The following is a 64,275-nucleotide window of genomic DNA, read 5'->3' on the forward strand; positions in this document are numbered from 1 at the left end:
AACATCCTCTCCAAGTAATTGTGACCTGATACCTGACTGTAGGCCGTTTGACCCAAGAACCACTGCAGAACACCATGTCGCACTGCCTCTTCAGCTTAGCTCCCAGAGTCTATGAAAACGAAATAATAATCGGTATTTAGCTAGCTTGTATCGAGTACTTATATGCTCCAAGCCCTCGTTTAACCCTCCCTTGGAAGATATTAACTCATTTATCTTATAACCACCCTAGGAAATATTTTTATCCTTATCTCACAGGCCTTAAAATGGCCTCAACAAGTAAAATTGTTGAAGGACCAACAATGGCACAGTCAGGATTGGAACCTAGGCAGTGTACCTGCAGAGCCTGGCGGAGAGTGTAACTGCAGAGCGTGGCGTAGTTTCAGCATTGTACTAGATTGATTGAACTAGACTAGGTTCTGTAACTGCAGAACCCCGGAGCTCCAAGTCAGCTAGCTCGCTAGGGTCGGTGCACACCTGCGCCCACTCGGGGCAGCTTCATTGCCAGAGCCACTGACTCCCAAAACAAAACGAATCTTCTACAATTAGCTCTGTGTGTATCTGTGGGATGTTATCTTTCTCGTGTCACAACTAGGAACCCTGAAAGCAAATTATGACTCCGGTGAAACAATTTGGCCCTAAGAAGGGTGATTGTCTAAACATCTTCACAACGGATTTACACAGAAATTGTAACATGCACTTGATTAGAAACCCACACCTCAGGCAGTCCCAGGAATTTGTACCCGCCCTGGTCCTGTACCGCGCGCCCGGACAAACGCTCCGGACCGCCCCTCCGGATAGAGCCCCAAGACTGTCCCCGGACCACCATCCTAACCACACCCTGAACTGCCCCCCCAGGACCGCCCCCTAGACCGCCCCCCAGGACCGCCCTCTCTAGACCGTCAGCGAGACTGTCCCAGGACCGCCCCCTGGACCGCCCCCGCGCCCCGCTGCATCCTGGGAATCGTAGTCCCAATCCTGCTCTGGAACTAGTAGTGCCGGCTGCAAGCGCCAGCTCCGCCTCCAGCAGATGTCAGCCTAAAGCTCCCGCTTCTGATCCCATCATCTCTCCATACCGCCCTCTTCCGGCCTTTCCTCTGATTGCCCGGATGGCGAGCCGGTTCCGGGCGCTCCGGAAGCGAATCTTTCTTTTCCGGATTGGGCATTCCGGCGTCTGCACGTGGTTATGTTGCCGGAGTTTGGGCCGCCGCTGTAGGAAAAGTAACTTCAGCTGCAGCCCCAAAGCGAGTGAGCCGAGCCGGAACCATGGAGGGCCAGAGCGTGGAGGAGCTGCTGGCAAAGGCAGAGCAGGACGAGGCAGAGAAGTTGCAACGCATCACGGTGCACAAGGAGCTGGAGCTGGAGTTTGACCTGGGCAACCTGCTGGCTTCGGACCGGAACCCCCCGACCGGACTGCGGTGCGCCGGACCCACGCCAGAGGCCGAGCTGCGGGCCCTGGCGCGGGACAATACGCAATTGCTCATCAACCAGTTGTGGCAGCTGCCCACGGAGCGCGTGGAAGAGACGATAGTGGCGCGGCTGCCGGAGCCCACCACGCGCCTGCCGCGAGAGAAGCCTCTGCCCCGGCCGCGGCCACTTACACGCTGGCAGCAGTTCGCGCGCCTCAAGGGCATCCGTCCCAAGAAGAAGACCAAGCTGGTGTGGGACGAGGTGAGCGGCCAGTGGCGGCGGCGCTGGGGCTACCAGCGCGCCCGGGACGACACCAAGGAATGGCTGATTGAGGTGCCCGGCAATGCCGACCCCTTGGAGGACCAGTTCGCCAAGCGTATTCAGGCCAAGAAGGAACGAGTGGCCAAGAACGAGCTGAACCGGCTGCGTAACCTGGCCCGCGCGCACAAGATGCAGCTGCCCAGCGCGGCCGGCTTGCACCCTACCGGACACCAGAGTAAGGAGGAGCTGGGCCGCGCCATGCAGGTGGCCAAGGTCTCCACCGCCTCTGTGGGGCGCTTCCAGGAGCGCCTCCCCAAGGAGAAGGCGCCCCGGGGCTCTGGCAAGAAGAGGAAGTTTCAACCCCTTTTCGGGGACTTTGCAGCCGAGAAAAAGAACCAGTTGGAGCTGCTTCGTGTCATGAACAGCAAGAAGCCTCAGCTGGATGTGACGAGAGCCACCAATAAGCAGATGAGGGAGGAGGACCAGGAGGAGGCCGCCAAGAGGAGGAAAATGAGCCAGAAGGGCAAGAGAAAGGGAGGCCGGCAGGGACCTGGGGGCAAGAGGAAAGGGGGGCCGCCCAGCCAGGGAGGGAAGAGGAAAGGGGGCTTGGGAGGCAAGATGAATTCCGGGCCGCGTGGCTTGGGTGGCAAGAGAAAAGGAGGACAGCGCCCAGGAGGAAAGAGGAGGAAGTAATAGTTTCTCACCGTCGGACCCGACTGAAAACCAAGGACTATAAATACTAAGTGTTAAGTTCTAGGTACTTGTGCGGGGACTCAGAAGGACCTGGCCGCTGCCTTCATTGAGTTTAAAGGGACAGGATTGCCCTTCCCTCAAGAGAGTATGTAAGTGTTGGACTGCAGAAATTAATGTTTTTCCCACAACCGAGACTTTGGCTGGAGATTAAGAACTTATTTCAGGATTTAAGAATTAGGGAAATAATTTGGTGGAAACCAGGAATGAGTTCTATTCTTAAACAGCCTTTTTTATTTTTAACTTTGGATATAGGGTGAGGTAGAGTTGGCCATATTTCAGACTTAGATTGACGTATATGTTTCTGCATTATTTTTACAAGCTTGTGTATCAGAGCGGGGGGTGCCGGGAAGGGAAAGAAAACAGTTTCAGAATTGGATAGGCAAGTGACCGTTTTAAAGGTTAAGTAATAAAGATGTCTTATCTAGTGTGGCTTTTAACTTTCTGACTATTGGGTAGAAATTGTACATGAAGCCAGTTACCTGGATACCTGGTACAGATTATTTTTGTTTACTTTCTAAAAAACACAAAGCAGGCTGGGCGCAGTGGCTCACTCCTATTGAGTCCCAGCACTTTGGGAGGCAGAGGCGGGCAGATCACCTGAGGTCAGGAGTTTGACACCAGCCTGGCCAACACAGTGAAACCCCATCTCTACTAAAAATAAAAAAATTAGCCGGACATGGTGGCTGGTACCTGTAGTCTCAGCTACTTGGGAGGCTGAGGCAGGAGGATCGTTTGAACCTGGGAGGCGGAGGTTGCAGTGAGCCCAGATCATGCCACTGCACTCCACTCCAGCCTGGGCAACAGAGGGACCTCAAAAAAAAAAAAAAAGCAGTTAAATTATAATAGTTTCAGTGAGACCACTTTTAAACTTATACTTCTTTTGGTATCAAATATAATATTCAAAGTAGTAAAACCAATGGCTGTTTTTTAAAAAAGATTTTATGCTTTTCAACACTGAACACATGGATTTCCTGTAAATGATCAATTTGGGCTTCATTGACTAATGGTAACCATCCTCATTAATCCAGAAAACACTTAAATCTCTCTACATTTGTATCCCCAGTTGTGTGTGTGTGTGTGTGTGTGTGTTTTTAAGCTTGACGTCAGGTATAGTTTTGTTTGGGGAAGAAAGAAACAGACCCATAAGATTCTTAATTAACACATTATTATCTTTTTTTAAGTTCGGGGTACAAGTGCAGGATGTGCACGTTTGTTACATAGGTAAACGTGTGCCATGGTGGCTTGCTGCACCATCAACCCATCACCTAAGTATTAAGCTTCTCTGCCCCCTTCTGTCCCCTGCCCCCAGACCCCCATGTGTGTTGTTCCCCTCCCTGTGTACATGTGTTCTCATAGAACATTATTATCTTTTGATTCATTTGTCAAGTTGGCCTGAGCTGGTTTGGTTAGGAGGTGAAATGTTTATGTAGCTGTCCTTGGTCTTCTTCCTGTCCATCAGTCTCTTCCAGTTTGATCTCAAATTCATTTCTATAAAACTTAATATCTCCTGTAAAGGATTCAGATTTCATAATAACAGATTACTAAAAATGCACATGTTTAGTTGTTACTGCCTTTGGATACTTTCTGATAAAGTTGAGCTTCCTCGTTAATCAGCTTTTCCACTGGGGCGTGGCAGATATGGCACTGCCAAGCCCTCCCGGAGCATAGCCTAATCATGGCAAGTTTTAACTATTGATGAAACCATTTTGCTTTCATCAAAAGCAAAGCCATTCACACAGTATTTAGCAAAGACCCTCAGGCTCTGCTAGGTTCTTGTTTACTGTTAAAACAGTTTAAAGGCAGGGTCTTGATCACTTAAAATACTCCCAGAAGGGAAAGTAATATTTTAAAGGATTCACAAATCCTTTAAACATGGAAAAAGAATGTCCCTGTTCCTCTCCCTTTCCCCAAGTCCTCAACATGTGAAAAATAGAGGATAAGTAAAGAGATTTAAGGCCGGACCCGAGGCCCTGCAGAGCAGTTTACCTTCTACGGCAATGTCAAGGGTGGATGGTGCGAGTGCGGCTGGGGCAGCTGGGGTTCTGGTTCTTACTCCGTGGGAAAATGTCCCTGAGCCCGACTGGGCTGGGGCTTAGACAGGTGACCCGGCGGAGCGGGTGGGCAGGCGCAGCCGAGGGGCGGGAGGCGAGCGGCCTCCGTGATTGGCCGGTGGAGGGGGCGGTGTAGGATCCGGGGAGGGTAGAGGACTCCCAGCGCCATGGCCGCAGCCGCCCGGGCCCGGGTCGCGCACTTGCTGAGGCAACTGCAACGCGCAGCGTGAGTGCGGGGCCGGCGGGCGGGCAGGGGACCTCAGGATGCCACTGTGCCCACGCAGCCCCCTGGGTGTGACCCGCTCGGATCCTGCTCAGTCTTCTTCGCTTGCTTTCAAGAATTCGGGGAAAGGGATACCGCCCTGAACTCCCACCGCGCGCCAGGCGGAACAGCCAGGTCACAGAGTGCGCGATGCAGCCTCGCAGGGCGCAATGAGGCAGCCTTTACTCTGTATACCGTTAAGGAAACTGAGGCCAAGAGAGGACCTGGTCGCACATCGTGGCAGGCAGTGGAGAGCTTAGCATGGTGGCCAAGACAAATTCATGTATGCAGTTGACACATATTTACTGGGCATATATTATGTGCCAAAAGCTATTCCAGGTTCTGGGGATACAAAGATGAAAGGCTCTGGAGCAGTTTGAGGTTTAGTGGGGAATGGGATGAGGGGACGAAGCTACAACCGGCCACAGCAGACTGGGTGTAGAAGGGAAGGATGGATGTGAGAAGTCGCAGAGTCACACTCCTTGGCATGTACGGGGAGTCAGGGTATTCAATGTTATGACACGCCTGACTCCCTGCAGAAATGCGAGGTACATCCTGGTCACCTGACAAATACTTGCTGACCATGCAAGTGTATAAGTCTGTCTGGGAAACATGGACAAGTTTGAGCTCACAGGTGGAGATCAGTAGGAGGAAAGGCGAGGGACTGGAGAGGAATGTCAGGCAGAGAGAAGAGCAACACCAGCGATGGAGATGCAGTCCCAGGACACAAAAGTCAAGTACACCTACCTTCATAGGAGAAGACAGCTGATAAAAGACCATGAATAAGAATATAGCTAATACCATGAGCCAGGCAGTGTCCTACACACTTTGAATGGACTATCAGCATAATAGTAACTCTAATCCTTTCACTGACCCTGTGACATACGGTATTGTCATCCTCATAGATACGGAAATAAAGACATGGGAAAGAATTTGTCCAGCGTCACACAGCTAAGCAAATGACACAGTCATAATTTGAACCCAGATACTCTGGCTTCCCAGTCCTTGTTCTCAGGCCTGTACTAAGGAATTTGAATTGTGTCCTGTAGATAATGGAAAGCCATTGAACAGTATTTCTCACCGTGAAACATTGATACCTTAAAATAATGTCCCATAACAAAAGAATTCCATGGCCAAATAAATTTGGGACGCTCCTTACTGCTGTATCGCCCTCTTGGAGAATCAAAATATACATTAGACATGCAGGGGTCTAAGAAGCTACAAAAAAAAACTAAAGCTGTGTTGAAATTTTTGGTTCTAAACCTGTGTCATAGAATTCTTTGTCACACACCACCATTCATATCCCATGGAATCAGTGTCGCACACAGAATGGTTTTGGAACGCTTGCATGAGAAGGGAGTGTGGCATAATCAGAACTGTGTTAGCGCATTCTGGTGGAAATGTGGAGTGAAGAGGAAGGACTAGAGGTCATTGTCCTGCTCCAGTCTAAAGATAATGGCTTCATGCACGGAGAGGCAGTTCCTTGGGAAGATAGAAATGTTGAGAGGTTGGTTAGAATCCACAGGATTTTGTATCTGAATAGTTAAGAGTTGAGATTTCTGGCTTGGGCACCAAGTAAACAGTGGGCTCATTTACCAAGGCAGGGACTGTAGGAGGGTTAGTGTTAGGAGGAAGATGGCAACTTCAGTCTAGGGCATTTTGAGTTGAGCATGCTTCTGGTACATTCAGATGGAGACCCTCAGTAGGTGATTGAAAGCATTGTTCTGGGGCTCAAGAGTGAGTTGGGAACACATCCATCCATGTGTGCAGAGGACAGTTGAAGCCTTAGCAAAACTCTAACCTAGAAGGAAACAGCTGAGGATGAATTCCTGGGGAGCAGCACTGCCACAGCAGGAGTAGCAAGATGGTGCTTTCTTCTGCACGTGCTTATTTTTCTAATAGGGTAAACATTTTAAAAGTGGGAGATTTCCGATGAAAATCTTGGAAAATTGGAAAATGACATCATTGGGCCCATGTTTCATCGGGGAAAAGTGGTCTAGGGCATGGGGTGATGTGTGGCCACCTCTATTGGACAGAGCATGCACTCTGGGCTTCTGCCCAATGCATTCCATAGAGCAGCTGCGCTGACAACTGAATGGAGGGGAAAGAACCAGCACTGAAGAAGACAGAGGCAAGGTGTGGCCGGCCAGAGAGGTTGTGGGAATGCCCTAGAGGGCAAGAGTCATATTCTCTCTCCAGATGTGCAGCCCTTAGCTGGGCAGGGCGGCGGGTGCCCGTGGTCCCAGCTACCCCGGAGGCTGAGACAGGAGAATCACATGAACCTGTGAGGCGTAGTTTGCAGTGACCAGAGATCAGGCCGCTTCATTCCAGCCTGGGCTACAAAGCAAGACTCCGTCTCAAACAAACAAACAAACAAACAAAAAAAAAAAAAAAAAAGATGTGCAGTGCAGCCCTGCTTTGGCTGTGTTCTCTCTGGGGTACAGCAGGGAACAAAACAACCTAACCATGCCATGCATGGGGCACAGGGGACAGATGACAAACTAGTTAGTAAAATTGAGAGTACATTAGCTGTTGACAGTTATTAAAGAGAACATAAAGTGGACTGGAACATTGAAGGAAGGGATGCAATTTTTGAGGTGTTCAAAGCAGCCCTCACTGTGTTAGTTTCCTACAGCTGTTGTAACAAATTATCATAAACCTGGTGGTTTAACACACATTTATCTTCTTAACAGTTCCAGAGGTCAGAAGTCCGAAATTAGTTTTACTAGGCTGAAGCCTAGTAAAAAAAGAGGGTAAGCAGGGCCACACTCCCTCTTGAGTAAGACTCAGAGGTGCCGCAGAATCCACTTACTTGCTTTTTTCCAGCTTCTGGATCTGTACCTTCGGTTCCTTAGCTTGTAGCCCCTTCCTCCATCTTCACAGCTGGCACCCATCTTGCTTCAGTGCTCACATTTCTGTCTTTCGGGTCAAATCTCCCTCTGCTTCCCTTTTATAAGGATATGAGTGATTGCATTTAGGGCCCACACAGATCATCCAGGACAATCTCCCCATCTCAAGTTTTTTGTTTTGTTTTGTTTTGTTTTTTTTGAGACACAGTCTTGATGTCACTTAGTATGGAGTGCAGTGATGTGATCACGGCTCACTGCAATCTTGAATTTCTGGCCTCCTCAAAGATCCTCCCACCTTAGCCTCCCAAGTAGCTGGAACTACAGTGCACACTATCATGCTCAGCTAATTTTATTTTTTGTAGAGATGGAGTCTCACTATGTTTCCCAGGCTGTTCTTGAACTCCTGGCCTCAAGCAGTCCTCCCACTTCGGCCTTCCAAAGTGATAGGATTACAGGTATGCGCCACAACACCTGGCAAGGTTCTTTTTTTTTTTTTTTTTTTTTTTTTTTGAGATGGAGTCTTGCTCTGTCGCCCAGGCTGGAGTACAGTAGTGTGATCTTGGCTCACTGCGAACTCCACCTCCTGGGTTTGAGTGATTCTCCTGCCTCAGCCTGCCGAGTAGCTGGGACTACAGGCACACACCACCACACCCGGCTAATTTTTGTACTTTTAGTAGATACAGGGTTTTGCCATGTTAGCCAGACTGGTCTTGAACTCCTGACCTCAGGTGATCCGCCCGCCTCGGCCTCCCAAAGTGCTGGGATTACAGGTGTGAACCACTTCGCCCAGCCAGGATTCTTAATCATATCTGCAAAGTTCCTCTTACCATATAGGGTAACATTCACAGATTCCAAGATTAGAACCTTATCTTCAGGAGCGACTACTCAGCTGACCACACTCACTGAGAAGGTAATGGTTGCAGAAAGACCAGTGGATGGAGAGAGCAAACCCTGTGGCTTTCAGGGAAGGTATGCAGAGGTGAAGCATACCTGGGTATGGAGCAGAGTGAATAGGGGGGAGATGGGAGTGTGGGGCCAAGGGTGACCCCAAGATTTTCTGGCGCGAACAACTGGAAGGATGAAATTGCCATTTGATGGGGATGGGGAAGGCTATGGGAAAAGCAGGCTTGAGAGAACACCAGGAACTCAGTCTTCCATAGGGAAAATGTTAACGCTTCATAGACTTCCAAGCAGAGATGCCAAGTGAGCAGGTGAACCTGGAGTTCAGGAGAGATGCCCAAGCCAGAAAGATAAATTTGGAAGTCATCAGCATCAAAGGTATTTGAGACCATAAGACCAGGGGAGGTTACTAAGAGACTGAGTGTGGAAAGAAAAGAAAATGTTCCAGGACTGACCCCTGAGCCCTCCAGCATTTGGAGTCAAAAATCATGAAAAGAGGCCGGGCGCGGTGGCTCAAGCCTGTAATCCCAGCACTTTGGGAGGCCGAGACGGGCGGATCACGAGGTCAAGAGATCGAGACCATCCTGGTTAACACGGTGAAACCCCGTCTCTACTAAAAAATACAAAAAACTAGCCGGGCGAGGTGGCGGGCGCCTGTAGTCCCAGCTACTCGGGAGGCTGAGGCCGGAGAATGGCATGAACCCGGGAGGCGGAGCTTGCAGTGAGCTGAGATCCAGCCACTGCACTCCAGCCTGGGCGACAGAGCTACACTCCACCTCAAAAAAAAAAAAAAAAATCATGAAAAGAAATGAAGCCAAGAGCAGCCGGTGTGGTGAGAAGAAAACTGAGTGGTGCCCTGGAAGCCAAGGAAGAACATGTTTCCAGGAAGGAAGGAGTGATCAGGAGAATGCCGCTGACACATTGGGTACCGTGAGGACAGAACTGAACTGAGCAGGGTGGTTAGCTGGGTAGAGGGCATCAGTGAGCTGGGAAGTTGGTCAGTTGAGTCGGGATAAAAGGTGATGGCAGGAGGTTCCAGAGGGAATGGGAGAAGATAAATCGGAAGAATGGGTATAGCCCGCTGAAGGGAAGGAGAGAGGTAAAAGTGGGAGTGGGAGAGGAAAGAGGAACAAGAGGTTTCTGGTTTTGTTATATAAGACGGAGGAAATGTGCTTATGAATAAGCTAAAAAAAAGTGCTGGTTGCTGATGGATAATGTCTAACAGGAAGGGGGATTGTGATGATTTAGAGGGGAGAAGGGAGAGCTGCTGGCAGTCCTTGAGTAGATGAGAGGGGATGCGATTTAGGGAATGGGAGACAGATTAGCTTTTGCTGAGAGTGTGGCTAAGAGGTAATCAGCGATATCAAGAGGGAAGCCAGAATAATGGGGCCAGAGCCAGGAGGGTAGGTAGATGAGGTCCTTGCTCTCCCCAAGCCTCACTTTGCTTCTCTGAAGGAGTCCAAAGAAGCCTATCAGTGCCTTCAGGCCATCCTAAGAAGGCAGGAACCCACAGCCTGGTTCCCCCACTCCAGTTCAGGCCCTCTGTCTTGGCATGCCAGGAAAAGGGAGGAGAGGGTCAGGGGAATGAAAATGTCTACATTCACTTATTTATTCATTTACTCGCTCATTTAATGAGTACAAAAGGCTTACTTTGTGCCTGGCACTTACTTGGTGCTAGCCACAGGGGATAAAGTTGTGAGAAACAGTAGATCCTGCCTGGGCATCACTAAATTCACAATCCACAGGCAGATAGAAGCAGGAAAACAGCACCACTGTGCTACATTTTAACGCGAAGGGAGGCTCCAGAAAGGGTGTCTCTCTGCAGCCTCGGGCCTCAGGGAAGGCTGCCCAGGGGAACTGACAGGAAAGAACAAAAGTTATCCGGAAGAAGAGGGAAGGAAAGTATGTTGCAGGCAGAGAATATAATAAGGGCAAAGTTCTGGAGGAGAGAGAGAGACTGTGGCTCATGCAAGGAAAAGAAAGAAGTTAATTTTTCCAGGAGCCCAAACCCAGAGATGGAGTGAGTTGAGGGGCCAGTCAGGCAGGGGCAGGCCTGAACTTTATGTGAGAGCCGTGGGGAGCCATTGAAGCAGCTTTCAACAAGGGAGTGACATCATTGGAAATATGCTCCGACTACAGTGTGGGAATAGAGGTGGCAGAGGTTGAGCCATGAGAAGCCAGTTGGGAATTTGGTAGTCATCCACTTGAGAGGTGATACTGGAACCAGAGAGTGGCAGGGTCCCAGGAAAAGTGGGTGGAGTTGAGTAGAGACATGTTTGAGGCCTTGGTGCAAAATGAGCTCTAAAGGGTGAGGGAGGAGGAAGGGTCAGAATGGCTGAAGGCAGCCCAGGACAGAACCTAACATTTAAGGAATGGGCAGAGTGAAAAAGGAGCCAGTAAAAGAACAATTAGAGGAAGCCTAGGCAAGTAGGGCTCCTGGAAGCCAGGAAAAAGTTCCCCCTGCCCAAAAAGGTGTGACCATGCGTTTTATGCTACTAGAGTGAGATGCTACCAGGTCTGAGAAGTGAGGACACAGCCGGACAGCTGGACTTGCAGACACAGCAGCCGGATTTCAGGGGCCAAGGAATGTGTCCGAGACCCAGAAACGAAGCCAGCAAATGTAGGTCGGGAGTAGAGAGAGGGAGAGTGAGCCCGCCAGAGGGGGTAGGAGGTGGAAAAGTTTCAGGCGCAAAACTCTTCAATAGGCTGAAAAAGATTGAGTGAGCGGGAGAACTAGGAAATACAGGACAGGTAGAGGTCCGGAGAAAGCAAGAGGGGACAGGATATAAACCGCGAGTAAGAAGTAGAAATAATGAATTGAGATAGCCTCAGAGCTTGGGGAAGAAAAAAAAAGGGGGGGATGGGGGGGTGGGAAGGAAGCAAGTGCTCCCAGGAGCCTTCACGTTGGAAAGTTTTGAGTTTGGATTTTTTTTTCCTTCCCTCTACCTCACTTTTCTTGTCCTTGGAGGGTGTAAAGCAGGGAAAGTCCTCCAACCAAAGCCCACCGTGAAGGGACACGCCTGGCCTGGCCCGCGTCCTCTCCCCCGGCGCGCGCAGCGGGGACCACTAGATGGCGGCCGCGACTCGCGCCAGCTCTCACTCGCCGCCTGGTCTGCTTTGACTTCACAGTTCGAATTTTTGAGATCTGGACGGCCACTGAGATCAACCCTTTTCCTTCCTCCCTAACCTTCCCCCTCGGGTGTTTTAATTCCAGATTTGAATTTTTGGCGGGGAGGAGGAAGTGATGCACTCAAGTATCTACCGAGACCCAACCACTGGACAAGGTTCTTTGCGCAACCCAACGAAACATAAAACCGTCTTCCCAGCCTCGATCAGAGAGGGAGCAGGAGAGACAGAAGCCAGAGGAGGGACTGGGACTGTCCAAGAAATAGGAGACAACCAGGACAGAAAGGGAGACCAGAGCCAGGGGAGGGAGGGTTTCCAAAGAGGAGGACGTGGGAAATCTGTAGAGAAGCCGACTGAGAGAAGTGAGATGCAGTGGCGGCCTTGGAGCGCGGGATGCGCCGGGTGTGCGCGCTGCTGGGGCCGCTGGGGAGCCGCGCGGCGGGGATGGAGGAGCGCTCGGAGCCCGGGGCTGCAACTGGGTAGAGAAAGATGGGGACTAGGGAGGTCTTTGGGTCCAGGAAGGTTTCCTGGAGGCTCGGGTCTAGAGCCTGCTTGAAGAAAAATTAGCCACCTTGAAGACACTGGGAAATATACAAGGCAAGTTCTCAGCATAGGGTAGTAAGTAAGAAGAGGCGCACGGGTAGAGTTAACCTTGGGCCGATTTGGAGACCAGGGACCCTAACCCAGCTCCTAACCCAGCAAGAGCTGGGGCCTCATGGAGACCAGGGACCCCCATCTTAAACTTGCATGTACCCCCAGAGCGTTTATCTCAGCTGCCCGCAGGCATTTGATAGGAATTGCTTGAGTAAATGAATTCGTGAAAGAATGATGCTACAGTGCTGGGAAGATGCTGAGTCAACTTTTTGTCCTTCATGATTTCTGGGTCTCTATATATTTTTTCTGTTGTACAGTGTCTGCCAAGAACTACCAGTTTGATAGCATCTTAGCACTAGACTACAATCTGAGTTAGCTTAAGGCTTTTCATTTTTTGGTATCTATTTTCACCTTAGGTTTTTTTTGCTGTCGTTTTTATTTTCCCTAGGTGCCAGTGCCCAACTCATTCTCATACTTACTCCCAAGGTAATACTTCTGTATTTTTAAACTGGCCACAATTTTGGTTTCTGCATTTAACGTTATAATACATTTGGGTAGTGTATGTAAACAAAACCAAGGCATGTGAGAGCAAGGTCCATGAAAACAGTTACCATTTCACTGTGAAATTGATAACATGTAACTCTATACAAAGTTAGCTGAATGCACACTACTAATCACGTTTTTGTCTCAAATATATATTTAATGCTACTTATAACGCTTTTCTCTTTTAATTACTTGCCAAATCTAAAAATGCAGATAGGATTTTAAGAATGTCTGAGTTCGTCAAACAGAATTAATCAAGGTGAAGTCTTTGGAAGGTTCTAAAACATCTCTAAAAACTGGAGGTTAAAGAACAAGATGGTTCCTAGAAAGAAAAACAAAACTTGTTTGTATCAATCTTTAAAATAATATTGTATTTAAAATAATATTGTATTTCCTAATACTTAAAAATAATAACAAAGTTTCAGTTACCACAACATCTTAATCATTACCAAACGCCAAACACTGTGGTCCACAGAGCAGCAGGAAATTCAACATAGTTTCAGCATGTCCTTAGAATGTCACATGGATTACTGACACAACCACTGATTTTGTGTCTTCTAAGGTCAGATCTAAACATTAAGGCAAGAGTTGGAAAGGAAAGAGGCTGACCATCCAGGATCCTAAGCAGAAACCCACAGAGAAGCTGATTGGGGAGTTAGAACAGAGAGAGTAACGGACCAAGGGCTTTCTCTTGCCCAAGGAGTGACTTACCCTTCAGGACAAGCCAAGGGACCTCCCTGTCCATCATTAACCACCATCTATGAGGCAGAAACATGTCCAGCTTTTAAGGCCCTTCTCAACATATACAGAATTTTGTCGTCAGCTGATTTTCTCGAATTTTTAGTTGGTTTCAACAATTAGTTAATTTCCTATTTGAGGGATTAAAATTAATAATTTACAGAAAGATATTCTCATTTCCTAGGGTCATATTTATGTCTTTATCTAAAATTTAGTAACAGGAATAATAGATTTTTATATACAGAGAGAGAGACAGGGTCACCCTCTGTCACCCAGGCTGGAGTACAGTGGTACAGTCGTAGCTCACTGTACCCTCAAACTCCTGGGCTCAAGCAAACCTATCACCTCGGCCTCCCACAATGTTGGGATTATAGGCTTGAGCTCCTGCACCCGGACAGATTTTTTTTTTTAAGCCTAGAGGAATCAAATAAATGTGAGTTTTGGTTAAGGGTGCCTTTGCACTCAGGGAGCTGAAGGTAGATTGTTGTCTAGTTCTGATCTATTTTCCTTAAAAAAGAAAAAGCATAGTGAAAATTGTTCTGTAGACTTTATCTTATGACTGACCAGTATTGATATAAATAAGTAGATAAAAACAAGGATAAAAATCTTTAATTAGGTCCCTTTCATTGTTCCAATATGACAGAAAATCTTTTTTACCATAATTAAAACCTAATCCTTTGCAAGGAAATAGCACCTTATAAAAATGTTTGTTAGGCCGGGCACGGTGGCTCATGCCTGTAATCCTAGGACTTTGGGAGGCCGAGGCGGGTGGATAACAAGGTCAGCATGGTGAAACCTTGTCTTTACTAAAAATACAAAAATAAGCTGGGCATGATGGTGCGCGCCTGTAGTCCCAGCTACTAGGGAGGCTGAGGCAGAAGAATCCCTTGAACCTGGGAGGCAGAGGTTGCAGTGAGCTGAGATCCCGCCACTGCACTCCAACCTGGGTGATGGAGCGAAACTCCATCTCAAAAAAAAAAAAAAAAAGTTTGAACCTGGGAAGTGGAGGTTGCAGTGAGCTGAGATCCTGCCACTGCACTCTAGCCTGGGTGACAGAACAAAACTCCATCTCAAAAAAAAAAAAGTTTATTAAATTTCACCAAGATAAATACGTTTTTTATATGCATAAGCTTGATAAATGTAAATATCTTACTGTGGTAAGTTATCCCTATGAATTAAAAAAATTAATTCAAACAAGTTATCACAGTTGCTGTAAGAAGTATAAGCAAGTCTCTAATTCATGAACTTACTAGTAGTTGTTTTCTAATAGTAATCCAACTCTAGACTAGGGGATTTTTTTTCTAGAGGATTGTTACACATTATATTTTCAAACACATATTTTAATTATAATGGAGGAAATGTTTTATTATTTTAACAAATTTAGCCTCAAGTTAGCGTTACGTTCTTTTTTTTTTTGAGACCGGGTCTCACTTTGTTGCCCAGGCTGGAGTGCAGTGGCATGATCTTGGCTCACTGCAACCTCTGCCTCTTGGTTTCAAGCTATTCTCCTGCCTCAGCCTCCCAAGCAGCTGGGACTACAGGCACCCACCACCACGCCCGGCTAATTTTTTTGCATTTTCAGTAGAGGCGGGGTTTCACCGTATTAGCCAGGATGGTCATGATCTCCTGACCTGGTAATCTGCCAGCCTCAGCCTCCCAAAGTGCTGAGATTACAGGCGTGAGCCACCGCGCCCGGCCGCATTACATTCTATCTAAATTGCAGGTATTGATTTTAATTTGATGTGTAACAGTGAAACCTGAAAACAATATATTTTCGGTAAGACTTCAAAGGAAATACTTATGTTCACTGCTGGATTTTACTATCAAATAACAATATTTATGCTTTATTTTAAAGACCCACTTTGATGCTAAATTTTACATTTCTAGCCCCTGGACTTTCACCTTCTGGGAAAACAACAGATTATGCCTTTGAGGTATATTCACTCAATCCATTATTTCTTTTATGAATAACCAGAAAAAATAAAACTAGAATATTTTGCTAATGAATTATTTTATTTTAAATCTACTATTAATTCATGTTCCATAATCTCTATTTGATCGGACCATATTTAGCAAAGTACCTGGTTAGTATAATGGAATATAAACCTTCTGAAATCATGGCTAATGTCTAAAGTGCTGTCTTTGTACAGTCACTAAAATAGGATAAATTCCCAATTCTACAAATTCTCTTATATATATGTTATATGTTAAACCTTTAGTTTTGTAATTATAACAATCCCAAAAGAGGTCAAAGTAAAGTAACAATTCTGGTGCATTTTTGTCACACTGTAATTACATAACTACTTATAATTATTTGTTTAAGTCCCTGTCTCCTCCTAGTCCAGGATTGTTTGGTTTTTTTGTTTTTGTTTTTGTTTTTGTTTTTAGACAGTCTCACTCTGTCACCCAGGAGTACAATGGTGTGATCTCAGCTCACTACAACCTCCGCCTCCTGGGTTCAAGCGATTCTCCTGCCTCAGGCTCCTGACTAGCTGGGATTACAGGTGCACACCACCATGCCGAGCTAATTTTTGTATTTTTAGTAGAGACAGGGTTTTGCCATGTTGGCCAGGCTGGTCTCCAACTCCTGACCTCAGGTGATCCAACCACCTCAGCCTCTCAAGGTGCCAGGATTACAGATGTGAGCCACTGTGCTCGGCTCCAGGAATTACTAATTAAAATGTCACCGGGGGCCCGATGGTTAACCTACAGATGACCAGGCTGGGTGATACCATGCCGAGCTCACTGAAGGCACAGGCCCCATCTAAGGTGTGACTCCACTCAACCTCATAAGATCACTGCCATATGGGAATGCATTCCCCGTTTGCTGTATTATTCAAGAGAAAGTGAAATTCACATGGTCCTATTAAGTTTTTTTATTCTAACTTTTAAGAGTTATTAGTCAATTCAAAAAAAAAAAGAAATTTAAACAGAACACAGATCAAACAAAACATATTTCAGGCCAAACATGACCCATCGTCCATCAGTGTAAAAGCCTTTCTCTCATCTGTAAACTTTATGAGGCCATGTGTCTCTTATTCATAGTTGAGTTACCAGAGCCTACACAGTGCCTGGAACATAGAAGACAGTAGCATTGGCTGGGTGGCAGGTATGCAAGGGTGGGTGGATGAACAGAAAGTATGACATTTGAGAGTTATTTTACGGGTGGAGATAGAGGAAGGCAGGTATGTGAAGCTAAGGGAACAATTGAGAGTTTATGATGTGTTTGGGAAAAGACAAGTCATTCAAATGTGACAAGAGCTGAGGTTTGCTGAAGGAAGTGTGGTGCGTTCACACTTCTTTAAGTGAGACCAGATGGGAGATGACCTGGAAGACCATGCTAAGGAGTGTATACTCTATGCTCTAGGCAACAGGAAACCATTTCAGGTTTTTAGAAATGGATTGGTCAACTCTCAAATACTTTCTACATCTAAACCTTTTTATTTTTTTCAGATGGCTGTTTCAAATATTAGATATGGAGCAGGAGTTACAAAGGAAGTGGGAATGGCAAGTATCCGAGATATCTACAGTCTCCTACTGTAAATGTTACATATCTCATAAGACACATGCTGACAACAATCATGTCCTCTATTTTTAAAAATGTACAATGTGAGTTTGCCAGAAGAGTCTATTGCAGTTCTAGTGCAGTTGAACCTAACATAGGTTTTCTTGTAGGACCTACAAAACATGGGTGCTAAAAATGTGTGCTTGATGACAGACAAGAACCTTTCCCAGCTCCCTCCTGTGCAAGTAGCTATGGATTCTCTAGTGAAGAATGGCATCCCCTTTACGGTTTATGATAATGTGAGAGTGGAACCAACAGATGCAAGGTATTTCTCGTATTGTTGTTATTGTTTCTTTACTTTAAGCAGAAGCTAACTGTTGATTAAAACTTGCCCCCAGCCTGGCGCGGTGGCTCACGCCTGTAACCCCAACACTTTGGGAGGCTAAAGCGGGCAGTTTGCTTGAGGTCGGGAGTTCAACACGAGTCTGGCCAACATGGTGAAACCCTGTCTCTACTAAAAATACAAAAATTAGCCAGGCATGGTGACAGGCACCTATAATCCCAGCTACTCGGGAAGCTGAGGTGGAAGAATCACTTCAAAGCAGGAGGCACAGGTTGCAGTGAGTCAAGATTGTGCTACTGCACTGCAACCTGGGCGACAGGGTGAGACTCTCAAAAAAAAAAAAAAAAAAAAAACCCACAAAACTTACCCCAAGTGTTAGTTAATGGCATGGCAATTTATTTCTGAAAAATATAACGTAATGATTTTTATTTTCCCTTCTCCAAGCTTCATGGAAGCTATTCAGTTTGCCCAAAAGGGAGCTTTTGATGCCTATGTTGCTGTCGGTGGCGGCTCTACCATGGACACCTGTAAGGCTGCTAATCTGTATGCATCCAGCCCTCATTCTGATTTCCTAGATTATGTCAGTGCCCCCATTGGCAAGGGAAAGTCTGTGTCTGTGCCTCTTAAGCCTCTGATTGCAGGTAAAGACTGTTTATTTCTTTGTTTTATTTTGCAGTTAGCAAAAGGTCTTAAGAAAGATGCAAGCCAGTCCTTTTAACATATACATTTCTAAAGCTTTCTGGTTTGTTCATTTCAAATCAATGCCTTGTTTGGAGACCAATCATTCATTTTAAAATTCTGATCTTTGTTATTGTATAGATAAAGACAATTTGGGTCAGTGGAAGGAAAGTTTGCAGATTTAAGCTATGGTGTCACCATGTGGAAAAGGGGGAAGGTCATCACTGACATATGATGAGATCCCTCTGTTAGCAGCTTTGTCCTCTAAGCTGCTCTCTGTTTTGTTCTGTTTTGCCAGCCACTGTAGAGTTTAAGGAGAACATTAGCTGTTATTTTTCTGATGTTGACTCAACCCTTTCTTCTACATAATGGCTCTTCAACTGACCTCAGGCTTTGTCTCTTCCCTGGGACATGTGGCCAGCATGGTCCATCACTCTGGGTGACATCTGCTCTGTGGCTACCCAGGGGACAGACATACAAATCCAAATCAGAATAGCTCATTTGTTCCACAGGGGACCTTGAGATTTTCTGGTCTTTTCTTCTCTGCCATTTTTATGGCTGCTAGCATATTACTATTTAAAGTTTTATAGCTAACATGCACTAACTGGTAACTGGGACATATCCTCAGTTTAAAGTTTTGCCCTTTCTTCTCCTCTCTCCTGCCCATTGTGAAGAGGCCTTGTGATGGGATGTGAGTAAGTCGATGGCAGATGAACTGCTGTGTTGTGAATGAGGGATCAGCAGGGAGTAGCATAATTGGTGTCTGGCAAATGGAACCCTCTGGTGAAACTGTGTCAGCATCACACAGAGGGGTGATTAGTAAAGTTTAGAAACTTGACAGAACCACAAAACCACGGAGCCCAGCAAAGGCAGAGCGTCACTGTGCTTGCTGCCAAGAGGGAATAAAGATGTCTTTTAGGGAGAGCAAATATGAGTTTTGTTACCAGAAGTGCCGGGCAGCCTGCATTGACCCAGCTGCAGCTGCTTAAGCTCTGGCCCCCAAGGAGCCTGAAGTTCCCAGAGCTCACTGCTATTAATACAGCACAGTTGTCACACATGTGCATGATTAACATACATATATGTTAACAAAGACACAGAAATCATACGTGCATGTTAACACAGATACAGAGATCACATACATATTAAACACACATGTATGTTAATACAGACAGACACCATACATATTGACACTCACATTTATGCAGAAGCAGGCAATATGCATATTAAACATGACCATGTTCACGCAGACACAGACATGCATATTAAACACACATGCATGCTAAACATGTACGTATGTTAATACAGACGTGGACATCATACATGCATGCTATCACAGATACAGAGGTCACACATACATATTAAATATACATACATATTAATATAGACACAGACATTATGCATATTAAACAACATAAATATTCATCCAGCAGTCATGATACATGTCAAACATGCAATTGCATTAATGCAGGCACAGACATCAATGTACATGCTAAACATACATGCATGCCAATATAGATACAGACCTCATGCATGCCTGTTAATGCAGATACAGACATCATACACACTGGATTTACATGCATGATAACACAGACACTGACATCCTACATGTTAGATTTACATACATGTTAATTCAGACATAGACATCATACATGTCAGCTTCCATATATGTTAATTCATATACATCATGCAGACAAGAGGGTCAGCAAAGTTTCCTTCTCTAATTTTGTTCCTCAGTCCTAAGGCTGAATTAGGTATCTCCACTAACCTTTATTTAGATGCTTTATTAAAATTAATATTATTTTGTTCAAGTGCCAACTACCTCAGGAACCGGGAGTGAAACTACTGGGGTTGCCATTTTTGACTATGAACACTTGAAAGTAAAAACTGGTAAGAACTTTGCCCATAATTTTGAATTATCTCTCTTACCTTTCAACTCCACACTCTTCTTTAAATCCTAATATTTAAAAATCAAGCAGTTATGATACAGTTAGAATAAGCCCCAATGTTCTATAGCAGAGTAAGGTGATGATAGTCAGCAACAATGTGTTGTATATTTCAGAGTAGCTAGAAGAGAGGACTTGAAATGTTCCCCAAAAGTACTAAGAGTGATGGATATCCCACATAACCTGACTTGATCATCACACATTCTATGTATGTAACCAATACTCACATGTACCCTATAAATATGTTAAATATTTTGTATCAAGTTTAAAAAGAAAGGAAAAAAATCAAGGGGTCAAGGAAAGGGTATGTATATATACACATTTTCTTTCCTTTTCCAAGTACATATAAAAATATGAAACAATGTAATAAACTTCTTTTTGAGAATTACCGCTGAAAGCATATTGAAATGCCATGAATCTTAATTGGCTATTCTCTGCCCAAGTTAGTGACTGTATATCAATGATAAATGACTGTTTCCTTTCTCTGATGTATTTTTTCCATTTTAAATCAACTTCATTGAGATGTGATTTTTGTAAAATAAAATGCACATATTTTAAGACTCTGGTTTGATGAGCCTTGACAAACATATATGCTCATGTAACCACCGCCCCAATCAAGATACAAAATATTCCCATCACTCCAGAAAGTTTCCTCATGCTGCGTCCCAGCAATCCCTCCAGTCCTTTTTCCAGGTAACCTCTGTTCTGCTTTCTGTCTTCTTAGTCATTTTTATGCTGTCTTCTCTGTCGTGGACTCTTGGATAATATGGTAGAAATGTCTCTCTTTTTAGTCTGGCTCAATATCCTACTTTCAGATCTTTGTAGCAGAATAAATTGACATTTAACTGCACATTTTTAGTAACTTTTCTGTTTAAAATTAAATTGCACTATCCTTTGACATTTCTTACGTTGACGATAATAATGGCCAACACTTACATTCTACCTCACAGTTTCTAAAGACTTTTACCTAATATTCTCCATTTGATCCCTACGACAGCTCAATGAGAGCTGGAGGCCCTGTGCTATTATAGTCTAATCTTATAGAGAACTCAGAGAGGCTAAGTGACTTGCCCAAAGACACAAAGTAAGTTGCAGAGAGAGGACCAGTGGTGTACTAGTAAACTGGCTCTCTGGAATTTAATAATAAACAAGTAAGCCCTGACTTGTAGTGTTGGCCCATTTCTGTGGTGTAAATACTCTCACCATGGCCAATGACATCACTCATCCAAGAGTTGGAAAGAGATGCATACACATGGCCCTTGGAAACCAGGAGGAGCCAGCTCCAGCACACCACTGAAAACCCCAGGCTTCTGACTCTAAATCACTTTCCACTGCTCCTTGCTGCCTCACTACATGAAAATGAACCTTTTCTTATATTTTTATTTTTAGGGTGATTTATTATCCTGAAGTCATTTGCCTTCTTAAAATGATGCCCATGTCTTTGGCCTCTACTGAAAATCCTTATGTTTTAGGCATCGCTTCGAGAGCCATCAAACCCACACTGGGACTGATTGATCCTCTGCACACCCTCCACATGCCTGCCCGAGTGGTCGCCAACAGTGGCTTTGATGTGCTTTGGTAAGTGCTGGTGCTGCCTGGAGGGGCTTTTTTAGTACTGGGTCTATGGATAGTATTTTGTTGCACAAAGCACATGCTAAGTATTCATTGATTAGCACCCCACAACACCCCTAGCTTTGGCTGTCATTACCCCCTGTCCTAAATCAAAACATTCAAGCTTTAGAGGTTGGTGACTAGGTGACATCTGGTGTGGGCCACAAACCTGCTCTTCAGGATGGACCCCCCCCCAGCCACAACCAGGGCCATAGGGATGCCACTAAGGGGGCAGTTGGAGCTGGTGTGCAGTGTCTCAGGGACACACCAGCTACCTTTATGGCCTCACTAACTAGGCAATGCCCAAGGCTTCATGTCATGGAAGAGGGCAGGGAATATAGCTAACACCTCCAGAGCACCCCCAGACCATGTACATTGTGTCAGCACCTCGCATACATCGCCACTTCACTGCAGCTCTGTGTGATACGGGACCTTTGTTTTATTGAACAAGAAAACTGGGTTTGAGATGTTTAGTGACTTGCCCACAGTCTTACTGTATGTTCCCTCGGCTTCAGCTGCATTGTGCCGATGGCCCCCTAATCAGTATTTCTATCACAGACCTTGCTCCTGAGCTCCAGGCCTCATAAAGTCCCCACAGGCACTTCACATTCAGCATGTGCCAAATGGCTCTTGTTCATCTATGTGCACGTGCACATTTTTTCACATTTTAACACCTCCGAAATCAGGACATACCTTAAAATGTGTGGCGTCACAGTATGTTTTCATCCTCAGTGGTACGTATCTTAAAAACAGTGCAGGCTGGGCACAGTGGCTCACGCCTGTGTTCCCAGCACTTTGGGAGGCCAAGGTAGGAGGATCACTTGAGGCCAGGAGTTTGAGACCAACCTGGGCAACAAAGTGACACGTTGTCTCCACAAAAAAAGTTTTTTGCAAATTAGTCGAGCATGGTGGCACATGCCTGCACATCCCTGTACAGTGACTGTCACATCCTAAGTACTTGTATACTGCTTGTCACACAAGCAGGAGGTGACAGAGTCAGAACTCACATCCAGGTCCCTCAGGGCCACGTTCTGCTTCCCTCACTATGTTATGCTGCCTGCCAAGGGACTGTAGAAAATTGTGTCTAACTCCATTCTGGTCAATATTGTCAGAACTTTGATGAGCTGTCCCCTAATAACCTGGAAATGAGGGGAATGAGATTATCCTTCCTAACTGTAAAGTGCATAATAAATACATCGTGACCCAAAGCAGTCACCCTTAAGTGGGTAACTCACAGGCCCAAAGACTTCACTGTCAATCAAAGTGGGGAGTGGGCTCAGAAGGCAGGAGAATAATGGCAGTTGCTCTTTCAAGTACTGCCCAAAGGAAAGAACACCTGGCCCGAGGAATCTGCCCTTAAGGCCCAGTGGCCTATTCTGAAGGTAGACAAGCCATGTATTAAATCTTCGAGATAACTCCCCTCATTAGGACTCCATGGACTTCTGATCATAAAGTGGCCATCCTACGGCTTGACTGTAGGGAGACAAGGTGCCATCTTGAAGACTCAGATGTCTGCTCAGCAGTTACGTTTCTTGTCATAAAGTATTAAGCTGACTTCCAGGCTTTACACATAGTTCCTGTGAGCTCAGTCCAGTGAGTCCGCCCCTGAGAAACAAATCTGCACTTGGATTTGGGATCTAGATGCAGTCTAGATGTGCTGCAAGACAGAGGAAACACTCTGACTACAGTGGCCTCACCAACCACCCCAACTTCCCCATGTGGACACCTCATTCTTGCATTATTCATACATTCCCTGCTTAGAACCACAAGGCCTTCATATCCATCTACAAACTAATTTCCAAAACAATTTTCTAATGATTTGTCCAAAAAACATTATCTGCTTCTCATATGTAGAAGAGAGTAATTCCTCCATTCTAGGGAAAATGAAAGTTATACTTCGTGCAAAACATGGTGTCATCTCCCTGAAAGTGAAAGTGAAAGGAGAGTGTCCCAGAAACACTACAGAGGCCCCCATGGGGAATTATACTGAAAACTATAATTCATGCGAACTATAGTTCATGTTACACTGTGTTTCCAGTGCATCACTGATCTAGACGGTGATGTCTGTTCTCTTCTGCAGTTGATGGGCTAGAAGCCATGGCAGACCGGCAAGTGGAGGCAGCTTTGAGGCTTAATTCTTGAAATAGCAAACTTTGAGTTTAGGGCACATGAGAGGAAAAGATCTGCTTTTTCTTCAGGCCAAGAATTAATAATAATAGTGAATACTAAGGTATACAATGTGCCAGGCACTATTCTAAATACTTTACATGTGTCAACTCATCAAATTTTCACAGCCACATGACGAACCAGTACTATTATTTATCCCTGTCTTAGAGTCACAAGAAGGATACCGCCTCACACCAGGTCCACAGCAGAAATATCTAGCTCCAGGATTGACATCTGGGCAGCTGACCCCAAAGTCTATGTTCTCGCTCATTACACTGTAATTTTCATAGGAGTCTGGTATAGCTATGACCCACCTTTGGCAATATGGTATTTGATCAATGCAAGGTATAAAATGGTAAATATCTTCCACAAGGAAGTCATTTTTTAGATTCAGTGCTTTTTTTGTGGCTCAAATATATAATTCAACACCATAAAAATGTATTGACACTAGAAAAGGTCCATATGTAATCTTATACATACTGTTCAAAAATACTGTAATGCCGTTAATGTAAACTCAACTGTGTTAATTTATATTATAAGTAATGGCTGTTGTAGGCAAGAGGTGGGCTGGTAGAATGTACTGTGATCATCAGTGTTAGGTAATACATCCACCGTGGGTTGAGTGCCAAACAGCTCCAAGACAGTTTGTCATCTAAATGGAGGGAAGGAGGAAGACCATGCTTTCCATCTGTGTATTTTCAATATTTCTTGTTAGCCATGCCCTGGAGTCATACACTGCCCTGCCCTACCACCTGCGGAGCCCCTGCCCTTCAAATCCCATCACACGGCCTGCGTACCAGGGCAGCAACCCAATCAGCGACATTTGGGCTATCCACGCGCTGCGGATCGTGGCTAAGTATCTGAAGAGGTATGTCACCCCGAAGGGGATAGAAATAGAACAGGAGGCCCACATTCTGCCAGCACGTGAAACATGACATGCCTGAGCCTGAAATATCCTGAGCAGGTCTGTTCACCAGAAAAGTAGTCAGTGGATGCGCAGAAGCCCCAGACACCAGCAGCCTCTGGAGGGACCCAAGGGACAGGCAGATGAAAACTGGGTCCTTCAGTTCCTAAAAGGCAAAGACAGCCAGGGGACAAACTAGGAGCCAAGCTAGGATGAGGGGCAGGGTCCTTTGAGATTTGGCTCCCCAGGGCAGAAATGAGACCCACGCAGGCAGATGTTGGCTACGCCCATCCAGGCCCCGTCTGAAGACACACAGAATCCATCCATTGAGTTAACTCAAATGAACTAAACTTAAAAAATAAATGTGGGCTGGGTACAATGACTCACATCAGTAATCCCAGCACTTTGGGAGGCCAAGGCAGGAGGATGGCTGCCTTGAGTTTGAGGTTGCAGTTAGCTATGATTGCACCACTGCACTCCAGCCTGGGTGACAGAGCAAGACCCTGTCTCAATTTAAAAAAGAAAAGAAAATAGTAGACATTGCTGTCCCAGGAGATATAAAAGGCAGAAAATGTAAAAAGATCCCTAAGAGGCTGTGAAAGATTTATGAATACAAGTATATACATACATGTATAGCCATAAGCTACAGGAGAGCAAATAGCAATCAGCTCCTGAGAGAGCAAAGATATACTTAGGATGAAAGCTGATACCTGAGATATTAGGACATACTCAAAATCGGACTCACTTTTGTATTTATACGTAATGGACAGAACAACCACAGGTAGGCTAGGCCTAAACATGAGCACAATGCTTCCTCTGGCCTTGAGCTAGAAGCTCCACTGATAAAGGAGCCTTGGAATTGCATTTTGTAGCAGAGCAGCAGGAAGGAACCCAATACTATTTCAGGTTTGTGGGGGACTTCCAGGACAGCACAGCAGCACTTGACTAGGTCCAAGCAGACACGCATCATGGGGAGCCAGTTTGTTTGACAGGGACAGAGGCTTGGCAGTGGCACAGCGGTGGGAGATAAGGAGAGACAGACAGAGGAAAGGCTGAAAGCTCCATCATCTGCTACTTCACCTTGTCATTGGGGGAATTAGGAACTAACATGGGGTTTCGGAAAGGAGGCAGGAACACCCAACCATTCCACGTGAAAGGACCATTTCAAATGAAAGGAGAAGAAAAGGTTGTGCATTTTTATTTCGCAACAGGAACTCTTACGCAAGGCAAAATTGCAAAAAAGCCCACATGAAAAGTAGGTTCCCTTGACAGTCTTCAGGCTTCTTCCCTGGGGCAAGGTTTTAGCAGCAAATGCAGGAAGGCTATGCACAATCAGAAAGGGGCTTTTGAGAATTTACTTTTCCAAAGTGGCACTGGGGACACCCAGAGCAAGCTAAGGCTCATTCAACAATAACATCCACTTCCACAATAATGTTAGCATAGAGGCGCAGCAACCACAGGGACCAAGAGGTCCCCAGTGGGTCCAATGGGAGGCAGTGTCTCAGAGAGAAATAGCGCTGGCCTGGCCGGCAGGTAGCCCCAGGCGTCTGAGAATGTTTACATCCCTTCACAGGGCCGTCAACAGCCTGACAAATGAAGAAGAAGAATGAGTCTCAGGGCACCTTCCTGGAGTGGCCCTCGCCATCCAGGGAGCAGTGTGTTGCCTCCCCCGGCGCTTTTACATCACATGAGCAGCTGACAGTGTATTTATTATGCTTTTGCTGAAACAGTTGATGAGAAAATATGTTTCCCTTCAGTTTTCATTTAGAAGACAAGGCATCGTTTGAATAACTTGCCTAATTTTTCTTTCTACCTAGTAGCATTTCTTTTTTTTCTTTTTTGCCCCTATATCTTTCCCTAAGGCAGCTCCTTATTCTGTAGGAATTGCCAATGTTGACGTGTTATTGTTAGGTGTTTATATCATTCACAGGGCTGTCAGAAATCCCGATGATCTTGAAGCAAGGTCTCATATGCACTTGGCAAGTGCTTTTGCTGGCATTGGCTTTGGAAATGCTGGTGTTCATCTGTGGTGAGCAAATCTGAGATTTCATTTCTTTACTCAAGCTATTGCTTTAAAATTTTGTTTAATGTTTATAATTCAGGACAGGTGGTAAAATTTAAATATGCTATAGAAGGAAGAAATTTAACTTTATGTTCCTAGATGTACTCTTTTTTTTTTCTTTTTTCCACTACCAGGAAACCTAAATGTATTCTTTAATTGAATGTGGTTCCTAAATGTATTCCTTTATGTTCCTAAATGTATTCTTTTTCTTTTTTCCACCACCAGCTAAAGTAGAAACCTAAATGTATTTTTAAATTGAATGTGGTTTACTGGGTTTTTAAATAACATATTTTTAAGGTATAATTCACATACTATATACTATTCACCCATTTAAAATGTACAGAACATTAGTTTCTAATATATTCACAAAGTTATGCCACCATCACCACAATCAATTTTAGAACATCTTATCACCCCAAAAAGAAATCCCATACCTCCTAGCTGTCATCCACCAAGCCCCCCACCTTCCCCAATACTTAGCAACTACCAGTTTACTTTCTTTTTCTTTTATTTTTTTATTTTTATTTTTTATTTTTTATTTATTTATTTTGAGACGGAGTCTCACTCTGTTGTTCAGGATGGAGTGCAGTGGCACAATCTTGACTCACTGCAACCTCCACCTCCCAGGTTCAAGCAATTCTTCTGCCTCAGCCTCCTGATTAGTTAGGATTACAGATATGCACCACCCAGCTAATTTTTTAATATTTTTTAAGGAGAGACGGGGTTTCACCATGTTGGCCTGGCTGGTCTCCAACTCCTGACCTTAGTTATCCTCCCGCCTCCACCTCCCAAAGTGCTGGGATTACAGGCATGAGCCACCGCACCCAGCCTACTTTCTATCTCTGTAGACTTCCCCATTCTAGACATTTCATGTAAATGGAATCATAGAATATGTGGTCTTTTGTATCTAACTTGTTTCTTCTCTATGGACATAGATTTTCCTTTCTCTTGTTATATATGTAGGAGTGGAATTGCTGGGTCATATGGTAATTCTGTGTTTAAATTTTGAGATACTGACAGACTGTTTTCCACGGCATCTGTGCTGCTTTACATTCCCACCTGCAGTGGGTGAAGGTTCTGATTTCTCCACATACTCACCATGTGTTGTGGATTTTTTAAACTTAAATGTAGGATGTTTTCCCCCAATCTCTCACAAAAGAAAGGGATCAGAATGCTTGTCAATAGCCCAGAATTAATCTCTTTGATTGAAACTTTATTGGTATGTTGCTTTAAATTTGAAAACCATTGAACTTTGAAAATTAAGAATAGGCCTTTGCTAGGGTGAGCGCAAAGAATGATCAGCCTCTGATGATCTACCACTGATGGGAGCATAAACTGGCAACACCTTTCCAAAAAGTAAGTGAGCAAAATGTTCCCAGAGCCTGAAAAATATTTATGCCCCTTGGCCCACCAATTCACTTCTAGGAATCTAGTCTGAAGAAATACCCATGGCTGGGCACGGTGGCTCACACCTGTAATACCAATTCTTTGGGAGGCCGAGTTGGGCGGATCCCTTCAACTGAACCCAGGAGTTCAAGACCAACCTGGACAACATGGTGAAACCCCATCTCTATAAAAGAAAATACAAAAATTAGCCAGGTGTGGTGGTACGTGCCTGTAGTCCCAGCTACCCAAACACCTATAGTCTCAGTCATCCTGAGGAGGGAGGATCGCTTAAGCCAGGGAGGTCGAGGCCGCAGTGAGCCAGGATTGCACCACTCCATCCCAGGCAACAGAGTGAGACCTTGTCTCAAAAAAACTCAAACAACAAAAACAACAAAAAACTATAATATTTTCCTATTTGTTCATCAATATTTCAGGAGGATACAAAAATTTTTTCACTGAGCATGGTGGCTGGATCCTTCCTCACTTGAACCCAGGAAGTCAAGGTTGCATTGAGCTATGATCACACCATTGCACTTCAACCTGGGTGACAGATTGAGATACCATCACAAAAAAAAAAAAAAGAAAAGAAAAGAAAAAGAATTTTTCAGTAAAAACAAAAACCATGATGCCTTTTCTTGATGTCAACTAAATCTAAACAAATCCTTAGGGTAGAATTCAGGCCAGAGAAATCAGTCAAACCAGAACTGATTAACATAGCCTGTCAGGCTAGAATAATCATTTCTGATTGGACTCCATGAGTATGTAACATTTGAAGGGATCTGTCAGTTACTGGCGGGGCAGATCACTGGTGGGTCAAGCTTGCATGTCATCAAATACAGCACATCCTGACTCACAAAATTCCCCTGACATCATCTGGGAGCACACTGCCAAGGAGCTGCCAGGAAAAAACAGAAAACACACGCCCAGAGCTTATTACAGAAACTTCAAAGTGAATTCCCCAGTCTTTGAGATCATAATGTTAATTAATGGGTTCAGGGAGTTACTTCTGGATCAATACTTTTTAATGCCATACAATTCCATAAGCATTTGAATTTCACCATCTTCAGAGGTTTTGTTAATGAGTGCACTACATACATGTCCCAGACATCGTAATATATCCTTATATCCAAGAAAACAGAACGTATCACTTTTTCAGGTAATGATACTGTCTAGAGACTGTGACAGGCATCCCCATAAGAGTATCTTTCTATTGTTGACTTGAATATTGGTAACTGTATCAACATAAGGATTTTCTTTCTTTTCTAGCCATGGAATGTCTTACCCAATTTCAGGTTTGGTGAAGACGTATAAAGCAAAGGATTACAATGTGGATCACCCACTGGTGGTAAAATCATAAGAATAAATTATTTAATTAAATATTATAATCCTCCCAATTTCCATAAATATATTTGCCAATTCTCGCCTGCTCAGAGTATGGGGTAAAGTAAGTTAATATCTAGAATACGCAGGGAAGAACAGCTTTGTCATCTGCCGGTCACTGTGTTTCGTTTCTCCCCAGCCCCATGGCCTTTCTGTGGTGCTCACGTCCCCAGCGGTGTTCACTTTCACGGCCCAGATGTTTCCAGAGCGACACCTAGAGACAGCAGAAATACTGGGTATGAACCATTACTCAAAATTCTGTGACCGGCCAGGCACGGTGGCTCCCACCTGTAATCCCAGCATTTTGGGAGGCCGAGGTGGGTGGATCACTTGAGTCCAGGAGTTCGAGACCAGCCTGGGCAACATGGCAAAACCCCATCTCTACAAAAAAAAAAAAAAATTAGCCGGGCATGGCAGTGCAAGCCTGTAGTCCCAGCCACTCAGGAGACTGAGGTGGGAAAATCACCTGAGCCCAGGAAGTTGAGGGTGCAGTGAGCTGTTATCATGCCACTGCACTCCAGCCTGGGAGACAGAGTGAGACTCCCTCTCAAAAAAAAAAAAAAAAAAAAAAAAGAACCACAAAGGACAATACCAAAAAATATTGCTTTGCAATAGCTTAATAATGAAACGTCAGGCTGGGCACAACAGCTCATACCTGTAATCCTAACATTTTGGGAAGGCTGAGGCTGGAGGATAGCTTAAGCCCAGAAGTTTGAGACCAGCCTGGGCAATACAGTGAGACCCTGTTTCTTTAAAAACACGTTTAAACATAAATATATTGATTTAAAATGTCAGTGACTTGACCAAAGCCCTATCTAGCACTAAAATTCTGTCATTATTATACTTCTGAGAGTATTGAATCTGTTCCATTTGTAGTAATACTCTTTCCTGTTTTTATCTCAAGAGAAAGTATAATTATTTTTATTTTTTAAGGTTATGACTTTTGCTATGTTCAATAATAAAATGAATCTACATCAGGAAGCAAGAGTAAATTCCCAATTATAGAGAATCAAAACAACTGGAAACTTTTCTCATCAAAGCCTGCAAAGCTCCTGATCAATTAGAAACTTTATAAAAATATCCTGAAAGAGGAGTCTGTTTGCCATACTGTAGAATAAATAATGTCAATAATAAGATATCCACAGTACCTTTTGAATCTTACCAGGAATAAAATGATATTCAGGATAGCTTTAGTGGTAAGTAAAATGTTGGTGTTTTGCTAATACAAGAACTCTTTTAAGTAGACTTGAATATTTTATTAACTTGCAAAACATCTTATTCCGCCACTTGTGTTTAGTTAGGGCAGGAAGGGAAAGGCTAAAAAGAAAACTTCATTATGCTCTCCTAGCCCAGCCGTTGGAGAGATTATTTCCAGGGAGGTAGGAAGGACCGCAGACATCCTTCTGCAGGAGCTCCCGCTGAGCCCCAGGTGCTGTGCTGGGAATGTTAATGACACAAGCCCAGGGCAGAGAGGGGCCAGGGGCTCCATTTCCCAGAGGGTGCTGAGGGGAAACAGTGTAACTTTGCCAAGAATCTGTGTCCCTTTTCTCTTTCGGACTGGAGATGTTGTTCAGCCATATTTTGGGACTCAGCTACCTTTGTAAATATTCAAACCATGTAAATAAGTGGAGAGCTCAAATCATAGGCTACATTTATGGTAAATGGGAAAATCTTAGAGAACTTAAAGTTAACACTCCAGGCAACTGGCAACACTGCTGAGAAGGGAGTTCCTCTGTTAGATTCCAGTCTGGAAGAACCCACTGATTCTTCCTTCCTGAATGGGAAATTTTAGTGTTATCTACACTTAGCTATCCCATACTATGAAATATTTTGATTCTTCATGTCATCTTAGATTTTCTTAGCTTTAGACTGATATATTCTTTTTCCTACCATCTCTTTTTTTCTGTAACACTTCATAGGAAAATGCAGAGGTTTCGATGGTGTGTTTTATGGCAGCATTCCCAGGAACATTAAAACTTCATAAACTTTGTATCATGTGTCACCACTCCACCTAATCCATATTTTAGCTGCCGCTGGGTAATACAGACTGGTCTTGTCAGGCAAGGTTTACCTTTCATCCGGCTGCTCTCCCAGCCAACCCCGTATCTGGTTCTATTCATACCTTTTCCTGGATTCCTAAGAATTCTCACTGTCATGGAAGAGAAAGCTAAAAACCAATTTAATAATGTGCTTCAATATGGAGGTGATAGGAGTCATGATCTCCTTTTGAACAATACAGGAGAAAGTGAACTTAGACTACAGTGGGAGGCATTTTGCATAGACTTCATATAATGCTATACTCTGTAGAGGGCTTTACTTCTTGGTAGTGAATGTGTTTGGCTAGAATACATGAGAATGCAGGGTGCTAAGGGTTGTGAAATCAGTTCCCTTCCTCCGAGAACTTTGTCACCCTGCCTGAGGGCAGAAACTCCTGCATGGCTCTTCCAGATTGCCATTTCCATGATTATGTGCATTTTTAAATTTTTATTATATATACACACATATATACACATATATACACATATATACATATACATATATATACATATACACGTATACGTATATATACATATTTGTATGTGTGTATATATGTATATATGTATATGTGTATATGTGTGTGTGTGTGTATATATATATACACACATACATATATTTAATAGAGACAGAGTCTCACTCCCAGGTTGGTCTTGAACTCCAGGACTCAAGTGATCCTCCTGCCTCAGCCTCCCAAAGTGCTGGGATTACAGATGTGAGCCACCAGGCCCGGCCTCTTGATTACTAATTACTAATCATGTAAAAATTCTGCCCTTATGAATCTTCTTTCATCAATACCATTATTATCTGCATATGAAACGCTGTTTTCTGAGAGCCTTCATATTCTTGGTCCTGCCCAGCTGGTTCTACAATATTTATTTAGAGGAACCTACCCTGCCCTTTGGCAACAGAATCTAAAATTAAAAGTTTTATAGCTATAGAGGAGAAAAATTTTCTTCCCTGTTCACACATAATCCATTTTTGTCATGCTTATTTTCTTCCTTTTTGGTGGTTAATTTTGGAGCTTTTGTACTTCTGTAAGCTTGTCTCACGGGGTGTTAGCAAAGGATTTATCTTTTTCTAAGATGTTGCTGTGGGAAAAGACGTTGAGCATATCGTACACCTCTAGATGTCAGCAAACTCCAAGCCTTGAAATTACATAAGCTATGTGTTTTTCAGATATTCATTCCTCCATCCCAGCACCAGCCAACTTTCTTGCCTCGTTCTGCACCTCTCTATTTCTCTCTGTTCCTCTTCTTCCCACCACACAAGGGGCCAGCATGTAGGATCTGGAGCCCCTCTGAAATATCAGAGCTGAGTGAGCTTCCCCAGCCAACTCTGGCCCTCCTAGGGAGGCACACCATGGCCCCACGCTGGGCGTTAGGGAGACCCCGTGGGTGTGCATCTTGTGACTGAACACCACCCAGAGCCAGTTTCTTCATCTCTCCCTACAGTCAGCGCTTTATGTCTTCTAGGAGCTGACACCCGCACTGCCAGGATCCAAGATGCAGGGCTGGTGTTGGCAGACACGCTCCGCAAATTCTTATTTGATCTGGATGTTGATGATGGCCTAGCAGCCGTTGGTTACTCCAAAGCTGATATCCCCGCACTAGTGAAAGGAACGCTGCCCCAGGTAAGAGACCAGCACGCTCCTCACTCCCTGCGAAGGAGTCCAGCGCCCCCAGAAAGACATGCTCCATTGGTGGTGGGCCAGCGGGGATGGAAACCAGGGGTCCCCGGTGGTTCTCGGGTCTCTTCCACAGCAGACAGCAGTTCTGTCCTTTCCCGGTGCAACAGAGCCAGGCCCTCGCCTTTCCGTTCATCCATACAGCTGTAGCTGAGGTGAGGCTTTTATGAAAATTTTCATGAAGGGATGGATCCTTTATGAAAATTCAAGGCAAAAACAACCAAACTGATCTTGAACTATGGCAAAATTTCCCTTTTCCCCATTTCTGTTCTTTGAAGGGCTCCTGTAAATAACTATGTGAAGCTGTTCCAAAAGGACCACCAATATTATTTTCCATTGTAAAAAAGTTACAGATCTCTACTATTTTGTGAAGAATAGGCATGGCCTTTCAACTAACACTATCACCAAATTGCTTTTGATGAATGTGGGAGTTTGTATACTTGATACATACCTGTGTCACTATGGATCTGGTTTCATTTCTTAAATGTTTGTGAAGAATGTAAATGGAGCTGCATCCCTAATTCAGTAGAGTCATACTAGGTGTAAAGTTTGCTCTTCCGAGGTTCTCATGAAGAGCTCTGATCCCTCAGTGGACCTCTCTTGAGCTAGCACATCAGATCCTAATAGGCCAAGGTCCTGTTCATTGCAATTCACTATAAAGCAGAGAGCTCAGAGCATGAGCACTTTATTGGTGGACCACACCATAGTCACCATGCCCAGAATACTCCTTTAGTCCTCCTAAAGGAGGCCAATATGGGAAAGGCAGAAGTCACCTCAATGCTATGAGGGTATGAGGATAAGGATCTTCTGCCACTTGCTAATGCATTGTGGATCTCTCCCTGACCATGAAACAGAGTTAGCAGCTGAAACATCCACTCACACAGCAGCCGGCTTGCCACAAGTGCTGGTGCTTTTCCCTCATCCCACTCCAAGTAGGCAAGGGCCTCAAAGTAGCTTCTTCCTCCCCACTTTGCTAGTGCTTAGAATGTTGATAGCCTCACCATTCACTTAAGATAACATTTGTGACCCATCTAATTGGGTAAGCAGCTCAGCTACAGTTTATCATCACCAAGCAGAAATTCAGGTCCCAGTGTTGGTAGAACTTCCAACTCTCAAGAAAAATCAGCAATCTGGATGTTTGTGTTGAATGCCCTAGTTTCCAATGCACAAATGAAACGTAGTCTGTGAGCCACCAGTTTCCCTGATTTGGATTCAGGCTCAGTGAATTCAATTGCATCTAGAAATAGAAATGAACAAGAAACAAAGGAGTCTCAAAGTATAGCAGAGACCCTGGACTAACCCTTAATTCTAACCCGTAAGTCCAAGGGACCAAATCACTAAAAAAATCAGACCCTCTAAGGCCCTCACAGTTATTTTATCCAAACCTACCAGCCTGTAAGTTCTGTGAGGGCAGGAATCTGTCTGCTTGGCTCATCCATTTTCCATTGCACCTAGCACAGGCTAGTAAGCATATTAAATGAACACGTACCTCCATTGCTCTCCTCCTAAGTCTTCTGTCTAGCTAAGCTTTAATGGCTGACTGGGGATAACTTTTTGAAGTTTCCTTGTACTGACTAGGACTCAACCAAAGGCAGGGGAGCCGTGAAAGCTCAGGGACACCCTACACTGAATGGTCATAGTGAATTTTTCCCAGGGGAGGGACAGGGCTGGAGTGCAGTGGCATAATCATAGCTCACCACAGCCTTGACCTCCCAGGCTCAAGTGATCCTCTGTCCTCAGCCTCCCGAGTAGCCAAGACTATAGGTGTGTGCCACCACACCCGGCTAATTTTTTTTTACTTTTTGTATAGATGAGGTCTCACTGTGTTACCCAGGCTGGTCTCGAATTCCTGAGCTCAAGAAATCCTCCTGCCTTAGCTTACCAAAGTCCTAGGATTATAGATATGAGTCACAGTACCTGGCAGTCACCGCAATTTTAATGTAGCTTCTGGCTTTATGGCATGGTCCCAGTGACACTGTCCACCCTGCCAGGGGCCCTCCAAAAGGTTCTGCTTGTTTAGCCCAGGAAATTTTTCAGGAAAATGTGTGTGTCCACCTCCAAGAATGGTATCCATGATTTTCAGATGAAACTGTCTGATATCCTTGGCCATTTGATTGCTGGTCATCAGTGCACACTGACAGGTGTTTACTGTTCTAATTCTACTGCAGTCAGACTGTCACTTTCTTTTGTTTGTTTGTTTTGTTTTTTGTTTTTGAGACAGAGTTTCACTCTTGTTGCCCAGGCCGGAGTGCATTGGTGCAGTTTTGGCTCAATGCAACCTCTGCCTGCCGGGTTCAAGTGACTCTCCTGCCTCAGCCTCCCGAGTAGCTGGTATTACAGGCACACACCACCACGCCCGGCTACATTTTGTATTTTTAGAAGAGACGGGGTTTCACCATATTGACCAGGCTGGTCTCGAACTCCTGACCTCAGGTGATCTGCCCACCATGGCCTCCCAAAGTGTTGGGATTATAGGTGTGACCCACCACGCACGGCCCAGACTGTCACTTTCGAAGCGATTCCACACAGCAGCAGATCCAGCCTAACATTTGAGACCACTCAAATAGCACTAAATGAACACTCAATAGCAAGTTGATTAGATACCACTCTGAATGCCTCCATGCACATGCGATGCTGGGAAATCACAGATAGCAAAACTTTAATTGGACAAAACAAATTTCTTAATTTCACAAAAGATGGGAGGTAAATGGAATCTTTTGGATATAAGTTGTGTCTTAAAGTGGAAAGCCAGATTTTCCTCAAGCTGTATTCATAAAGCACCTTAAGGCATCTGCTGCCTTTTTCCCTCTGATCATGTTTTCATGATTCAGAGAAATAGAGTTAATTTTAATTAACTAGCTCTAGGTTCACTTGGAGTCTACCTGATTGAGATATACATATATTCACAGATTGATAGGACTTTGGTAGGAATCTTAGAAATAAGCTTGTCCATTTTGCAGATGAATAACTACTATGGAATTTTGTTTGTTTGTTTGATGGCAGTGACTGTTTTACAGGAATGCTGTGGCCATTTCAGAGTTTTACACACGCAGTAGACTAATCTTCACTTATTAGCATCTCTAGGATTTAAGGTAGTGAGAATATACTGGCTCCTGCAAAGAACATCACCAGAAAGGTTATTCAATGTAGTTGACATTTGATAAAGGTTCTTTTCTGTTTAGCAGTGAGGGATTGGTTTTCTCTGGAAGGAACAACCAGGCCAGTATTCTTGACCAAACACAGCTCATACTGGTGGCAGCTAATAGCAGCCCTGTGTACAGAGGCTTTCAACTGCCATAGCCAGGCTGCAAGGGGAGCAGGCAAGAATATATTAATCTTCCAAGCTGGATTTCTGAAACCCCTGGAAAGAAACATTTACATTTCAAATCAAAACATTTCATTACTGAGGAGCGCTGTCTACCCAAATGAGCACTTCCACTCCCTGGTAGACAGGCCAGCTGAAATGTTGTTATTTTATGAATGTGCTAAAAGTAGATGTCTGAATTTATTTCATGCCCATGTTAATGAGTTGTCCTTCAGTCTTACATGCCTATAAATAATAGCACATCATTGCTTAACACATCTTAATTCTGAGAGAGTTTAGCTTTTATATGGCAGAGCTGTTATGTGTAGGGGCATATCAAAAACTTTATGTCTTTGTCCGGTTTAACCAATCACTGGGGGCCAGAAATGCGAAACAGAAACTCAACTCAGGATTGGCTTCAAGTACTTCTAAGAGTCCTGCACTGCTCCACCAAAGATAAGCAGGATCATGTCAAGGACCTTTAAGCTTATCAGATAAGACTCTCTCCCATTATGAACAAAGTAACTTGCCATCATCTGCAGTTATGGCAAACACTGAACTTCAGTTCTTGACCATGCACAAACATATACATATTGAGACCCTCTGCCTTGCTATGGATTTCCAAAATTCCTTAGGGTCTCTTAAAAATCTGCTGGGATGTGACATTGTCTTTACCTCACCCATATTCATCGGCATTGTCCCCCACCCCTCCCCTCTCTCATCTGTCCCTCTATCCTTCCTTCCTTAACTATCTGTTAAATTGTGATAAAATATGTATAACATAAAATTTACCATTTTAACCTCTTTTTTTTCTTTTTTTTTTTTTGAGACGGAGTCTCACTCTGTCACCCAGACTGGAGTGCAGTGGTATGATCTCGGCTCACTCCAAGCTCTGCCTCCTGGGGATTCTAACCATTTTTAAGTGTACAATTCCATGCCATTAAGTACATGCACAATGTTGTGCAACCATCACCACTATCCATTTTCAGAACTTTTTTTTTAATCATGCCAAACAAGTGGTATGTCTATTAAGCACAAACTCCCCATTCTCCCCTTCTCCTAGCCTTTGGGAACCTCTGTCCTACTTTCTGTCCCCATGAATTTGCCTATCCTGGATACCTCATGTAAGCGAAATCATACAATATTTGTCCTTTTGTGACTGACTCATTTCACCCAGCACAGTGCCGTTCGTGTTCATCCATGCTGTAGCATGTGTCAGAATTTTATTCCTTTTTTATGGCTGAATAATATTCCATTGTATGGATATACTACATTTTGGTTATACATTTACCTATTGATAGACATTTGGGTTGTTTCCACCTTTTGACTGTTATGAATAATGCTGTGATGAATATTGGTGTACAAGTATCTACTTGAGTTCCTGCTTTCAATTCTTTGGGGGTACATACCTAGGAGTAGGATTGTTGTATCAGGTAGTAACTCTATGTTTAACTTTCTGAGGAACTGCTAAACTGTTTTCTGTAGTGGCTGCACCATTTTACATTTCCATTAACAGTGCACCAGGGCTTCAATTTCTTCACATCCTCAACAACACTTGTTATTTTTCTTTTTGTGTGTGTGTATAATAGCCATTCTAATGGTGTGAAGTGGTATCTTATTGTTTTGATTTGCATTTCTCAAATGATGAAGGATGGTGAGCATCTTTTCATGTGCTTATTCGCTATTTATATATATTCTTTGGAGAAATAACTAATCAAGTCCTATACCCATTTTTGAATTGAGCTGTTTGAGGTTTTTTTGTTGCTGAGTTGCAAGAAGAATTTTTTGTTGTTGTTGTTTTTTGTTTTGAGACAGATTCTCACTGTGTCACCAGGCTGGAGTGCAGTGGTGCGATCTTGGCTCACTGCAACCTCCACTTCCTGGGTTCAAGCAATTCTCCTGCCTTAGCCTCCTGAGCAGCTGGGACTACAGGTGCATGCCACCACGCCCAGCTAATTTTTGTGTTTTTAGTAGAGACGGGGTTTCACCTTGTTGGCCAGGATGGTCTCGATCTCTTGACCTCGTGATCCACCCACCTCAGCCTCCCAAAGTGCTTGGATTACAGACATGAGCCACCGCGCCGAACGAGAATAATTTTTATATCCTGAATATTAATCCCTTATCAGATATATGAATTGCAATTTTTAAAAATTTTGTTGTCTTTTCACTTTCTTGACAGTGTCCTTTGATGCACAAAAGTTTTAAATTTTTATTCAGTCTAGTTTATCTGGTTTTTTTTCCCCCGTGCTTTTTCTTTTTTCTTTTTTTTTAAAGACAGAGTCTTGTTCTGTTGGCCAGGTTGGTGTGCAGTGGCGCAGTCTCAGCTCACTGCAACCTCCGTCTCCCAGGCTCAAGTGATTCTCCTGCCTCAGCCTCCTGAGTAGGGGGGATTACAGCTGTCCGCCACCACACCCAGCTGATTTGTGTGTGTGTGTGTGTGTGTGTGTGTGTGTGTATTTTCAGTAGAGACAGGGTTTTACCATGTTGGCCAGGCTGGTCTCGAACTCCTGACCTCAAGTGATCCGGCTGCCTCAGCCTCCCAAAGTGCTGGGATTATAGGCGTGAACCACCGCACTGGACTCCCTGTGTTTCCAGTGTTATATCCAAGAAATCATTGCCAAATCCAATATCATGAAGATTTTTCCCTAATTATTCTTCTAAGAGTTTTAGGGTTCTAGCTCTTACATTTAGGTTTTTTATCCATTTTGAGTGAATTTTTTGAATACATCCATCCTTCTTTTCATTCCTTTTACCTGACAAATATTGATTGAGTCCCTACTGTATACCATGCATTGTATGGTACACTAACAGAAGGAAAATAAAGTCCCTTTTCTCCTTTGTGAAGCTTACCTTCTAGTGAGGGGAGACAGTGAACATCTATAAGTAAGATATAAATGAAATCATTTCAGATAATGATTAGTGTATGAAGGAAAATCTGCATAATGAGGTAGAGAGTGATCTCATGGGGAAAGTGTGGAGAGAACTCCAGCCAGGCTGTTGGGAAGGTACAGGATGATAGGGCAATGCTTTCCAGGCAGAGGGGAAGGCCCTGGGGCAGGGTCAAGGTTAGCATGTTCAAGGAACTTAAAAGGGATGGTGGGACTAAGTGAGCTGTTAGAGCTGGAGTGGGAAACAGAGCCAGATTAGGGTAGCCTTAGAGGCCGTGGTTTTGTTGTAATTGCCACGGGAATTTATCTGCAAGCATTAAGCACAGGAATGGTAGGATTCAGTTTATACTGGAAAAAAATCACTTTGGCTGCTGTGGGGAGAATGATCTCTGCGGGGCAAGAATGGAGCAAAAGTGGAAACCGACATTTTAGGAAGATTTTCAGGCTGGACAGGCAAGTGATAGCAGTGCCCTGGATGCTGGTTGTGGTACCACAGGAGGTGAGAAGCGCTCCGACTGGGGCTTCATTTTGGAGGTAGGACTGACACTCTTGCTGATGAGTTGAACTTGCAGAGCAAGGGAAAGGGGAATCAAGGCTGGCTCCTGGGTTTTGCCTGAGCTATTGGGTGTCATTTCTGAGATGAGAAAATGGGAGGAGTGGTGGGATGGGAAAGTCAGAGTTCTATCTTGTATATGTGAACTTTGAGATGCCAGTATCCCCTCCACACCACCTTTACTAATTCAGCAGATAACTGTTGAGCATCTACTTACTGTGTCAAGCCCTTCGGTAGGCGCAGGGCAGAAAGCAGCGCACACAGCTGAGCCCCTGGCCTCAAAAGCTTCCCTTCCACCAGCTACACTCCCAAACACATGCCAGCAACAGAAAACATGCCCAGAGACCCGTGAAAATGGAACCTCAAATTGGACATTCCTCAGTTTCATGCAGGCACCAGGGGAGTCATCGCTGTACCTTTTAGCCCCTGTCCCCGGGAAGCTACTGACCAGAGTATAAACAGAAGTAGGATGTGCTGGGTATCTTTGCTGAATTGACTCAATAATCGTTGGAGCAATTAAAAAATCACTGGGTTTGCTTGGGAACGCAGAGACGAAACCTTAGTTAATAGAAAAAATGGAGCCACTTGTTGCACATAGCATGAAAGTTAACGTTCTACTGAAGTCCTTTTGAATACACCTTAAGTCCAAGTTGCAAAATACATGGTCTTAGATATCGGGGATGACCCAGTTCTGTCTTCCTTGACAGCACTGGTTGTGCCCAGGACAGAGCTGTGTGCGTACGGAGAACCTGGCAGAGGTTGTTGACTGACCTAGTTTTGTCATGATAGGGGTGTTTTTCCCAAGGTTGGTTTGGGCAGAAGGCTGTTGCCAGGGCATAAGGCAAAGGGCAGTGGCTTTTGAAAGCTCTGTGGGGAAAGAGGTATGATGTGATATGTGATAAACCTCCAAGCTGGGGATCCAGTCATATGAAGTATACAAGAAATACCGTTTTTAAAGATACAGCATTTATCAAGTCATTTATTCTTATGACCAAGTTAATTTCCATAACTTTGTAGCTTTTACAAACTGCCTTTTCAAAGCCCTGGGTAACTCCTTTCATTTACTGTTTCAGGAAAGGGTCACCAAGCTTGCACCCCGTCCCCAGTCAGAAGAGGATCTGGCTGCCCTGTTTGAAGCTTCAATGAAACTGTATTAGTTGTCATTTTAACTGAAAGAATTACCAGTGGCCATTGTAGTGCTGAGAGCAAGAGCTGATCTAGCTAGGGCTTTGTCTTTTCATCTTTGGCATAACTTAGCTGTTACCAGTATAGGTGGGATATAAATTTATCTTGCAAGAAATTCCCCAAAGCTCAGAGTCCAGCTCCTTCCATAAAACAGGCTGGACAAATGACCACTATGTTAAACCCCCAGGGTCGACTTCAGGGGTCAGTGTTCCTGTACCAAACCCCACGCAGAATACTCTGCCCCTGCTTCATGAGCAAATAGCAAAAACTCAAAAGTATAAATTGTATTTCCTATGCCTAGTAATTCACTGCATGTCTAGAAATTTATCTGATAGAAACACTAGCACCAGTACATACAAAAGCATGGCAAGGATGTTTCTGGCAGCACTTTTCTAATAATAAAATATTTGAAACAACCTTAAGCATTCATTATTTATAGTATACTACACTGTGGAATTCTATGATACTGTTAATAAAGAAGTAAATCTCTTGGAAATGTGTCCATAATATACTGGGAAGTTGGCAGAAAGTAAGCTACCGAATAATTACATGTTAGTATGATCTGATTTTTATTTTTTCAACTATACATAAACATATATCTACATATACCTACAAAAGGAAGATGCACATCAAAATGTTAAATGTTATCACTGGAGAAATGGAATTTGGGGTGTGGAGAACTAAGAGAAAATGTTCACTTTATTTTATTTATTTATTTATTTATTTATTTAATTTTTTAATTTATTGATTTATTTTTTATTTATTTATTTATTTATTTTTTAAATGGAGTCTCACTCTGTCTCCCAGGCTGGAGTGCAGTGGTGCGATCTCGGCTCACTGCAACCTCCACCTCCTGGGTTCAAGCAATTCTCCCGCCTCAGCCTCCTGAGTAGCTGGGATTACAGGCACCCACCATCATGCCTGGCTAATTTTTGTATTTTTAGTAGAGATGGGGTTTCACTGTGTTGACCAGGCTGGTCTCAAACTCCTGACCTCAAGCAATCCTTCTGCCTCAACCTCCAAAAGTGCTGGGAATACAGGCATGATCCTCCCACCTCAACCTGCTGAGTAGCTGGGACTACAGGCATGCACCACCATGCCTGGCTTATTTATTTATTTTTTTATTTTTTTATTTTTTTTTTTTTTGTATTTTTGTATTTTTTGTAGAGACAGGGTGTCGCCATGTTGCCCAGGCTGGTCTCAAACTCCTGAGCTCAAGTGATCCTCCCACCTTGGCCTCCCAAAGTGGTGGGATTACAGGCATGAGCCACCAGTCCCAGCCTCATTTTTTATTTTATAAACTTCTGTATTGTTTGGATTTGTTACAAGCGTATATTACTTTTCTAATTTTTTCAAAAGGGAAGGGAGAGGAAAGAAAAATGTCATTTTAATGTTTTAGGTCAGATTCATCTTATTTTATAAAAATACTAGTAACATATTTAAAAGGTAAAAACAAATCCACAAGAGTAAAATATTAGAGACCAATCCTCTGGTGAATAAGTTGTTTTTGTCGTTGTTGTTTCTTTTTAAAGTTTGAGAACACTTATAATATATTCTGCAATGTGATATGACATTATTAGAAGAGCATTAGGCTAGGGTTCAAGGGCCCTGGATTTTGTTTCAGTTTTTTCTGATTCTTAGTTCATTCAACCAAGGCCTCTTCCAGGTTGAAAATGCTATGAGACTGGGCACAGTGGAGGCTGAGGCAGGAGGATTGCTTGAGTCCAGGAGTTTTGAGACCAGCCTGGGCAACGTGGCATGGTGAAATCCCATATCTACAAAAAATACAAAAATTAGCTGGGTGTGGTGGTACATACCTGTAGTCCTAGCTACTCGGGAGGCTGAGGCATGAAAATCACTTGAACCTGGGAGGTGGAGGTTGCAGTGAACGGAGATCACATCACTGCACTCTATCCTGGGCAACGGAGCAAAACTCTGTCAAAAAAAAAAGAAAAGAAAGAAAGAAAATACTATGACTAGGTTTTATGTATTACCTGGTACTTAATGTGAGATTTTTGAATTGGGAAAATTTGATGTAAAATAATTTGAGATACAAATATGCATTCTCCCCCCACCCCGCCTCAAATGTTCAATGCCTTTGCTAACAGTAGCCAGACGCCTAAATGTGACTCACCAAGAGGAGTGTTTGGTATTCATATTGATGATGACTCTGTAGGGAAGAATTTAAAGGTCAAGCATGAAGAACAGATTTAGGAAGCCTCAGTGTTTTTATCTTGATACCCATCGTTCTGTCCCTTACAATTAGAGAATATGGAAAAGGTGAGTTTTGTGACTCACTAGCTATTAAAAGAGGATAAGCTAGATTAGGCCCATTTCTGTAAATCAAACACTTTCATGTTTCAGAGACTATAATTAAGTGTATTTTTTCTAATTCTGTAGCCTATTTTTCTATAGATTTTCTTTAAGAAAAATTCTTAAGAGCCACCGCTCCATTTATATGGATTAAAATACTTACCAAGGCAAGGACATTTAATAGAATGGTATTCAAGAGTTTGAAAAATACTATGTTCATGAAACTATCATAATATGGTGGCATTTTCACTTAAAATATATGCATATACCTAATTTATTTTTTGATACAGAATACTGATTTGTTCCAAATAGGTCATGTTTCTATGTTATTGTTGAGTGCCACAATAAATAGCTGGCTCATTTGGCACTCCTGTCCCTCTCTATGCACAGGAAGGGCTATGTTGGGCTTGGCATTGTTTGAGTAGCTGTGGACACAGCTGTGGGGTGTTTTCAAGTGGTCAATGAAGTAAGTCTGCTCTTGTAAAATACAGACAAGTACAGTATCAAAATAGCGCGAATGTGCAAAAATTGCTTTCCTGGCCTTTTAACCCTGAGAAAGATTAATGGTTGTTTGGATTAGAAACCATACCCTAATGAGGGGGCTGTTGCCTCCAGGGAGTAGGTATGAGAAAGGGGACTATTCACCTCCAGGTCATCGTTGCACAGGCTGCGAGTCTCCGACGACCCGCAACACCACGCCAGACAGCTGCCCAGGCTCTGCCAGTAAGTGCCTGGTCCTCAGGGAGCTGTTGAAGGGACCAGGCCATCACCATCACAATGGCCTGGGGGAGGCAGTCTCCAGGGCCAAGCACACTTTGAATGGACAGAAATTGGTTCTTAAAGCCCTAGGTTGAATTACTGGCAGCTGGGGGTGGGAGGGTCTAGTTTCTTGTGCTATTATTCCACTGTTTTTCCAACCACTCCAATCACTCTCAGAATAAATGCAATCGCCTAACAAATTGCAATAACTGTTTTGAGATTTCGTCCCCTGTGAAATGCCTCATGAAGCTATGCGCACAACAGCTAACTTCAAAGTAACCGCACTTCATTCTTTCTGGCTTTAAGTTTTTGTCTTTTTCAGTTGGGTGCTTTAAATTGATTTTCCAATTTATAAAATTGGAAACTGATTAAAATAATCATGAGAGAAAAGGAAGAAAAAAACAACTAATCATCCTATTACCCAAACACAGCTGTTAACATTTGATATATTTCCTTTCCATCTTTTTCATTTGGGTGGTGTAATCTTCAGCTCTTTTCTCTTAAGACGTGACATTTTAAAGATTTTCCGTGTTGCTGCATAATCTTCATAATCATATGCAAATGTATGTAATAGTTTATTAAATAAGAATTTAATAATTTATTCTTGTTAGAGGTCATCAAATTGCTTCCAAATTTTTACTCCTACCAATAACTTAGCAATGAATAGATGAATAATGTTTATATGGCTTTTTTCACATTCTAAATTAATTTCACAGGTTAGGTTCCCCTACAGTCAATTTCAACATTACAATATAGATTTTTTTTCCTTTTTCTTTTTTTTTTTTTAAGAGATAAGCTCTCATTCTGTCACCCGCAATGAAGTGCAGTACATGGTCATAGCTCACTGTAACCTCAAATTCATGGGCTCAAGAGATTCTCCTGCCTTAGCCTCCCCAGTAGCTGGGAGTATATGCAAGCACCATCACACCTGACTAATTTTTAAATTTTTTTTGTAGAGATAGGGTCTCGCTATGTTGCCCAAGCTGATCTCAAACTCCTGTCCTCAAGTGATCCTCCCACCTTGGCCTCCCAAAGTGCTGGAATTACAGTCATGAGTCACCACACCTGGCCTGGTGTAGATATTTTTATGACTCTCGGTTTACAGTGTCAAATTATATATAACTCAGAATTGCATTAAATGTTGCTTCCCCTCTCATTCAATCTTCTCTGCAAAATAAATACTAGTTCAAAGCAACAAGAAATGAAACAAAGTTCATTTGCAAGTATGGACCAGACTAGACTATTTGTGCCAACCTGCAAGTCAGTGGTGTTTTTTATGTCAGTACAGCTAAACAGTTCACAGGGATTACAATTTTCAAATAAACTTACGAAAATTTGGTGTTATATCCTTGCCTCTTAAGTGAAATTTTAAGACCCCCAAATCTCTTTTTTACTTACTTTTTTTTTTTCCTTCTAGAGCCCTCTATGGGCCCCTAAGCCTATAGGTATGTGTTATTACTTTCATGGTCTTCAGTTTTGCTGGCCAAGAAAAAAGACCCAAGGGAGTAACATATATTCTTTCCTACAAGGGTGTTCTAAAACCACTCAGGCCTGTGAGTGAAATGATTTGCTGCACTGCAAGGAAGGTGAGTGAGACCAAAGAACTACCTCCACCAAGATCCCTTCCAAGGATCTAAGTTGCTTCTCTAATCAGAAACCTCTCAAACCTTTGTGACTGTGCACATAGGTCCCATAATGGCTTTGGCAACATTTACCTGGGACCAGGGTGAACTTCATACCATCTATTGCATGTGGGAAAAGAGAAGAATGCTTGTCAAACAAACCACTGTATTTTATTTTATTTTGGTGTTGCTGGTAGGTGTGTAGTGAGCTCTCAGTGTGTGTGTGTGGTTTTTTTTTTTTTTTTCCTTCTCAGACAGAGTTTCACTCTGTCCCCCAGGCTGGAGTGCAATGATGCGATCTGGGCTCGCCACAACCTCTGCCTCCCGGGTTCAAGCGATTCTCCTGCCTCAGCCTCCCCAGTAGCTGAAATTACAGGCGTGTTGCCACTACGCCCAGTTGATTTTTGCATTTTTAGTAGAGACAGGGTTTCACCATGTTGGCCAGGCTAGTCGCAAACTCCTGGCCTCAGGGGATCCCCCCCTTGGCCCCTCAAAGTGCTGGGATTACAGGCAGGAGCTACTGCATCCAGCCTCATTGTGGTTTTAATTTGTGCTTCTCTAATGGCATGTGATGCTGAACATCTTTTCACATGCTGATTTGCTATCTGTATCTCCTTTTTGTTGAAATATCTGTTCATGTCTTTTGCCTATCTTCTAATTGGATTGTTTTGTTTTGTTTTGTTTTTTACTGTTGAATTTTGATGATGCTTTATATATTCTAAATACAAGTTTTTTCTTAGATATGTGGTTTACGAATCTTTTCTCCCAGTCTGTGGCTTGTCTTTTTATTCTCTTATAAGGTCTTTCACAGACGAAAGGTTCTTAATTTGATGAAGTTCAATTTACCACCTTTTCCTTTTTATTCATCATGCTTTTGATGTCAAGTCAAAGAACTCTACCTACCCATAAATCTCAAGATTTTCTCTTAAATGTTTTCCTAAAACTTTTAGTTTCACATGTAAGTCTGTGATCTACTTTGAGTTAATTTGTGTATAAGGTGTGAGATTTGAGGGGGGGAGTGTGTGTATGCATGCACACATGAGCACACCTGGGCTATCTGTAGTATCATGTGTTCATTTGTGGAAAAGATACTCTTTCATCCATTGAATTGTTTTTATACCTTTGTCAAAAATCAGTTGGGCATATTTGTGTGGTTCTGCTTCTAGGTTCCCTGTTGTGTTCTAGTGCGTGTGTCTGTCTCCACCAATACCACCCTGTTTGGATTACTACAGCTAAATAGTAATCTTTAACACTGGTAGAGCGATTCCTCTCCTTTATCCTTCTTTTTCTTTCTTTCTTTCTTTTTTTTGAGACAGAGTTTCACTCTTGTTGCCCAGGCTGGAGTGCAATGGCATGATCTTTGCTCATTGCAACCTCCACCTCCCGGGTTCAAGTGACTCTCTTGCCTCAGCCTCCCAAGTAGCCTGGCCTATCCTTTTTTTTCAAAACTGTCATAGCTATTCTAGTCCTGCACATTTCAATGTAAATTTTAGGATAACCTTATCTATGTTGACAAAATATTCTTGCTGGGATTTTATAGGAACTGCATTAATCCTATTGATAATTTGGTGAGAGCTGACATTTTTAGTATGTTGATTCTTCCAATCCACAAATCCAGTATATCTCTGCATTTATTTAGGTCTTCTTTGATTTAATTCATCAACATTTTAAAATCTTCAGGACACAGATCCTCTATATGTTCTATTACAATTCTACCTAAGTATTTCATTTTCTTTGGAGCAATTGTAAATGTCATTGTGCTTTGAATTTTGTTTTCACATGTTCGTTGTTAGTACACAGAAATGTGATTGATTTTTGTATGTTGATCTTGTATCCTGCAAACTTTTTGCACTACTTATTAATCCTAGAAGTTTCATGTGGATTTCTTGTGATTTTCTATAATTATCCACCTGTGAATAGGGACAGTTTTATTTCTTTGTATCCAATGTATATGCCTTTTATTTCCTTTCCTGGCATTTTTGCACTGGCATACTATTCCACTACTGTGTTGAATAAGAGTGGTGAGAGCAGAAATCCTTGTCCTGTCCCCTGTCCTAGGGGGAAAGCATTCAGACTTTCACACTGAGTATGATGTTAGCTATAGGTCTTTTATAGATTCTCTTTATCAAGTTAAGGAATTTGTGTCATTTTTTGAAGGTGTTATAGTAGCATGGTAGCTTTTCTTACTCTCTGATATTTATGCTTAATTTACTGGATTTAGGTTATTTTTGTAATCAAGAAACAGAGCAATCTTTTCTATTTTCATTTTAATTCTGTTAGGTACCCGTGCAGGTATTTCTGTTTGACAGATAAACTTTAAAAACAGAGACTCCAAGAGGTAAAATGTCTTGCCCAAGTTTATATACAAAGAAGCATTGTCAGACTAGGTCCTAGGGCATCAGTTCAATTACATTTGTTGTAAACCTAATACTGATAATATGATTGAACCCCTATGTGCCAGACACTATAGCTGTTTTACATGTTTGTGTTATTTAATGCTCAAAACATAGCTATGCTATGACCATAGAGATTTGCTCACTCTCTGTTATGGACTGTATGTTTGTGTCCTCCCAAAATTCATAAGTTGAAGCCCTAACCCCTAATGTGATGGTATAATATTATGATGGGGCAGATGTTACTATTATCTTTGTTTTACAAATGATTGTACCAAACCTTAGAGGCTGTATAAATTGACCAAGGTCACACTACTAGCAAGTGGTAGCAAGTGATTTGGACCTAGACATAGATCTTGCTCTTGACAACCACCTAGTGTCAACTACTGTGCAAGGTTCTGGGGCTACAAAGATGAATAAGACTCAGTCCCATCCCTTAAGGAGCACACAATCCATCAGGGGAAACAATCATGTTCATAGCTTGATTCCTGAAGCAGCAGCAACCCCAGGTGGTAAGATGCCTTACCAATATTAGAGGCGCTCAGTAACATTTGTTGACTGAATGGCTAAGTGGAATGGCTGGCTTCTTGGACAGATCTAATGTTTGTCATACCTTATGTAGAAGATAATTCTTTCTAGCAGAAAGTAGAAAAAATTCCCTAAACCCAGTCATCCACCTGCCTCCAGTTATCCTGATCAGTTTATGCTGGGCAATAATGACTAAAAACTCTTAAATATAAAGAAAGAGACTGCCATATCATGAAATATCAAAACAGAAAAGTTGGCAGAAACTGGTCATCCAGAAAGAATGGCAAACTGTTCACTCACAGCTCCATGAAATAGTCAAGCTCAGCTACAGCTGCTGCCCAGGGCAGCTATGACCTCAATGTTCCCAAAACTCCCACCATCTCACAAGACCTCCAATACCAAACTCACCTCCCCTTCTTCCCACAGGGCAGAGACTTCAGGAGATGTTGTGGAGGGGTGCTCTCCCCTCTCACTTATGACCTTCTTCTTTCCTGGCTCCTCATATGCCTCCATTTACTCCTCTTCCTGCTTTTTCATTCTGCTACGCTATTACCACTGGGATTTACTCAGTCCCTGCTATGAAGTGCATGTCTATGTCGTCCAAAAAATCATATGTTGAAGCCCCAACCCTTAAAGTGATGGTATTAGGAAGTGGAGCCTTTGGGGGGTGATTAGATTTAGATGAGGTTATGAAGGTGGGGCCCCATGGTGGGATTAGTGCCCTTACAATGGAGATAAGGGACCAGAGCTCTCTGTCTCTACCACATGAACACAGTGAGAAGTTGGCTGCCTGCCAACAGGGAAGAGAGCCTTCACCGGAAACTGAATCATCTGGGAGCTTGGTTTTGGAATTCCCAGCCTCCAAAACTGTAAGAAATGGATAGTAAGCAACCCAGGTTATGGTAGTTTGTTATAGCAGTCCAAGCTGACTAAGACAGTCGCAAAGAGGAAAAAGAGAAATATGAGTTAACGTTGATTCAGTGTAGGTTACACAAGTTCTATTCTAAGAACTTTACATATTTTTCAAGGTTTTCAATTCAAAAACCTTATGAGTTATTATCACACCTTCCTCTTCACCCTAAACATACAGACACACTTGAATACCCCTTGACTCAGGCCCTCCACTTCTCACCTGGATTACTGCAGTCAGCTTCCTAATGGTTTCACTGCTTCCATTTCTTAACCCCCTGCAATCCATTCTCCACCCTGCATCCAGGAGTGCTTTGATAAAAGATAAATTGTCTGACCATAGCTTTTCCTTACTGAAAAATCCTTCAGTGGCTTCTCATGGACTTCAAGAGAAGGTCCATGGCCCCATCAGATGGCAGGGCCATCATAGTTTAGCCTTTTCCCCCATTTTCAGTCTCCTGTCTCCCCAGCTTCACACACCCTCAGGAACCATCTCAGGCCTCCATAGCTTTGTTCAGGCTCTTACCTGTGCCTGAAATAACCTTCCAAACCTCATGGCAAACTACTGCCCATTCTTCACTCCTTAGCCTTGTCACCTCTCCACCACCCTTCTCTCCAGGGAAGTCAAGGAACCCTAATTTGAGGTCTCCTCTGAGTTCTCAGAACATCCTCTTCAGGCCTCCACTTACCACTCTGGGCTGTAAACACATCTTACAAACATTTGTGTTTTTGTCTATCTCCCCATCTAATCTATTAAGAGGGGGAGACTGTCTTAATCATCTAAGATCCTTATCATCCAGCGTAATAGCTGCCATATTCAGTAGTACATTAAGTATTTGCAGAATAGAATGAAAAAGAGCAATGCAACCAGTCTTATTTCTTTTCTTACAGATAACCTAATTTTCCATTGGCCAATGTCTCTAACTTTTTTGAGTAAATAAATGTGAAACCTGCATGTCCCAGATACTCAGCTATAACCAATGAATGACAACACCAAGGTCTCTTGCCTGTTACATCCTGATATAAAACCAATCTGGCAAACAGCAAAAAGCATCCAAGGTCCACTTTTAAAAGTCATGGTCAGGCCAGGCACAGGGGCTCAAGCCTGTAATCCTAGTATTTTGGGAGGTCAAAGCAGGAGGATGCCTTGAGGCCAGGAGTTCAAGATCAGTCTGGGCAACATAGTGAGACCTTATCTCTAAAAAAAATTTAAAAATTAGCTAGACATGGTGGCACATGCCTGTAGTTCCACTTACTCAGGGAGCTGAGGTGGGAGGATTGCTTAAGCCTGGGAGGTTGAGGCTGCAGTGAGCCATGATTGTGCTACTGCTCTTCAGCCTGGGTGACAGAGCGAGACCCTGTCTCAAATAAATAAATAAATAAATAAATAAATAAATAAATAAATAAAAATTTATGGTCCACAGTCCATTGAGAATGTTGGGAGGGCAGCCTGGGGGGTCCACAGAACTGAGGAACCTCCTTTTACAAATCAGTGTACAGAGAACCTGTTAGCTAAACCAAAGAGGAACAACTTTATAAGAACAGACAACTATTTATGCACACAAAAGAAAATCTTCCTACCAGTAGTAACGCTATTAAAGTTTTAGCAGCTTTTCCATTATGAATCTGACATTTCTTCCTTCTTCAAAGCCTAGTTTGAGTGCTTGTGACTTTTTGAAATGAGATAATAAAGCCATCAACACACAATAAAAGCTATGCACTATCCATAAAGAGGAGTCTCTAGAGTATATTTTGTGTTAAAGAAAATATTGAATTACTTGGCCTTTCCTTTTAAATCCTTTAAAGCCTTCAGCTTTAGAATGAAAGACTCAAACTCTTCTCTGGGATCTTAATTTTTATGTGGCTTCTTATTACTTTTTTATCCCTTCTAAAACTCTAAATCCCTTCAACATAGCTTTGGCCCCTTCCACAGCTGAACTGGCAGCAGACTGATCTTTTTATTGGTGGGTAATGGATTTAGTTTGATTGCTGACACGGGAACAATGAGAGGATAAACAATTCCATTTGTGGCCATGAAATTCCCCATCTGTTGAGCGCGTTCAGGACGGCGGAGCACTGGGCAGAGACAGATGAATGAGCCCGCCACTCCTGATGTTAATGACATCCATCATACAAGCTGAACATGTGGCTTCATAAATCAACAGCTAATAGCAACTCTGGTTGCTCATGTCATTAATAAGCCATCCGTTTAAATACATAAGAGTTTGCCATAACATTCAGCCTAGAGACCTGACTTGCAATTCTGATCTCACCAAAAAACCAGAAGTAGTAAAGGAAGCCGAAACAGCATTCTTCTAAGTAAAAAAAAAAAAAAAAAAACAACTTTTTCAGATCCACACTCAAATACTTACAGATGTAAACAGATGTAATCATACGATATCTGGAATTGGTTACAAAATAAAATGGGATGAGGGAGTATGTGGACAGATAGATGAAAAAGCTTGGGTAGTGTTTAGGGTAGGGTGCGTGAGCAAGGCACTCAGAGCCATCACAGCGAGGAACCATGTTGCTTCCAAACATCCTGCTCACCAGTAAACCAGGGATAGGAAAAACACACGACGCAAAAAACTCACATCAAAATCAGGACTGAGGCCGAGCGTGGTGGCTCACGCCTGTAATTCCAGCACTTTGGGAGGCTGAGGCAGACAGATCACTTGAGGTCAGGAGTTCAAGACCAGCCTGGCCAACATGAAGAAACCCCATCTCTACTAAAAATACAAAAATTAGCCAGGTGTGGTGGCACATGTTTGTAGTCCCAGCCACTCAGGAGGCTGAGGCAGGAGAATTGCTTGAACCTGGGAGGCGGAGGTTGCAGTGAGCCAACATGGCGCCACTGTACTCCAGCCTGGGTGACTGAGTGAGACTACTCCGTCTCAAAAATAAAATAAAAATAAAAAAAATTCAGGACTGAAATACAACATTAATGTGGGTGATTTAGCTCAAGAAGAGCAGTTGTGTGATGGCTATGATGAAGAGTGATTGTCTCATTTTAGATGAAGATAAAGAGTAGTTGATGAGTTAGATAACCAAATGAGAGAAGGTAGAATTACTGTTTATTACCATGCTGGTGACTTCTTCCCTGAACACTGGTTTCATATATTATAATTTTTGTGCTGGGAACAGATACCAATGTATTGTATGAAAGACTTGAAGCAAGCGGTTATACTGAGAAGAAACTAATAGACAATACTCAGTGTAAGATTTTTCAAGTTCTTTATTAATAAGTCACAGCATCCTGCAAGGAAGAAATCATGCATCAGCTGCCAAGCAATAAACCATAAGAGCTAGAAAATAATATAGATCAGATCCTGAAATGGACTGAGCAATGGACAAAAGATCCTAACTCTTGACTTATAAGACTAGCTACTTTACAATCACTCTTGTTGATATCTCTCTGTTGACATCATAGAAATTGTTCAAGAATAAGTAACACTTTATTAAAATCATACTGCAAGACTAACCAGTAGATAGTAGAAAGGTGGTCCCGGCTACTCAGGAGGCTGAGGTGAAAGGATCTCTTCAGCCTGGGAGGTGGAGGCTATGGGGAGCCAAGATCACACCACTGCACACCAGCCTGGGTGACAAAGTGAGACCCCATCTTAAAAATAAATAAATAAATAAACAAACACAAAAGTTTTTTTTTTAAGTTTGGCAGTGAGTTGATCATCGTTAAAGTTCAGTGATAAGTAACTGAGGATTCATTGTACTATATGCTCCACTTTTCATCTTTGTATATGTTCACAATGATTCACAATGAAAAGTAAAACATAAAAGATAACATTCAAAGATAACTGGAAAATGGTAGCTTCTTTTTTTTTTTTTTAGACAGGGTCTCCCTCTGTCACCCAGGCAGCAGTGGCATGATCTCGGCTCACTGCAGCCTTGATCTCCTGGGCTCAAGGAATCCTCCCACCTCAGCCTCTTGAGTAGCTGCCACTACCTACAGGTGCCCACCACCACATCTGACTAATTCTTGTATTTTTTGTAGAGACGGAGTTTCGCCATGTTGCCCAGACTGGTCTTGAACTCCTAGGTCTAAGCAATCCACCTGCCTTGGCCTCTCAAAGTGCTGGGATTACAAGCCTGAGCCATTGTGTCCAGCCTATTGTTTAGCATAAGCATTTTTGCATAATTTTATCTTTTTTCAAAGAAAAAGGAAAAAAATGCTTATATAACAGTTCAAACATTTAACAAGGCTTGTTTCAAAAAAATACATTATTAAATTTCACCCATTTCTTTGAACTTTTAAAGTGTGAATACAATACCACTTTAAGTTAGATATGCATAGCTGGGCATGGTAGCTCACACCTGCAATCCTAGCACTTTGGGAAACCAAGGCTGGAGGATTCCTTGAGTCCAGGCATTCAAAACCAGCCTTGGCAACATAGCAAGACTCCCATTTCTACAAAAAAATGAGATTAAAAAAATTAGTCAATCATGGTGGCACATGCCTGTGGTCTCAGCTACTCAGGAGGCTGAGGTGGGAGAATCCCTTGAGCCCAGGAGTTCGAGGCTGCAGTGAGCTGTGATCATCCCACTGCACTCAGCATGGATGACAGAGCAAGATTTGCTCAATAATACTACTACTACTAATAATAATAATAAGTTAGCCGTGTGTCTGGAACTGTATTTCTATGGAATATGTTGCTCCAGAAGTTCAGCATAAGCTAGGAAAGAGTAAGGGTTGCAAGCCACCTTGAAGGAACTCAGAGGCTGTGCTGGCCTCTGGAGTCAGCAGAAAAGGGACAAGAGTCACTTAGCATCCCCCCTTGACTATCTAGGGGCTGTCTCAAACTTCCTAGGTACAAAACTGAGTGCCTGATCTGTAATGGATGCTGTAGTCACTACCCAGATTCTCTGGGACCAAGGCACCCTTTTCCCCAGCCACTGAGAGTGTTGGTGACTGACAACCCAACCCCACTCCAGAGCTTGACTTCCACGGAGGAGAGCCACCTTGCCCGAGGTCTAACCCTTCCCAGAACTACCTCCACTCAGTGACAGTCAGTTAGAAAGTCAAGTGTGAGACCTGGCTGATTTGCCCCATCGGAGTAACTCTGAAGGGCCTGACCAACTTCAGAGTTCCCCCATCGGGTTGGTCAAGTCCCTTGTTGGGACCAAGTGGCTACCCAGCAACTTCCTCCAACACATCCTTCTTGTTCTGCTTCTCTCTCAGGTATTGATCACAAAAGCCCTGGCCAGCAAACCTCTCGCATGCTCATTTCATCTGGGTCTGCTTCCTGTGAACTTGACCTGCAACGCGATCTTCCTCCCAAATTTCTTCCTCTTTCCATTTTCTGCTGGTGCCGTCTTTACTCCTGTCTTTCTCTCACACCCATAGCCTAGTATGGGTCAGAAATCCTATTGGTTCTACCTTCAAATTATATCCAGAATTTGACCAGTTTTCAGGGCCCTTTTGCCATTGCCCCTGATCTACGCCCCCATCTTCTCTCACTTTGGGTATTGTGGTGGTGCCCCTCCCCCCCAAGCTATTCTCCCTAATTCAGCCTTACTGGCCTTGAGTCCCTTTCAACAGAGTAATCAAAACAGAGGTCTCGAGTCAGGTCATGTTGCAGCTCTGCCCAAAGCCAAGTCACTTAAGAGTAACGACTAAATCCTTACTAACCCAGCATGCCTGGGATAATCCTAGTTTGTATCTGTTGTCCCAGCATAGTTTTAACAGTGACCACTTAGCCCCATTTGGATTACTAATTATATGGTCACCCTACCTCCTGCTACCTCTTGGAAATCACCGCCTACTACCCATCCCCGTCCCCACTCACCCCATTCCAGTGACTCCAGAATAGTCCTCAAAGACACAGAAAAATCTCTGCCTCCAGGCTTTCGCACCAGCTGTTCCCTTGCCTGAAATGCTCTTCCCCGAGATAGCTGCAGCTCCCTCACACCAAGATCGCCTTTTCAATGAGGTTTATTTTCCAGGTCACCCAATTTAAAAGTTCAAGTATCCATTCCAAGCCCTCATATTCTCTCTTCCTTGTTTTATTTTTTCTTTCTTTTTTTTTTTTTTTTAACCTTATCACTCTCTAATATGCTTTATATTCTACTTACTTATCCTGTTTGTCACCTGTCTCCCTCAAGATAAGGGCCAGGGGTGCTGCTACACATCCTAAAATGCACAGGACAGACCACACAGCAAAGAATTAGCCAGGCACAGTGTCTTACTCTCTATTCCCGGCAATTTGGGATCCCAGGGCGGGCAGATCACACTTGAGCCCACGAGTTCGAGACCAGCCTGGGCAACATGGTGAAACTCCATCTCTACAAAAAATAACCAGTGAGTCATGATCGTGCCACTGCACTCCAGCCTGGGTGACAGAGTGAGACCCTGTCTCAAAAAATAAAATAAAAATAAACTTCTTAAGGAATTATTTGGCCCCAAATGCTGATAGTGTTGTAACTGAGAAATCCTGCCTTAGACCAATCACTAAGCTTTTCTTGGCCTCACTTTTCCCATCTGTAAAATAGTGATACTACTACTGGGCCTAGTCACAGGACTGTGAGAATTAAATAAAATAGTGAATGAAAGACTCATAGCATAGTGCTTGGCACATAAGTGCTATTTTTTTTTAAGGGTTATTAGGTTCAGGCTGTGTCTGATTGTCTCAGTCATTGCAGAGCCTGACAGGTAAGTTTTAGTTCTGCTCCTTCTCAAGTCTTGGCCGCATCTTCTAACACATGAGCATCCCTGGTTGCAGAAGAATGAGGCAGGTTCATTATCAGAGCCAGAAAACTCACTGTAATAGGCTTGCCTGATGTAGCAAATAAAAATACAGGATGCTCAGTTAGATTTGAATCTCTATTAATAAAAAATAATTTTTAGTATAAATATGCTTCATGCAATATTTGGGACATACTTTTAATTTTTAAAGCCTATTTTCTATTTATTGTAAAGTCAAATTTAACTGGATATCCTGTATTTTTTCTAACAACCTGACATACCAAGCACCTGCCCTCTGATTAAAGAAGTCCTCCTCACAGACAAAGAACATCGCTTTGCATAAGTTAAAGATTGAAACCACCGCTCTTTCCCTCAGAGGAACTGAAAGGAGAATTTTATACTGTTAAAATTACAAATATATCTCCAATTTCACAAAATAAGCCACTGAAGATTACACAACAGAGGTTTCTCAGAGGCCCACAGCCTGGTGCTCCCCTAATCTGCCAAAACTGATACTCTGAGATGGTGGAAAGCCCGGGTTTTGGAGTCATAACTGACCTGGGTTAGAGACTCCCTTTCGTAAAACCATGATAGGCCCACCTTTCAGGGTTGTTGTAGGGCTCATGTATAAAGTGCCTGGTACATAGTAAGTGTTTGACAGTAACATCATCAGCATCTTGTCTGAGTTTGACCCCTGAGAGGTGATGGATGAACACTGTACAGCATGAGTCAGGAGACCATACATAAGCCACCACTCACGCTGAGAGCTGCCACCCCTCTGCTCAGCCACTGAATCAGCACCTTATGGGTGCTTTTAAAGCCACATACTTCTGGGAACCACTCCAAGATTTTTGAATTAGAAAGAATGAGGCTGGGATCCAGGCTTGTGAATGTTTATCAAGGTGCTCCATTCAACAGTGGTGAGGATGAGCATTCCCTAAAGAGCTTGTTCAAACAGACGCTGGGCCCTGTCCCACAGTTCCTGATTTGGCAGACAGGATGGGGCCAAGAAATCGCATGTCTAACAAGTTCCCAGGTGATGCTGATGCTGCTCTCTGGGGACAATTTGAGAATTACTGTGCCACATCCATGGCTCTCAACCCTAGCTTTTTTCTTTTTTTTTTTTTTTCTTTTTTTTTTTTTTTGAGACAGAGTCTTGCTCTGTTGCCCAGGCTGGAGTGCCGTGGTGTGATCACAGCTTACTGCAGCCTCAACCTCCCACAACCCTAGCATATTTTAACCACCAAAGGTGTTTTTAAATACCTGTGCCCGAACCCTTAGTAATTGAATTTAAATAGTCTAGGGGAGGACCTGAGCTGCTCATAATTCTAATGCATCCTGGTCAGGAACTTCTGCTCTCCTTAAGGCAATTCTAACTCCACAGTGTGCCCGGGACCAGCCACATTCCATCCCAGACCTTCAGAACCAGAATCTGCATCTTAACAAGCTCCCCTGGTGATTCGTACCCATGCTGGAGTCTGAGCACTGCTTAGGTTTCAGCCTAAATGTAGCTTCCTCAGACAGGGCTCTTTTTTTTTTAGTCTCACTCTCTTCCAGGCTGGAGTGCAGTGGTGTGATATTGGCCTCCCAAGTAGCTGGGACCACAGGCACACACCCAGCTAATTGTCTTATTTTTAGTAGAGACAGGGTTTTGCCATGTTGGCCAGGCTGGTCTCAAACTCCTGACCTCAAGTGATCCACCCACCTCAGCCTCCCAAAGTGCTGGGATTACAAGCATGAGCAACCGCACCCAGCCCAGACAGGGCTTCTTCTAGTGCCTTTGGTGGGCTAGATCTTCAGAGCTCTCAGATTGGAGAGGGAAACACAGCCACTTGCTGGTCAAGCACGTGGCAAGCATTTTACAGAGAATCCCAGAAAGAAAGAGTCTCCCACTGTGGCCAGGCATGGTAGTTTACACCTGCAATCCCAGCACTTTGGGAGGCCAAGGTGGGAGGATCACTTGAGGCCAGAAGTTCAAGCCCAGCCTGGGTAACATAGCAGGACCCTGTTTCTACCAAAAAAAAATTTTTTTTTTTTTTTAATCAGCCAAGTGTGGTGTCATGTGCCTGTGGCACCAGCTACTTAGGAGGCTGAGGCAGGAGAATCACTTGTGTACAGGAGTTCAAGGCTGCAGTGAGCTGTTATCAAACCACTGTACTCCAGCCTGGGCAACAGAACAAGACCTGTCTCTAAAAATTAAAAATAAATAAAAATAAAAAAAATTAAAAATAAAGTCTTCCATTGACATCAATTGACTGCCCTTTCAGTAAATGTAGAAGTCAAATGTAAAAACAGCAGTAAGTGAGCACTGGTGTGCAGTCAGGATGGAACCCTCAGCAGTGAGTTCCCTGGACCTGGGAAAAGAGGAACCGAGACCAGAACAGAGTTGACCTTAGGCTTAACCTTGTCCTGGACAGAAGCTGACACCAGTACTCACAGGTGTGGCATATACTTACTGCTCCATGTGGGTTACACTGTTTGCATTCCAAAATGAGGCCTAAGCCATCCACCCCTCCACGAACTGCAAAGTACCTGGGCTAGGAGGACCCTAATAGTCTAATAAGATCAAGATTCTGGGCGCTGAGCACAAAAGCCAAACAAGATCATTTCAGCAAAAAATTAAAACTGATAATATCGAGTATTGCAAAGGGTGTGGGGAATAAGCCCCTCATGGCCTATTACTGAAAGTGTCAACAGATTAAGAATTTTTGGTAGACAATTTGGAAAAAAAACCCTCAAAATTTAAAACATACATATGCTATGACTAGCACTTCTGCAGCTAGTAATGCAACCTATAAAAATATTAGAAGATATGTATAAAGATACATCACAGCACTTTGCTGCATTGAGTCTAATTTTAAATAATGTAAGTAAGCGATGGATCTATCAAGAAGAGTGGATAAATTTCTATAACACAGTGATCTCCTACATATCTGCTAAAAGAAGGAGAACTATAAATGTCCACACACGTGTGTGTGCATAGTGTGACTCCATTTCTATTGTTTAAAAATCTCATACATGTACATGTAATATATGTGTGACTAAGCATGAAAAAAATCTGCAAAAAAACCTCCAATCTTTAAACAATGATTGCTTTTAGGAAGTGATACTAGATTGGGGGAAGTGGGTTTCACTTTTTCTGTATACTCCTCTATAATTTTTGAGTTTGTTATAATAAGTGTGTACTATTTTTACCATTTAAAAAATATTTCAAACAGGTAAAAATGATCTCTTGAGAACTGTTTCTCTTTTCTCTTTTTTTTCTTTCTTTTTCTTTTTTGACAGGGTCTCACTGTGTTGCTGAGGCTGGAGTGCAGTGGCACAATCACTTTATGCTCTGTCTCAATCCCCACTGCAGCCTTGACCTCCCAGGCTCAAGCGATCTTCCCACCTCAGCCTCCCAAGTAGCTGGGACCACAGGCATGTGCCACCATGCTCAGTTAATTTTTGTATTTTTAGTACAGACAAAGTTTTGCGATGTTGCCCAGGCTGGTCTTGAACTCCTGGGTTCAAGGGATCCACCCACCTCCCAAAGTCTTGGGATTACAGGTGTGAGCCACTGCAGCCCGCCAAGAACTGTTTTGCTCTGGACATGTTTCTTGACATTAACCATTTATCTGTGTGTTTCAGGCTCAATAACTGTGATTGATTAAATTTGGGTTTTCTTAGCTAACACCTAATCCAGTCTGGATCCCTTGGGATTAAGTCCAAGTAATCCTGATTGGCTTTTGGGTTTCCCTGAGTGTTCTTAATTTCGGTTTAGCATCACGTCCTTGAAACGTTGTGTCTTTTACACCCTGCTCTTCAATATTGCCTCTATTAAGCATGTGGTTAACCAAAACCCTAGATTCCTTTTTATTAATTTGTTGCTAAAGCATGTCAGCCCCATTCTGTACCAAATCAATTATTTGTGTTAATGTAAAAATATATGATTACATTTGGTTTTGTTAAATTTCATCTTGTAGATTTGGTACAACAGTCCAGTCTGTTAAAACAATTTTGGATCTTCACTTCCATCGCACTAGGTACTCCTCTAAACTTTTTATTATCTAAAAATATGTCACTGGGGAGATCACAAAATTTATAGACAGCAGGCACAAAGAAGACTTTTCGACACTATCTTTTTATTTATTATTATTTTAGAGACAGTGTCTCACTCTGTGTCCCAGGTTGGAGTCCAGTGGCACAATCATATAATAGCTCACTGCAGTCTCAAACTCATGAGCTCGAGGGATCCTCCCACCTCAGCCTTCCAAAGTGTTGACATTACAGGCATGTGCCACCACACCCAGCTAATCTTTATTATGTTTTATTTTATTTTATTTTATTTTATTTTATTTTATTTTATAGAGAGGTCTTGATGTGTTTAAGGCTGGTCTCAAACTCTTGGCCTCAAGCGATCCTCCCACATCAGCCTCCCAAAGTGCTGAGATAACAGATGTGAGCCACCACACCCGGCCCTCCTTTTCAATTGAAAATGACCAAAACCTACATAAACTTAAGCCAACAGGAACTTTATCAGATGGAGACTGAGCTGTCTCACTGACTCCAAGACAGGCATGGCGTTGGCCTGAGAGAGGCAAGGTGGGAGACAGGCAATCATCCCTCCCTGCTGAGCTTGGCCTCTTTATTCTCTGTCTCAATCCCCAACATCCCTTCTTCCTCTTCCAACACTCCCTTCAACCCCAGTCCACCCTCCCGTCCCACTGGCCCTTACTATCATGTATGCATGACCACAGACCCACCAGGTGTGGACCATGGTAAAAGCACTTGTGCCCGCTTCCAGCTAAAACTCTTTACCCTGGATGTGCATTCAGGCACCAAGGCCTCTGCCAGACCACCAGTTTCATTTATTTCTACTGACTTCCCTTCAATTTTATCCCCTGGGCCATGAGAACTATCACAGATATCCAGAGTTTACACCTTTCCTCTGGCCTCAGAGCAAAGCCCAATTTCTGTTTCCACAAGGCAGTAGTTTGGGTTAGATATCCACCGTGGTCCACACAAAGGTGGCAAGAGGACAAGTTCAAAGAGAATAAACATGGCTTCCTGGAGACATCCTCTGTGACTAGGTGCAATTCTCAAAGAAAGAGGTATACAATATTGACAACTACCTGATGAGTAAATGCCTCAATTTGTTTACTATAGAGATATCAATGGATGCCAACTCCAAGTCTAAAACATATGGATCAGGTTCACCCAAGTTCAAAGTAGTGGAAGGTTTTGCAGTGGGAAAAGTTGTGAGAATCAAAATGGAGTCACTTATGTCATCCTTAACAAAATAGAGCCAAGAGGTCATGGAGGTAGGAGGAGGCTCTCAGGCATGATTTGCCTGATAAAAGGAACTATCACGGGAAATTTTATCAAACCATGGTTTGCTACATGAGTCACACAAGGACAGCTAGCAGCTTGTACATGAACACTTGCCTGATACACTGTCTCCACTAAAGAACTGACAACAACTGGAGGGTTCTAAGATGACTGAATAGGAACAGCTCCAGTCTATAGCTCCCAGCGTAAGCAACACAGAAGACGGGTGATTTCTGCATTTCCAACTGAGCTTTGAAGAGAGTACTAGTTCTCCCAGCACAGAGTTTGAGGTCTGAGAACGGACAGGCTGCCTCCTCAAGTGGGTCCCTGATGCCCAAGTAGCCTAACTGGGAGGTACCTCCCAGTAGGGGCCGACTGACACCTCACACAGCCAGATGCCCCTCTGAGATGAAGCTTCCAGAAGAATGATCAGGCAACAACATTTGCTGTTCTGCAATATTCGCTGTTTTGCAGCCTCCGCTGGTGATACCCAGGCAAACAGGGTCTGGAGTGGACCTCCAGAAAACTCCAACAGACCTGCAGCTGAGGGTCCTCACTGTTACAAGGAAAACTAACAAACAGAAAGGACATCAACACCAAAACCCCATCTGTACGTCACCATCATCAAAGACCAAAGGTAGATAAAACCACAAAGATGGGGATAAATCAGAGCAGAAAAGCTGAAAATTCTAAAAATTAGAGCACTCTTCTCCTCCAAAAGAACGCAGCTGCTCGCCAGCAATGGAACAAAACTGGACGGAGAATGACTTTGACGAGTTGAGAGAAGAAGGCTTCAGACGATTGGACTTCTCTGAGCTAAAGGAGGATGTTCGAACCCATCATAAAGAAGCTAAAAACCTTGAAAAAAAGATTAGATGAATGGCTAACTAGAATAACCAGTGTAGAGAAGTCCTTAACCGACCTGATGGAGCTGAAAACCATGGCACGAGAACTACGTGACACAGGCACAGTAGCTGATTCGATCAACTGGAAGAAAGGGTATCAGTGATAGAAGATCAAATGAATGAAATGAAGCAAGAAGAGAAGTTTAGAGAAAAAAGAGTGAAAAGAAACAAACAACGCCTCCAAGAAATATGGGACTATGTGAAAAGACCAAATCTACGTCTGATTGGTGTACCTGAAAGTGACGGGAAGAATGGAACCAAGTTGGAAAACATTCTTCAGGATATTATCCAGGAAAACTTCCCCAACCTAGCAAGGCAGGCCAACATTCAAATTCAGGAAATACAGAGAACGCCACACAAAGATACTCCTCGAGAAGAGCAACTCCAAGATGCATAATTGTTAGATTCACCAAAGTTGAAATGAAGGAAAAAATGTTAAGGGCAGCCAGAGAGAAAGGTCGCGTTACCCACAAAGGGAAGCCTATCAGACTAACAGCAGATCTTTCAGCAGAAACTCTACAAGCCAGAAGAGAGTGGGGGCCAATATTCAACATTCTTTTATTTTATTTTATTTTATTTTATTTTATTTTATTTTATTTTTGAGACAGAGTCTCGCTCTGTCTCCTGGGCTGGAGTGCAGTGGCCGGATCTCAGCTCACTGCAAGCTCCGCCTCCCAGGTTTACACCATTCTCCTGCCTCAGCCTCCCGAGTAGCTGGGACTACAGGCACCCGCCACCTTGCCCGGCTAGTTTTTTGTATTTTTTTTAGTAGAAACAGGGTTTCACTGTGTTAGCCAGGATGGTCTCGATCTCCTGACCTCGTGATCTGCCCATCTTGGCCTCCCAAAGTGCTGGGATTACAGGCTTGAGCCACTGTGCCCGGCCTCAACATTCTTAAAGAAAAGAATTTTCAACCCAGAATTTCATATCGAGCCAAACTAAGCTTCATAAGTGAAGGAGAAATAAAATCCTTTACAGACAAGCAAATGCTAAGAGATTTTGTCACCACCAGACCTACCTTACAAGAGCTCCAGAAGGAAGCACTAAACATGGAAAGGAACAACCGGTACCAGCCACTGCAAAAACATGCCAAATTGTAAAGACCATTGATGCTAGGAAGAAACTGCATCAACTAACGAGCAAAATAATCAGCTAGCATCATAACGACAGCATCAAATTCACATATAACAATATTAACCGTAAATGTAAATGGGCTAAATGCTCCAATTAAAAGACACAGACTGGCAAATTGGATAAAGAGTCAAGACTCATCAGTGTGCTGTATTCTGGAGACCCATGTATCTCACATGCAGATACACATAGGTTCAAAATAAAGGGATGGAGGAATATCTAAAAAGCAAATGGAAAACAAAAAAAGCAGGGGTTGCAATCCAAGTCTCTGATAAAACAGACTTTAAACCAACAAAGATCAAAAGAGACAAAGAAGGTCATTACATAATGGTAAAGGGATCAATTCAACACGAAGAGCTAACTATCCTAAATATATATGCACCCAATACAGGAGCACCCAGATTCATAAAGCAAGTCCTTAGAGACCTACAAAGAGACTTAGACTCCCACACAATAATAATGGGAGACTTTAACACCTCACTGTCAACATTAGACAGATCAACAAGACAGAAAGTTAACAAGGATATCCAGGAATTGAACTCAGCTCTGCACCAAGTGGACCTAATAGACATCTACAGAACTCTCCACCCCAAAT

General features: G+C 43.3%; 2 protein-coding genes, 1 long non-coding RNA gene and 1 pseudogene across 6 annotated transcripts; 3 read left to right on the forward strand and 1 right to left on the reverse strand.

Moving 5' to 3' along the window:
* The first annotated feature begins 1,138 nt into the window (after positions 1-1,138).
* Positions 1,139-2,858, forward strand: RRS1 (ribosome biogenesis regulator 1 homolog). The gene has a single exon (XM_008000775.3). It carries the CDS (start codon positions 1,264-1,266, stop codon positions 2,359-2,361), a length of 1,098 nt encoding a protein of 365 aa, XP_007998966.3. The 5' UTR covers positions 1,139-1,263; the 3' UTR covers positions 2,362-2,858.
* A 714-nt stretch (positions 2,859-3,572) lies between these two features.
* Positions 3,573-4,590, reverse strand: LOC140712203 (uncharacterized). The gene is made up of 2 exons (XR_012093698.1): positions 4,408-4,590; positions 3,573-3,928 (listed from the first exon to the last, which is right to left on the reverse strand). It is a non-coding gene; the product is annotated as an uncharacterized lncRNA (long non-coding RNA).
* Positions 4,591-4,598: 8 nt separating this feature from the next.
* On the forward strand, positions 4,599-41,529 carry ADHFE1 (alcohol dehydrogenase iron containing 1). Of its 4 annotated transcripts, XM_008000771.3 has the most exons (14): positions 4,599-4,698; positions 12,652-12,689; positions 15,372-15,418; positions 16,938-16,991; positions 17,160-17,314; positions 17,777-17,973; positions 19,820-19,897; positions 21,426-21,531; positions 24,446-24,598; positions 26,565-26,663; positions 29,349-29,427; positions 29,602-29,698; positions 32,972-33,129; positions 41,002-41,529. In XM_008000771.3, the coding sequence occupies exons 1-14, from the start codon at positions 4,640-4,642 to the stop codon at positions 41,083-41,085; spliced, it is 1,404 nt and encodes a 467-aa protein (XP_007998962.2). In that variant the 5' UTR covers positions 4,599-4,639; the 3' UTR covers positions 41,086-41,529. The 4 variants fall into 4 exon arrangements, with proteins under 4 accessions (XP_007998962.2, XP_007998965.2, XP_007998964.2 ...); XM_008000773.3 differs by lacking the exon at positions 15,372-15,418 and having other exon boundaries at positions 4,631-4,698; XM_073018128.1 differs by lacking the exon at positions 12,652-12,689 and having other exon boundaries at positions 4,658-4,698.
* Positions 41,530-52,161: 10,632 nt separating this feature from the next.
* Positions 52,162-53,008, forward strand: LOC103236907 (adenylate kinase isoenzyme 6-like; annotated as a pseudogene).
* The last annotated feature ends 11,267 nt before the right edge of the window (positions 53,009-64,275 follow it).

The sequence above is a fragment of the Chlorocebus sabaeus genome, chromosome 8 (assembly GCF_047675955.1).
Source record: "Chlorocebus sabaeus isolate Y175 chromosome 8, mChlSab1.0.hap1, whole genome shotgun sequence".
Classification (NCBI taxonomy): domain Eukaryota; kingdom Metazoa; phylum Chordata; class Mammalia; order Primates; family Cercopithecidae; genus Chlorocebus; species Chlorocebus sabaeus.

Bases quoted from the DNA above. Each gene is read 5' to 3' on its own strand.
- RRS1 (XM_008000775.3), top strand. From the start codon at position 1,264: ATGGAGGGCCAGAGCGTGGAGGAGCTGCTGGCAAAGGCAGAGCAGGAC.
- ADHFE1 (XM_008000771.3), top strand. From the start codon at position 4,640: ATGGCCGCAGCCGCCCGGGCCCGGGTCGCGCACTTGCTGAGGCAACTG. The intron at 15,419-16,937 runs GTATATTCACTC...TATTTTTTTCAG, and splicing joins CAACAGATTATGCCTTTGAG to ATGGCTGTTTCAAATATTAG. The intron at 16,992-17,159 runs GCAAGTATCCGA...GTTTTCTTGTAG, and splicing joins TTACAAAGGAAGTGGGAATG to GACCTACAAAACATGGGTGC.